We start from the raw sequence: 69,895 nt of genomic DNA on the forward strand, positions 1-69,895 counted from the left end.
TTTCATGAATGTCTTACAGTTTTCAATGTAGAGACCTGTCACCTCCTTGGTTAAATTTATTCCTAAGCATTTTATTGTTTTTGATGCTATTGTAAATGGGATCATTTTCTTTATTTCTTTCTCAGATAATTTGTTGATAGTGTTTAAAAACACTATAATTTTTTTTTTTTTTTTTTTTGCAGTATGCGGGCCTTTCAATGTTGTGGCCTCTCCCATTGTGGAGCACAGGTTCTGGACACGCAGGCTCTGCGGCCATGGCTCACAGGCCCAGCCACTCCATGACATGTGGGATCTTCCCGGACCGGGGCACGAACCCGTGTCCCCTGCATCGGCAGGTGGACTCTCAACAACTGCACCACCAGGGAAGCCCCACTATAGATTTTTTTTTTTCCACTATAGATTTTTGTATGTTGCTTTTGTATCCTGTCACTTCACTGAATTCATTGATTAGAGCTAACAGTTTTTTTGTGGAGTCTTTAGAATTTTCTACATATAAAATCATGTCATCTGTAAATAGAGAAAATTTTACTTCTTCCTTTCCAATTCTAATGCCTTTTATTTCTTTTTCTTGCCTGAATACTCTGGCTAGGACTTCCAGTACTAGCTGAGTAGAAATTATGAAAGTGGGCACCCTTGCCTTGTTCCTGATTTTGGAGGAAAAGCTTGTGACCTTTTACCACTAAGTATAATGCTCTCTGTGGGCTTGTCATACATCGTCTTTACTATACTGAGGAACATACTGAGATATGTTCCTTCTATACCTACTTTGTTGATAGTTTTTATCATGAATGGATGTTGAATTTCATCAAATGCTTTTTCTACATCTGTTGAGATGATCATATGATTTTTAATCACAGGATTTTTTTATTTTTCATTCTATTAATGTGATGTATCACATTTATTGATTTGTGTATGTCAAACCAACCTTGCATCCCAGGGTTGAGTCTCACTTGATCACAGTGTATGGTCCTTTTAATGTGCTGCTGAATTCAGCTTTCTAGTATTTTGTTGGGAATTTTTTTGCCTCTATATTCATCAGGGATATTGGCCTGTAGTTTTTTTCCTTGTAGTGTGCTTATCTGGCTTTGATGCTAACCCCATAAAATGAGTTTGGGAGTTGTCCTGCCTCTTGGGTTTTGGAGAAGTTTGAAAAGGATTGGCATTAAATTTACCAGTGAAAATTTACCAGTGAAGCCATCTGGTCCTGGAATTTTCTTTTCTGGGAAACTTTTGATTACTGATTCAATCTCCTTACTAGTAATTGATCTGTTCAGATTTCTGATTTCTTCCTGATTCAGTCTTGGTAAGTGGTATGTTTCTAGGAATTTATCCATTTCTTCTAGGTTGTCCAGTTTGTTGCTTATAGTTGTTCATAGAAGCCTCTTATGATCCTATGCGATCTCATTCCTGGTGTCCCTCAGGTTGTCCCCATGTTTCCCAGCTGTCACCTGCAGCTCCTTGTACTGGAGGCAAAGAAATGACAGTGAGCTGTCAGATCGTTCCAGGCCCCCATGGGTAACCACTGACCCCTGGGCCCACCCTCACAGCAGGATGTGTAGGCTGGATGTGTTTGGCCCCGGACCTCCGAGGAGCCCAGTTGCCCAGGCCTCTCACAATGGGGGAAGGTGCTGGTGCGGGCCTAGCCCACATCCTTGGACTGGCCATTCTCTCACCTTGGTCTGGTACCAGGCCTCGGCCTCAGCCCTGCTCTTCTGGGCAATCTTCTCATACTGGACCTTAACCTCGGCGATGATGCTGTCCAGGTCAAGGTTGCTATTGTTGTCCATGGAGAGGATGACACTGGTGTCAGACATGTGAGTCTGCACTTGACTCAGCTCCTGCAAAAACAGAAATAGCTGTCACCAGTGCCCATGCTCCAGGCCAGGGGTCCCCAGGTGGCATCAGGAGGCCTGTGCTCTCCCCCAGGCTCCGCCCTAGAAGGAAGCTACAACTGCCAGGAGAGGCCTCAATCTCTCCAGCTGGAATGGGGCTCCCAGTTTTATAGACATCTTTCTTTGTGTGGATTTGCAGGCTTCCAAGAGCTTAAAGAAAGGGAAAGGGAATGTGTGCTGACTGGACTCCAGCTGGTACCAGGCCTGAGCCAGCACATTCACCTTTAATTCTCAGAACACCCTGTGAGACAGGCAGGGCCACAGCTGGTCCACAGGGCGCTTCTGTGCAAATTAGAAAACAGCACTCCTCTGGACAGAGGCAGCCAAGTATGGGCCTGATTCAAACGCCACTCTCTGCTCAGGCATTTAACAACTTGCATCACCATTCACAGTGGTCCTGACATAGGCAGGTGAGAAACAAGGCTTGGAGAAAAGAAGTGACACATCCAGGGTCACAAGATCCAAGGTCATCCAGTCTGACCCAGCAGGGCCCAGCCTGGAACCAGTCAGGTGAGTGTCCAAAGCCCACGTGTTTTCCTCTGGAATACACTAATTATCTATAGTCCATGCTGATGTTCTGGGCCCTCCCTGTGTTTCCAGGACCATCAGCTCTCACACCTAAAACGACGTTTAAAGATGCCGAGAACGGTATGTTGGGCTTTGAGACCAGCTCTTATCACTAGGTCATGACTGTGTTGACTCCCAGTTGGGCTCTACCTCTATCTTTCCCGTGGTCCTTCCTGCCCTGGGCTGCAGACAAACTGCCCCAAACCCCAGGTCCGATCAAATCCCTCATCCACTCAGTGCTCCTCAGTGGCTCCCAAAGGGAAGAAAATCTTCCGCCTCAAAGTCAGTACCTTCCAACATATTCTGGTCTTGTCTCCAACTTTGCTCACACGCTGCCCTTCACTGCTGCCAGTGGGATTACAGTAGATAGAAGAATGGCAAGAACAATCCACATTAGTGGACGTTCCCCGTGATCAGGCACTGTGCTAGGCACTTGACAGGTACTAACTCATTCCCTGCCCTTTCCCAATGGCACAGAGAGCAACTTGCCCAAAATCACAAACTATTAAGCAAGGAGCTCAGTCTCAAACACAGGGAGTTTGACACCAGAACCTGAGATGATACAGACTAAGATGGAGATGGGCATAAAGAAAGAAAGAACTACCTCTTGTAATAAACTACAATGGAAAAGAATCGGGGAAAAAAGAATATATATATATATATATATATATATATATATATATATATATATATACCCGAATCACTTTACTATACACTTGAAACTAACACAATATTGTAAATCAACTATACTTCAATTAAAAAATAAAATTATAAAAAAAGAAAGAAAGAACTAGCAAAGCCAAAACTGACATCTGTATGGACATAGATTTAAATTCTCAAATTAGATTCTCTTTTAAAAGGTGAAATGGGTTGGGAGGGAGAGGGGGCAGAAATCCAATCACTAAAATATTTATGGTTTAGTGAAAAGACCTGAGCTCTAGGGACTTCCCTGGTGGTCCAGTGGCTAAGACTTCGCGCTTCCACAACAGGGGGCGCAGGTTCGATCCCACATGCCACGTGGCGTGGCCAAAGTGTACTAGAAAAAACTAAAAATTTTCTCTTAAAAAAAGACATGAGCTCTAAAGACAGACAAAGCTAAGTTCAAGTCCCCAGTCTGACATCTACCAGCTGTGGGACCACTGTCATCACTAAGCCTCACGAGGCCTCAGTCTCCTCTTCTGTAAAATGGCCGTGATAATACCTTCCTCATGCAGTTGATCTGAGGATTCAGATCCATACGTGGCCCATGGTGGGAGCTCAGTAAAATGAATCATTTGCCCAGATTTCTCCAAAAGTCAGTCAGGATGCCCGTGAGGCATGTGCCACAGAAAAAGTCATTCTGTCACAGTCGTGCGTTGCCAGCATCATCTTGCAGCATCACCCGTCACCCTCCCCAGCTCAGGGTCCCTCTACAGTCCCATGCCAGAGCGTGGTCCTGAGGAAAATTAACTTGGAATTTTTAAGACAAGGAGGCAAACACTATCTACCAGACACCATCAAGAGTGGATAAAGGTGTTCTTGCTAGGACTAGAGGATAAAAAGTTCAGGCTTTCCAAAGAAAGAGCTAATGCTAGTGGAGAGAGAACTCTGTGGATTAAAGGTGTGAGCTCCTTAGACATCTGGGGCCCTGAGGGGAGGGAGCACCCACGCATGGGAAAAGGAGCCAGAGGGGCGAAGTGAGGGTACTGGAGCTGGATCCCGGAGGGAGCCCCCGGACCAGAGGGAAGCCACGAGGTAACTTTCCTGCCCTGTACAACACACCAGGGATTGGTGGCTGGCCTTCTGGATTTCCTTGAGATCTGGCTTGACCAAAACCAGACCATGAAATCGATTACCGAGTGCAGTGTTAGCCATCACGCCTGGTATGCAAGCAAGGGAATGACTGCTCTGGCCTTCACTCTTCCCCCCACAAGGAGGTGCCCACAGACATGGGGAACTCTGACAGGAAGTGACCCTGGCTTGGTCCCAGCTCGCCTTCCCTGTTCATCTCCTCATCCATTTCTCCCACACACTTGACGCCAGGTCACCTGCTGCTCCCCAAACACACCGTGCTCTTTGGTGCCTCCACGTCATGGCGCAGGCTGGGGCCCTGGCTGGCAGACCCTCGCTGCTCCTCCTTCAGAAGTCCCGCCCTTCCTTCAAAATCCAACACGAATGCTGTCTCCTCTGAAATGCCCCCAGACCTCCCAGGGAGGGTCAGCCACAGCCTGCCCCATGCACATTATCCCTGTCCCAACATGGCTCTCGTCACATGGTAACCCACAAAGGCAGACTGTCCTTCTGTGGTCGTGTGGAAGGTATTCAGCCACGTGTGTCAAACGGACAGGGAACAGCAAAGGAAGGGAAAGCTTTTTGAGAGAGTAGGAAAGCTAGTTCCTACCCATTCAGAGAAGAGGAGCTAGGCACCCTTGACCTGTCCTAAAGGAGAGTCCACCCTAAGAGAGGAGAATAAGGAAGCTCTGGATGGTGAATGCCCATCAGTGATCCCACTAAAAAAGAAACTGGGGAGGCACCTAAGAGATCAGCATGATGGCACAGAACACTCCCCAACAAGCTCATCCCGACAGGCGTGTAGAGATGTTTGAAGGGGAACAACACAGCCAAGGATGTACTTGGAAAAACGCTAAGGCCAGTGGACAGGGGTCATTAGATAAACTCTAGGTGTGAAGAACAGGGAGGTAGCATTGGGCTAACCCTACAGAAGACCCAGGCAAAGCCAGCAACTCAACTGCTATGTCATTTGCTCTTTCCCATCAAGAAAACAGTCATCAAACTGGAAAGGGCAGGATGCTTGAGAAGAAATGGAAGCCAAGACAGACCCTGAGGGTATGAGAGACCTTGGCCTTGTTGGGAATCTCAGGGGTCCAGGCCAGAGGAGCAAATCCTAGGACCCCATGGCCATGGCCAAGGAAATAAACACCCCTGGAGATCCATGAGAAATATAGACAGTAGAAGAGTTTCCAGAGCCTGAGACATGAAAACGTCCTCATTTTCAAAGGGGAGAGATTTAGACTTCTCCAACTTAAACTTGATATCAATCTCCTATGAACCTCTAGAATGAATTCTAAAATGTGAGTGAGAGGCATGGAGCCAGCAAGACTTCCCTAAGGAAAAGTCAAACCAAATAGATTTGATTCCACGGCTGTGTTACCAAACTACTCAAGGATGCCACAGATGCTATTTGACCAAGACTTTCTTTGGAAGACGGCTTTTTTTCCCCTCTCTTTGGAAATGCTTTTTTTCTGACATTCTTAAAAATAAGACAGAAAAATGTGGGCCAGATGATGCCATGGTTCACTGGATTTTAAAATAACTGAGCCTCTTGAAACACAAATTATTTATTAGTGACACAAATTATTTATTAGTGGAGTGATGAGATCAGCCTGGTGGGAAGTCACCAAGGAAGATCTAGCTCTTGGACGAGGACTCTTTTCTTGGCTCTGTCCGCCTTAATGTGTTTTATCAATGATTTACACTGAAATGTTGTAAAATAACTAAACTGAAAGTTTATCAGGTCTGCAGATAACCCAAAGCTGGGGCGTCAGTAATATATCCACTTAGCCATTTGGACACCTCCAATATATGGATAGGAGAATCAAGTTTCAAAGCACCCACAGTGACCTAAAATGATGAGACGGAACCACAATAACATTTCACAGGAAAAAGGAGAATCATTAACTCTTGCGTTCAGTTTCAAAAATTCAGCTGCCCAAATACAGGAAGTTGGAGGACAGGGGATGCATGTCTCACTTGAAGGCGTTCACGTAAAAAAACCCAGGGAGCTTTTAAGGGGCAAACATTGTGAAATGGCTTCTAAAAATAACACATAAACTAGTACAATATTAGGCTGCATGAATAGAAGTCTGTATCTGTAACCTTCCTCCCCACCTCTCTGTTTTCTGGATTCTGGACTAAGGATGCTGTTTCCCCAACTTTCTCACATGCCACAAATGTCAGTTCACTAATCGTCCCGACCACTAAATTGTTGTCATATGACAGACATGTGTCACATGGAAGACAATTGGATACGTGCAGCCCAGAGGGCAGAATCAGGGCCAATCAAGAGCAGAAGTCATGGGAAGAAGATTCAAGTCAGCTTTCCAATACGGTTGTTCAACAATGGAGATGCCTGCCCTAAAAAAGAGTGAGCTCCCTGCCTCTAGAAGTATTCAAGTAGAGGCTACATGCCCCCGTCAGGGATATTAGAGAAAGGGCTCTTATTCTGAGCATAAGGTTGGCCTTGGGCTCCCTATTGAATCTAAGAGTCTATCATCAACTCATGTCAAGTTCAACCCTCTTACCTTGGTCTTCAAAGCCCCCTTGTTTCCTGGGACCCCTCGTAGATTCTGTGATCTACCTGCTACCCACACCTCACCTCCTGCTCTCACATGGAATTTCAGTCCCCACTCTCTGTCCATCTCTGCTCCTGTATCCCTTGCTCCATTACAAACTGGGCAACAAGGGGAACAGTATAACAGTCCAAGGACCAGGTTTTAATTTCAGAACTGCCTCTAACTAGCTGTGTGACCATGGGCAAGTTACTCAGAGCCTCAGTGTCCCTGACTATAAAAGGGAGACAGTAATAGAATCTATATTATGGAGTTGTTGAGAGGATTATGTAAAAAGCTTAGCTCAGTTCCTGGCCCATCATAAGCACATAAACATGGAAGCGAGTACTGATCCAGGTCCAGGTGCTATATTCTATCAATTAAGTTGCACTAGTGAATTCTGATCAGACTTCCAGGGGGAATCCCCAAAGCTGTATGTGAATGTAAGTATCCTTGTCCATTGGCTACCTTACTTCTTCATAAAGATGCCTCAAGAACTCCATCTCCTCTATCAGGATGTCTATCATGCCATGCAGATCCATTTGGCCCATGTATGCAGCACCCACATCCTGGGGGCGAGAGAGAGAGCAGGGCGGTTGGCTCAGCCCCCAGGGCTCTCACCTCTCTCCGAGTCAGCCCAGCACCCTGGCAGCCGAAGACCACCTGCCCCCACTCCCTGCCACCTCGTTCACCTTCTTGAGCATCACAAACTCGTTCTCTGCGGCAGTGTGCTTGTTGCTTTCATCCTCATACCTGTTACACAGGGAAGACTCAGCCCAGCCTCCCCCCAGTTCTGCCTTTTAAGACATTGAACCCAGTTGGCTTTAAGGAAGCCCTGATGGGTCCCACAATGGCCAAGAACACCTTTGGGGAGCAGTTCTGTAATGCAGCTAACCAATGAAGAAACAGGGATACAGTCTTTAAACATTCCTCCCACTTCCTTTGAGGAAATGAGCACAGTATTTGTGCAATAATATGGCAATTGAGAGCAGCCATCTCTTTGGATCAGAGCCCTTGGGAGGCTTTATGGGAACAGGTTGAAGATGTGTCAACAATGATTAACCTTTGCGTTCACTTTCTACAATAGGATGTCATTGAAAACACCAACTTCTCTCCAACTGTTTTTGCAGAGAATTTAAGGTTTAGAAATTGCCAGTGTCAAGCAATGGGAAAAGATATGAAAGTTTATACCTTAAATTTATAAATATACAGACCAACCAATCATAATATGTGAACCTTATTTGCATCTTGATTCAAGCAAACTGTATTTTTTAAATTTATGACATTTATGGAACAATTGGAAATTCAATTGTTGATTGGATAGTTGGTGATACTGAGGATTATTGTTTCAAAAGATTTAGGTGGGGGCTTCCCTGGTGGCGCAGTGGTTGGGAGTCCGCCTGCCGACGCAGGGGATGCAGGTTCGTGCCCTGGTCCGGGAGGATCCCACATGCTGCGGAGCAGCTGGGCCCGTGAGCCACGGCCGCTGAGCCTGCGCATCCGGAGCCTGTGCTCCGCAGCGGGGCGAGGCCACAACAGTGAGAGGCCCACCTACCGTAAAAAAAAAAAAAAGTAAAGATTTAGGTGTTCTTAGGGCATTGTGTTTGTGTGTTATTAAGTCACGTTATGCAGATGAACTATATGAATATATCCAGTAAAAATAGTTGTGAATGAAATGACATGATGGCTGAGATTTGCTTCAAGACAATAAGGGAAGAGGAAAAGCGAGTGAGTAGGGGTGTAGACAAAATAAAATTGGCTATGAGTAGACAATTATTAAAGTTGGGTAATGAGAACATAAATGTTCATTACACTTTTCTCCCTACCTTATAATATTTTTTCATCTTACAACAGTACACAGTGTGACAATCCTCCAGGAGGCAATGGGTCCAGGACCTGAGCCCCCGAGGGAAGTAGCTCTGTCTGGACACTCCCCCAGCTGGGTCCCTGGACCCAAGAATAGGGTGGCCCTCTCTGGGGAGATTTCCCAGGCTGACCCTTCCCCATCCCCACGTGGCCCCAGCCTATCCAGCTCTCCTCACTTGCTCTTGAAGTCCTCAGCGAGATCCTGCACGTTCTTCAGCTGAGTCCAGCCTCCCCTGCTCGCTCTGGAGGTTGTCCAGCTTCCCCCATAGGTTGTTGATGAAGTACTCAAAGAGGGGCTCCAGATTGTTCCAGATGATGCCCAATTTCTGGCCCTGCTCCTGTAGCATCGCCCACTTGTTCTCCAGCACCTTGTTCTGCTGCTCCAGGAACCGCACCTGAGCCAGAGCAAGAAGGGTAGCTGGCGCCAGTCCCAGCCCCAGGAGGGACCAAGGACCTGGCCCATCGTCACCATCTGTCTTGACCAGGACACCACAGGGCAGTGCAGGGCCTCTGTCTTGCTGTGGGGAGGAGTTCCTGAGTGAACAATCTTTGCTGGAAAAGACAGTCCAATCCAATGACAAGGACTCTAAAGAGCTAATAAACATAAAAGCCCAGCTCCGGGACTTCCCTGGTGGCGCAGTGGTTAAGAATCTGCCTGCCAGTGCAGGGGACATGGGTTCGAGCCCTGGTCTGAGAAGATCCCACACGCCGCGGAGCAACTAAGCCCGTGCACCACAACTACTGAGCCTGTGCTCTAGAGCCCACGAGCCACAACTACTGAAGCCCGCGTGCCTAGAGCCCGTGCTCCACAACAAGAGAAGCCACCGCAGTGAGAAACCCCCACTCAGAGCAACTAGAAAAAGTCCACATGCAGCAACAAAGACCCAACGTGGCCAAAATAAATAAATAAATTTAAAAAAAAAAAAAAAAGCCCCGCTCAGTCAGTCATTTACTTCCTGAACCAGGAAGAAGTCAAGTCACTTCTTCCTGGGTCTCCCTTTCTCACTTATCCTGGGTAAATCAAACTAGATCAATGTTTCTGAGCCTCAATTCTGCATCAAAATCAAAAATTTTAATGCAGATACATATATAGTATACGTGTATATATAGGTACATATGGATATATACAAATATACATACAGAAAGAGAGAGAGAAAGAAAGCAAATGTGACAAAATGCTAAAAATTGGTGAATCTGGGTGAAAGGAAATATAGGAATATGTTGTACCATTATTGCAACTTTTCTGTAAATTTGACATTTTAAAATTTTTTTTATTTTATTTTTTTTTGCGGTACGCGGGCCTCTCACTGTCGTGGCCTCTCCCGTTGCGGAGCACAGGCTCCGGACATGCAGGCTCAGCGGCCATGGCTCACGGGCCCAGCCTCTCCGCGGCATGTGGGATCTTCCCGGACCGGGGCACGAACCCGTGTCCCCTGCATCGGCAGGCAGACTCTCAACCACTGCACCACCAGGGAAGCCCAACATTTTTTTAATTTTTAAAACATGGATGTCCAGCCCTATTTCTACAGACTCAGAAGGGTGCTCATGGCGTGAACTTAATGGGCCCCCAGGGGGGTTCTCTGCCCAACCAGGATTTCAGGATATCAGACACGGACAACCTGTCAGGCCTCAGCTCCCAGACCATGGTTCTGAGAGTCTGAGAAGGTGTTGCTTGTTTGACCTCTGGGACAGTCCCACAAAAGAAACAAAAGTCACTAGGGGAAAAGGTGAGGAGGTGGGCAGAACAGTTTGCCTCACCCTTTGCCGTCAGGTCTCTCCAGATCCCACCTCCACAGCACCCCAGGCCCACAGTCACGTGGCCCCAGGGCACTAGGCAGCAGTGACGAAAAGACCTCTTTATGCCACGAACTTGAGTCCCAGGGCTACCTCTGCCTCCAAGTACCTGTATGATCCTGGGCAAATCACTCAACCTCCCCAGACCTCAATTTTCTCTTCTTAAAAATGGACACACGGGACTTCCCTGGTGGTCCAGTGGTAAAGAATTTGCCTTCCAATGCAGGGGACACAGTTTCGATCCCTTGTCAAGGAACTAAGATCCCACGTGCCGCAGGGCAGCTAAGCCTGTGCGCCACAACTAGAGAGAGAAAAAAAAAACCGCACGCCACAACTAGAGAGAAGCCCACATGCCACAACCAAGACCAGACGCAGCCAAAAATAAGTAAATAAATAAGTAAATAATCCTTCAAAAAAAAAAAAAAGGAACACACTATCACTAGACTGATTTCTCATGAGATACTGTGGGTATCATATGAGAAAGGGGACATGAATATCCTTTGGGAACCCACAAATCACTGAACCAAGGTATGGTCATCCACCAGGATTTTCCTCATCATGGTCCCACTGCCTGGGGGGGCTCGGGGTAGAGGTAGACAATGCAGCAAAGTGGACCTGGAAATGCCAGAGATTACTACAAGAGCTTCCCTAGTTGGCCTGAGGGCCAGAGGAGGAGTCAGGACACTCCCGATCTGGGACAGATCAAACTGCATATCCCCGGGTCATGGTGACCTGGTGACCACCATGCTCATTTTCCACCCCAAACTGAGCTCCTTGGTTGGAACAGTGAGGAAGAATTGGAGAAGGGAAAAGGAGACTTCCCCTAGGACCCCCCCCACCATTGTGTCCTGATCACATCTTTGTCCTTAGACCTCCTCCAAAACCAAGAGAACAGGCAACAGATGGGGTTCCTTGGAGACTTGACACTTGAGCCCGTTTTCCCAGCTATAAAACAACAAGAGGCAGTGAGGGCCACCCCACTAAGAAGAGCAATGAGGACAATCCACTGTTTAATTGGGGGACAAGGCTGCCGTGTAACCCCATTAATGACGACTATAAGAAAGGCTGCAACACGGTCAAGCTAGGCTGGACCAACAGTCCTCGTGAGTGGACTCGAGATTCACCATCAACTACAGTAAAGACGGTCCAGCCATTCGGGTCCAGGCGTCCCACGCTCAGGCCAGAAGTGCTCCAAAGGTCATTCCATCCACTCCAGGCCCCAGTGCACATGGGCTGCACCAGCCTCCGCCCAGCCCACCCTCTCTTAGGGGCCTGGCTTGCACTCCATGGCCCCTCCCTGCCTCCTTCCACCTCGGCCCACCTTGTCGATGAAGGAGGCAAACTTGTTCAGGGTCTTGATCTGCTCCCGCCCCTGGGTGCGCACCCGCTGGGTCTCTGGGTAGATCTCCACATTGAGGCAGGTCAGCAGGCTCTGGTTGACAGTGACCTGCTGGATGCCTCCAGGAGGACAGGCAGGCCCGAACGTCTGCCTGCCAGCCCCCGGGCCCATATAGGCCCCACCACCAAGGCCGAAGCCTCCCAGGGCCTGTCCAGATGAGGCCCCTCCAGCCACGCTCACCAAGATACTCTTGCTGGCCCCCAAGTTATAGAGGCTCCAGCTGCGAAAGTCGCCCGTGCTGGGGCCACAGTGGGCCCTCCCCCCGCTGCCACCACTCCGGGACACGGTCACCCAGCTGATGCTGCTGGGGGCCCGGGAGCCGCTGCCTCCGCTGGCAGAGTTAGAGCTGAAGGCCCCTTTGGTGGAGTACGTCTGCTGAGACGCGGAGGACCTCATGGCTGCAGCAGGGCTGGAGTGCAGGCCGGGAGAGCTGGGAAAGAGCACGGTGAGCTGCTGGGCCACTGATGGCTTTTTTATCTTTTCCCGGCTCCTGGGCTCCACAGACACTCCTGCCCCATCGCCCCTGGAGAGAGGGAGGGGCCCTGTTGGTCAGGGGAGTCTCCTCTCCCATAGCGGGAGGGAGGGGCTGCTCCCAGTTATTGCCTGAGCTCCAGAGCTGGGGCTTAGCCGAGACTGTCTGGGGCAGGATGCCACCCCCTTCTCCCCCCTGGGGCGCTCCTGACTTGGAACAGGATGATAGGGGCTGCCATGGCCACCGCCACCACGCAGTGACTGGCTGGCCTCCTCCCACCCAGGCTTTGTGGCCACCATCAGTGGGGCTCTGTTCTGGGGTTGGTCCCAGTCCCCTGTGGTAAGCCAAGGCCCCAGGGCCCAGGCTGTGCGGTGGTGAGGGCACAGGCATTGGGCAAGGGGCTATGGAAGAGGGTACCCAGACCTGTTCCAGTCCCACCTTCCCAGCCCATGGCCTCGGTGCCTCCTGGCAAGTCCAGGGTGTAGGGGCACAGGTGACAGCCTGGGGTGGCATAGGGCAGGCAGCCTGATCTTTTGTCATACGCTGGCAGACTGTCTGCTCGGTGGAGATCCTGTGCTGGGCAAAGGGGATACAAAGACAGAAGAGGGTCCCTGCCCAGGCTCCCGGGCACTAAGATTCCTCATGCCACACAGTGCAGCAGAAAAAAAAGAAAAAGGAAGACGTAAGTGTCCAAGAAAAGCCCCAAGAGGCCTATGGACACCCCAGTCTTCCCAGCCCGCGGAGCCCCAGTGCTCAATCCAGAAAGGCCAGGGGGTTCCTCAAATCACATCGCAGACACTCCTCCACGCCCCCTCACCTCAGGCTGCTGGGACCAAACATATCCCCAAGGGAGAAATGGGAAGCATCAGTGTTAGTCAAGTGTTAGGACGAGGGAGTTTTGAGGACCTGAGTTAGAGATGATTCCTCCTCACCCACCTTAGCTTTCAGCAAGGAAGGGGCACCAAGAGGAGAGAGACTTGCCTGAGGAAGGAGCAGAGACAGCACTTGCTGTGGTCCTCACACAGCTGCCAGGGCTAGAGCTGGGACTCTCAGCAACTGTGTCCCCAGGATCCCAAAGGAAAGGACATGGGACCACCCCCACAGGAAGGCAGGCAGAGAGCAGGCCACTCCAGGAGGCTGTGGGATCCTTTCTAGAGCCTCTGGGAGGCTACAAATGGCTCCCAGTTGCCTGAAGGAGTTGAACCCAGCCTCCCATGGAGGATGGGGTGAAGGTGCTCACAGAACTAGTCCCTTAATGCCCAAGAAGGATTCTTCTCCCTGCCTAGAGTTAGAACACCAGGCACTTGGGGGAGCTGGGCTGGGAGATGAATCCCCACTGAGGTGTATGTCCTCGGGCAACATTCAACCTCTCTGGGCCCCTTCACCTCTGCCTATAAGCAAGGTCCGCCAGGGAAATCCTTTCAAAAATCACTGGCCCCCACCTCTAAACACACCCTTTGACATGGCCCTGCCCACCAGATGGACAAGACCCAGCTCCACCCACCAGTGGGCAGGCATCAGTCCCTCCCACTAGTAAGCCTGCACAAGCCTCTTAGGTCAGCCTCACCCACCAGGGGGCAGACACCAGAAGCAAGGGGAACTACAATCCTGCAGTCCATGGGACCACAAACACAGAAGTCAGACCAAGTGAGATGGCAGAGGAATACGTTCCAGACGAAGGAACAAAATAAAACCCCAGAAGAACAACAAAGTGAAATGGAGATAGGCACTCTACCCGAAAAAAATTCAGAGCAATGATAGTAAAGATGATACAAGATCTCAGAAAAATAATGGAGGCACAGACAGAGAAGATACAAGAAATATTTAACAAAGAGCTAGAAGGTTTAAAGAACAAACAAACAGGGCTTCCTTGGTGGTGCAGTGGTTGAGAGTCCGCCTGCAGATGCAGGGGACACGGGTTCATGCCCCGGTCCGGGAGGATCCCACATGCCGCAGAGCGGCTGGGCCCATGAGCCATGGCCGCTGAGCCTGCGCGTCCGGAGCCTGTGCTCCGCAACGGGAGAGGCCACAACAGTGAGAGGCCCGCGTACCGAAAAAAAAAAACAAAAACAAAAAAACAGAGCTGAACAATAAAATAACTGAAGTGAAAAATACACTAGAAGGAATCAATAGCAGAATAAATGAGGCAGAAGAACAGAAAAAAAAAAATTGCTGACACACCGTCCCAGAACTGAGCCATCACTTCCACTAACCTTTGTCTCCTGTCCCCGAGGCTATAATCACTTTCTCAGCTCCCTTATCTCTCCCCACGGAGCATGAGAGGGGGAGACAGTGGCAACTGGGGAAGGGAGTGATGTCAGCCATCTGAGTCAGGCGCAGCCAGGATGGTGACAGTAGAGTCAGCTGCAAACACACACTCCGCCTCTCCCCAGAGACTGACATCCTCCAGTATTTACCTGGTGCTCTGTGCCAGGCTTTGTGCCGGGAGCTGGTAACAGGCGCTCAGGCAGCCCAGGGCCCACTCTAACCGTTATTGCTTGGAGACAGTCTCACCAGTCCCAGCCCAGACAGCACGGAGCCACTGTGCCTCCTCCCGTCCAACTCTCCACTCATCTTTATACAGGACACCCAAACTCAGACCTCCTTAGTGTAGGAGGCGTGGTTCCCTCCCCACCTCTGCTGCTTGGACCAAGGGCTTCCATCTCTGAGACCTTCCCCTGTCCAGGGGCTCTCCCTGCACAGGACGCAAGGACAGAGGGGACAGAGCGCTGCTGCCACTATGGAAAGGATGAGGGGAGACAGCCTATGGCATCAACCAGGCACCCAACGTGAGTCAGGCTGAACGATAGGAAAGATGCAGAGGTGAAGAAAACAGCCACTGCCCGTGAGGAGCCCCATCCAGGGCAGCACTTTCTCATCTAATAGGAATAATTATTATAGTCGTCATTTATTAAGCACTTACTTTCCATGCAGTAATGCATCCAATCCCTACGCTGGGGATGCTCCGTTTGCATCCTTTCTGCCCCCGATCCATTCTGGACCTCCTTGACCCCTGCAGGCTGCTCCCTGCTTCTCTGGCTTCTGGAGGAGGGGGTTGGCCAAGGAGGGGACACTAGCAGGAGATCTGAGAGAGAGATGGCTATTTCCTCCTGGCCCCCTCCCTGCTCCAGAGGTGACTGCCTTCCTCTGTGATTACAGCTTCTTCCCATCCCCGCACCTCTATCACCCAATCAGTCATCCATTCTTCCTCTTGTCTCTTCAGCTCTACTCAGAGCCACCATCTCGTTCTGATTTTCCTGGGACTGTCCTGCTTTAGCACTGAAAGTCCCACACCCCGGAAAACCCCTGGGCCCTGGACAAACCAAAGGTTGGCCACCCCTGCTCAGGGGGAGTGGGGGGATGGGGTGGGTGGCAATGGCTTCCCACAACTGCCTGCCTCTGGCCTCTCCGTCCTGTGTTTGTGCCCTCAGCCACATCCACACCTCTGTAAGCAATCCTTTCATTAAAGTCCATTTAGTTGAACTATCTTGGGTAAATTGGTTTCCTTCTGGGACCCTGAATGGTCCCATCCCCACACAGCCCGGTGAGGTAGGTATCATTATTACTAAAATCTTTTCACAGGTGAGGAAACTGCGGCACAAAGAGGTCAAGTACTTGGTCAAAGTCACACCACCAGTGAATAGCAGAGCCAGCCCAGGAATTCTAGCTCCAGGGCCATGTGCTTACCCACTCATGTCTCCCTCATAGAAGGCAAAGGCTGAAAAGCTCCTTCTTAGATACTTTTGATGGAGAGAACTGTGGGTCTGAGAAAAGGGCTGGCCTCCCCATAAAGGAGAGGGCAATGGCGTGACCTCCTGCAGCTCAGGCCATGGAGTTGGGAGTTGACCAGATGGAGACAGGGAAGAGGGAAGGAGCAGTGCAGGAGCTGATGGGCTGCTGGAGAATGAGAAGGTGACCCTCCCGCCCTCTTAGCACCTGGCCCTGATGCCCACACTCCCGGCTTCATGCAGAGCTTCCTGCAGAAGAGGGAAGGGGAAGATGTTTCCAGGGTCATGTTCAGACAGGCCCAGAGATAGGATGAGCACCAAGCGGCAGGAGGGATGGGGCATAGTTCCAGTCCCAAGTACCCATCAAGCCTCCAGGCACAAGCTGAGCTGCTGATCCCCATCCAGGGTGCAGGAGAAGAGCCTGCCCAGGGTCCCAGGCTAATAGGAAACCTGCGTTCCAGACAAGAACCGGACAGAAACAGAGCCAAGAACAGCAACGGGTGCAGCCAGACTGTGCCAGGGACAAGAAGGGTCTCGTGCATTCTGACATGGAGAATTGGGGAAGGTTTCCAGGTGGGACGAAAACTGGTGCAGACTTGGGAAGAAGGAGGAACAGGGATGAATGGGGCTGTCCTGGTCAGGAGTAGAGCCCACTGTAGGCAGTTAAGCAGGGAGCAAGATACAAGAGATACCAAAACATCAGTGGGATGGAGGAGATGGAGGGCATCCCAGGGAGCATAGTGGAGGGTTGGAAAGAATCCCTTGATGAGCTGATTGGGGTGAGAGTGAGATGTCCACAGGACCTACCCAAACAACCATAGATATTCCATAAATTGCCTCCTGAGGAGAGTGAGCTGGGTAGCTGCATAGCTTTTGTTTTGCTGGGTGAGCTGTGCAATCCTGGGGCAGAGCTGAATTGCTGGAAGGAGCGGCAGAGAAGCCGCACATTGCCAAAAGGAGCCTTCATCTCTGGCCTGCAGCCTGTCCTCTAAAGGCCCTTTCAACACATATTTAAGGCTATGGCTCAGCATCATTGCTGAATTATTAACCTGCCCAGGAGAAGGGTCAGGTTAAAGCTCAGAGGTGAGAGATGGGGGTGAGGTGACAAGACCCAGGTTTGCCACCCTGGGTAGAGCTGGAGCCAGCACATCACTGGGAGGGGACTGGATGAAGTGACAGAACACAGAGGGCCTCAGCGCAAATCCCCATCTCCAGACCCAGGGTATCTGAATTAGCTGTCAAAGGCCAGCCTCTGGCCCTGGAAACCAAGGGCTCCAAGAAGGAAGGTCTGGCGCTCATGAATGGGAGGGGTTCTGCAAGAGACACCAGGAACAGAAGGGGTGAGAAAGACACATTAGGAGGGCACAATAGGTCTGATCTTGTTTGCCAGAGTAGCCCTAGTCCTGGCACTCAATCAAATTTATGGGAGGGAGGGAGGGGGGAGGGGGAGGGAGAGCGAAAGGAAGACCCACTACCAGGAGAACTGGGTGCTGCTTTATTTCACAGGAAATAATTGGACAGAAATACAGAAATGGAGGCCCAGAGGCTGCTGAAGAGGGCAAGGATGGTGTCCCTTGGTTCCAGCCCTCAGGCTCTTGTCAGTGGGCCTCAGGCCTCTCCCTTGGGATGCGGATGCAGTCTGGCCAAGCCCAACCAGGAGTTTTCCTAGCTCGGCTGAAGGCTGTGGAGAGAGGAGAGGACGAGCCAGGCTGGAGGCTCGGCGCTGTGCTCCTTGGTTAGTGTAGGCAGCGGACAAATGAGATGCAAATCAGTACGCGGAACAAGGCCAGACTGGGCAAGCATTCAGAACAGCAGGCCGGACCCGACTGACTTCTGCAGAGTCCCCTGTGGGCTGGCTGGGGCTGTGGGCAGTGGACACAGAGCTGGCCATGCAGGGATGGGAGTGATAAGAGTGGGAGAAGAGCTGAGAGGGCTCAGGAAGGCAGGAGGGCGGGAGGAGCAAATGGCCTCCGGGTCACTCAGTATGTGATGGACGTCTTCAGACTTGACTCGACCGTCTTCTTCAGGATGGTGTGGCAGGTGGAGCTGGAGCCAGAGCCGGACACAGAGCAAGAGCCCAAGACAGGGCCCTGCCCAGAGCCCAGGATGACGTTGGAGTCACCGGTCACGATGCTGGAGCGGCTGGACCCAAAGCTGCCATTCCCGCCTCCGAGTCCACAAGGGCCCACCAGGCCACCATCTGCTCCTCCAGACACGATGGTGCTGCCTTGCCCAACAGCTGCCAGGAAAGGCACCAGGGTCACAGCAGGTCCTCGATTCCCCATGGGGCACCTCTCCCAAAGTCCCCTGATACTCACAGATAGTGACTTGACCGGTGTACTCCCCAGACGTCCTGGGGGCAAAAGGACGAGAGGAAGAAATGCTAAGAAGGGCTGCAGAAAATATGTTCCCAGGTGCTTTTAAGCCTCTTAGAGCAGCTCGCCACCCTCTGAGCAGATAAAATCCTCAGTCCCCAATTTTAAATCCCTCCCAGCAGAATGGGTGGCCCCCGCTGGCTCACAGCACCAAGAAACCTCTCAGCATCCGAGGGGCTTCCCTGGTGGCGCAGTGGTTGAGAATCTGCTTGCCAATGCAGGGGACACAGGTTCGAGCCCTGGTCCGGGAAGAACCCACACGCCGCAGAGCAACTGAGCCCGTGCGCCACAACTACTGAGCCCACGCACCTAGAGCCCGTGCTCCGCAACAAGAGAAGCCACCGCAATGAGAAGACCGTGCAGCGCAACGAAGAGTAGCCCCCGCTCGCCACAACTAGAGGAAGCCCGCTTGCAGCAACGGAGACCCAACGCAGCCAAAAATAAATAAATAAATTTATTTTGAAAGAAAGAAAGAAATCTCTCAGCACTCTGTGTTGGCCTTGCATCCCCCCACCCCCACCTCCGTCACACATCCTCAGGGCCCTCTGACCAGCCCCACCTGCTCTCCTCGCCCTCCAGCAGCCTGCGGTAGGTGGCGATCTCCACATCCAAGGAGAGCTTCGAGCTCATCAGCTCCTGGTACTCGCGCAACAGCCGCGCCACGTCCTGCTTGGCGGTTCTCAGAGCGGCCTCCAGCTCGGCCAGCTTGGTCTGAGCATCCTTGACGGCCAGCTCCCCACGCTGCTCTGCATGGGCGATGGCAGCCTGCAGTTTGGCATTCTAGAGAGGGGTAGAAATAAGGGAGGAAGCGGCTGTAAGCCCGACACAGACTCCCAAAGCACCTACTGTGGATATAACTTAAAGGCTGAGATGGACCATAATCTCAAGAGCTCAAAATTATTCCTGGCCATGGCCAGCTCTTCTCATTGTCAAAGAGAGTATTGCCTCTTCTGCTTCTTTAACTCCCAGAGTGGGTTAAGTAGCATCTCAAAAACGTCAGGTCCATCAAGAACTTCAGAAAATAATCTTATTTGGAGATAGGGTCTTTGCAGATGTAATTAGTTAAGGATCTCAAGATGCTATCACACTGTATTTAGGGTGAGCCCTATATCCAGTGACTGGTGTCCAAGAAAAAGATGAGACAGACACTGAGATGACGCCGTGTGAAGATGGAGGCAGAAATGGGAGTGATGCACCACCAGACGAGGAATGCCAAGGAACTTCCGGAGCCACCAGAGGCCAGGAAGAGGTGAGGAAGGATTCCCCCAGCTCCTTCAGAGTGAGTGTGGCTGCCCGCACCTGAGTTCAGACTTCTAACCTCCAGAACTGACAGAATAGATTTCTGCTCTCTCAAGCCACCAAGTCTGTGACACTTTGTATGGCAGCCACAGGAAATGAATGCAGCTCCTTCTCCACTTTCTCCCATGATCTTCCCCTATTTCTCCCCACCCTGTCGACCCTCAGCACCTTCCCTGCAGCACTTTCTCTCTCCTAGGGTACTTAAAGCTCTTCCCATCCCGTACGGGTCATTACCTACAAGTCTCCTCTTGAGGGCCACGTGTCCTTGAGGCTTTTGGAACAGCCCCATTTCAAATACTTTATCCTGATGTTGTCAGAGTCTCATGGGCCTCAGTTTGGGGTCTGAAAAACATTCTCTGTGCTCACCTCTCCAATCCGACAGAAAACTCCTAGAGGAAGGACAGCATCCCTGTCCAATCAGCCATCTAGTTGATTTTCCCTCACGTTCGGTTCAAGAAAGAAGACATTCCCTAAAGGCTCTCTTTCACTTACCACAAATCACCCCATGGATGAGGAACAGGGTCTCCATTCTACAGGTGAAGAAACTGAGGCTAGGAAAGGAGGTGAGTGGCGGAGCTGAGACCCTAACCCAGAACAGCTGAGGCCCAGTCCACCACTCTTACTGTAGCCTCAGTTCATCAGGCTTGTGCATGAAAAGGAGGAGTGAGAGGGGGCTGTGACCCCAAGAAGGATTCTCCCAGGAAAGGCACCTTGCTATGCAGGGGGGACTGTGTTTCCCAGACATGGGGACATAGTGACTCTCCTAAGTGCTGGCCACTGGTCTCTGAGACTCCACGCACTTCATTGTCACCTGGGTGAACTTAGTTGAGAAAGCAGGTTTCTTGCCTCCACCTTTTTTTGTGTGTGTGGTACGCGGGCCTCTCACTGTTGTGGCCTCTCCCGTTGCGGAGCACAGGCTCCAGACGCGCAGGCTCAGCGGCCATGGCTCATGGGCCCAGCCGCTCCGCGGCATGTGGGATCTTCCCGGACAGGGGCACGAACCCGTGTCCCCTGCATCAGCCGGCGGACTCTCAACCACTGCACCACCAGGGAAGCCCTCTTGGCTCCACCTTTAGAGACTCAGATTCCCTCTCTCTGGTGGGAAGCCCAGGAATCTGCATCTTATCAGACACCCCCAGAGAACCCCAAAGCTTCCAGAGCAAAAAGTCCACATTTATGGGCAAAACACCGTGGCAGCAAATTGAGTAATAGGACCTGGTCACCCTCATCTCAGGTCCTTCCTCACACTCCGAAGGAGAGCAGGTCAGAATGGTTGGAGACTGAGTCTGGCCTTTGAATGGTCTGTGCTCCAAGAAGCAGACCCTGCTTGCATGTGGACAGGCCACCCATGGCTTGAGAGTCAGGCTGAAGTGCTTGAGGAAACCGCCAGACTCTGTGGTCTCAGCTCTCAACCCTCTGTTGATCCCAAAAAAACGATGCTTTGGGCTTGGGGAAAGTGAGGGCAAAGACACTTGAAAACTTAAGAATCTGTAATCCTCACACCTAGAAGTCAGGTCTCCAGGAGAAGCAGGAACCCACCTCCCTGCCCTTGCCATTTTCTCCCTCCACCTCTCCCAGCTCCTCGCACCCACAGCATCACCTGACCCTAAGGGGGTCTCGGCACCCCACCGTCCTGCCCATGTCCCCCGCTCCCTGAGATCCTGGTACTCTCCCTCCCTAACACGGGACCAGGAAATTCAGCGTGTGGCCTTAGAGTCCTTACTGGGCTTGACGAGTAAGTATCAAAAGAAGAGATAAGAAAAGAGATGAATTAACCCTCTCCCCAAGGAGCTGAAAGCAAGATGTGCATGTAGACACGGAATGCAGCGTGAGGGCTGGGGCCAGGGTTGGCAGTGCAGAGCCCATGCAGCTAGAATTCCCAGGAGGAGAGCTGAACGCCTCTGAAACGGGGCTTGAAGTTCTCTCCACCCCAAATTAGCCAAACCCCCAGCCAGTTATCAAAGTTTCACACAAACCCAGCAGTGACCCTGGCACAAAGGTGGTAAGACAGAGGGCTTGGGGGCTCTGGCACCCTCACCTGCTTTTTGAGGTTCTCAGTCTGACTCTGCAGCTTCTGAATTGCCTGCTGCAGCTGAATGATCTGGACTTTGGTCCCCTTCATTCGGTCCCCATGAAGCTGGGCAGACACCTGAAGCTCCCGGTACTGATGGGGGATGGGGTGACACCGTCAGTGGAGAGGACCCTCACCTTTGACCCCAAGACCATGAGGAACACCATGGCCCCGGTTCTCTGCCTCCTCACATCCTCATTTGGGAAGCGGGTTAAAACGCTTGGAAAACCAGGACACGGTGGGATGTGGTTGCGGAAGTCTGGGCTCATCTCCCACAGTTTCCCTGCATTGCCTCCCTCCTGGAGAGGGGAAACATGGTGCCCACCCAGCCCTGGTGCTTCAGAGAGGTTATTACAACTGCCCAACGGGACCAAGGTGGACGACCACCCTGGGGGGGCAGGCAGGGAGACCCAGCCATTTCCAGCATGGTGCCTGTCCCCCGGCCCTGGCACCTTGGTCTGGTACAGCATCTCAGCCTCGGCTTTGCTGGTCCCAGCGATCTCCTCGTACCGGGCACAGACCTCGGTGATGAGGTCTCTGAAGTCCAGGTGGCGGTTGTTTTCCATGGACAACACCACAGACATGTCGCTGGCCTGGGTCTGCAGCTGGCCCAGCTCCTGTGGGGAAGACTGACTCAGTGTCCGTTGGCCCCCCAGCTCCCTTTCCCCTTGGAGCCCCGGGCAGGTGGGCAGAGTGCCCTCTTCCTTCGGAGGCAGCCCTCCTTCGTGCCAGGTGACAATGAGCACACCCTGCCCTCTGCGGGGCTGTGTCCTTTTCTGGAATTGAGGGCTGTCCAACGACTCGTGGACATTAAAGGAACGTGTCCAGCAGGGTCTGAAATCACCTGGTCCCCATCACTCCCCTGACCTCCTAACACATCCTCTCTCTTGTTCCCATTGCTCCAGTCACAGCAGCCTCCTTGCATTTCCTCAAAGACACCAGCACCCTCTGCCTGGAATCCCAGATTCCCCACTGTGTGTCTGTCTTCCTCACTTCCTTCAGATCTTGGCTCAGATTTTGTCTTCTAAACAAGGCCATGCCAACCACCCTATTTGAAATCGCCACCTGCCCTACCCCCCTGCCACATTCCCAATCCTCCTTTCCCTGTTCTAATTTTCCAATTTTCCTTATTCCCATAGTATTTATCACTTTCTAACATACTTGGTCATTTATTTATTTACTAGGTCTAGTGTTTATTGTCTGTCTCCCAATAGAAAGCAAGCTTCATGATTTTTGTCTGGTTGTTCACTGGTGTATCCCCAATACCTAGTAATTCACATGGTACATTCTCAGTAACTGTTTATCAAAGGACTGAATGACCGGCATCTAATTCACTCTAACCAGGCTTCACCTCCCAGCCACTCCCACTATTGCCACAGGAGCCTGCCCACCCTGTCCTCTTCCCTCCCGCCACCTGCCCCTGGCAGACCATCACTTCTGCCCTTAGTGATCCATACTTCTTCATACAGACGCCTCAAGAAGCAGATGTACTCTTTCAGAGCCTCCACCTTGCCTTCCAACTCCATCTTGCTCGAGAGAACTCCGTCCACATCCTGGGGACAGGAAGATAAAAGCCATATACCCCCACTCCCTCTTTGGGGGTCCCACTCTGACCCAAGAGTTCTGTTCACACACTGCCCAACACCCACCCCATGGCCATCTCCAGCTCCCATTCCTTCCTCCTCCAGCCCCGCCCTGCCCTGCTCTCTCTTTTGCCTGACACTGACCCACACCACCTTCAGGAAGCCTTCCCTGATTCATCCTAACCAGTCCTGTTTCTTCCACTCCCTCCCCACCCTCTCCCACAGTGACACCAGGGCTCATCACATAGTCCCTCAGTTGGATCTTGTCCTAGGGTCCCCCTGCGTCTACGTAGACGTCCCATTTCCTCAGAGGGTCCCTATAGGCAGTGTGACAGCATGTCGTGCGTGAGGATCTCCCACCCACTGCCCTCCCAGCCCAGGACTGGGCTCTGTGCACGGTGGATGCTCGGGATTCGGGTAGAGCAGCTGACCCCACCCTCACCTTTTTGAGGACCACGAAGTCCTTCTCCAGTGTGGCGCACCTGTGGGCCTCCCGTTCATACCTGCCAAGTAAGTATAGAAAGACGCTGCCTGGAGTGCCGGCATCAGAGCCCAGGCCCCTCTCCAAGTACACCCTCCCTGCAAAGGCCACTCTGCTTTAGATGCTCCAAAGCAGGACACGCCACCAGCCTGCTTCTCTACTCTTCCATCAGGAAGCTTCGTCATGTCTTATGTCCCTCTTCACTCTTTCAGCCCCGGTCGACTTGTGACATCAGGCGACTTTGCTTCATGTTTCTAAGGCACATTCAAACACTCTTCTCACTTGCCGCTCACAATCATCCTCTGAAGCAGGCATTTTGGATTTTATTAGAGAGATTACAAGATGTGCCCAAGTCCTAGATAATTAGGTGGCCCAAGCAGATCTAAAACACAGGTCTCCTGGCCCCAATCTTTCCAGGACCTTCCACCTGTGTCCTGGAGCAATGTTCCCAATGTTTCTGGAAGGTAAGAAAGGCAAGTGGCATTTTCCCAGTCCACAGATATGGAAACTGAGGCTGGGAAAGGTAAGATGCCTTGCCCAAGGCCACACAGCTATTCCTTGCTCACAGTCACTAACCCCAAGCCTCCTGTTGGTCCAGGGCTCTCTCCATACCACCAGGTGACCTGGCGGGGAACCCAGAACCACAGCCTACCTGTGAGTCATGCCACAGGCCTAGGAATGTTCCCACTAATGAATTCTCTTCCACCTCTGAGACCAGAGAATGTCTGAGTCACTTTGACCCACAGCCTGCTCAACAGAAATTTCTGAAGAAAAAAACCCACATAGGCATTGTTTAATAAGCCCCTGCCAGCCTTGACCAGAAATGTGGCCCTCGTAACTGGGGCCTGCTAGAATCGAGGCTCTCCAGTCCTGGGTATCAGGGGCTGTGGGACCACTTACTTGCAGCAGGTGGGGCCCCCTGAGAATCAGAGGGAATGGGGATGCGGAGGGGCTAGAGGGGAGACCGGTCATGTGACCCTGGGAGCTCAGCAGTCAGATACCCTCTGGCTGACAGCCTGATTCAAGCCCTCCCAGCCCCCATCCAGGGCCCATGGGGATGCTGTATTTTGCCTACTTGGCTTTATACTCCTCCTGCTGGTACTGGCAGGACTTCAGCTCGGTGTCCAGAGACACCCGTTCTCCCTGCAGCTGCTCCAGCTGCTTCCTGAGCTGGAACAGACAGGCCTCGAAGAAAGACTGCAGGGCCTGGGGACTGTCACTCAACTCCTGCTGCTGCAGCAAGTCCCACTTGGTCTCCAGGACCTTGTTCTGCTGCTCCAGGAACCGCACCTACAGCACAAACAGCGGGTCCCCGAGGCAAGCCCCTGCCAGACTCCTTGGGCACAGCCTCTGGGAAATAAAGCCTGAGCAACCCTCTAGCCAGCCCGGAGCCTTTAAGGCCTTTGATAAATATTTTCCAACACACTAAATGAATTATAATGACATTTTTATAAAGGGAATTTCAAAACACTAATTAAACAGAGCCTCAGCATAACCAGAGAGCCTCCAGTTAGACCACAGGAGGGACTTCCTTGCTGCAGAAGTGATTAGAAAACTAGTAGGAGACCAGACTTCCCCATTCCCAAGTCCATCGAGAACAGTTCCTCGAGGGAGTCACAGAGACAGGGGCTTAGCTGAGTTCACCCTCACCTTGTCAATGAAAGAAGCAAACTGGTTGTTGAGGGTTCTGATCTGTTGGGTCTGCTGAGTCTGAACCACCTGGAACTGGGGGTCGATCCCAATCTTCAGTGGGGTCAGCAGATTCTGTTTGATGGCCACTTCCTGGATGCCTCCCGGAGGGCATGGGGAAAGCCCAGGCCCATCGACCCCCTCCCCATACCTCACCCCTAGCCTTCCCCTTGAACCCCAGGCCCTCCCACGAGAGCCTCCTTGGCACCCCCCAAAGGAACTGAGGCTCCTGCTGCTGAAGTTGACCCTGCCTCGGCCCCCCGAGCGAGCAGAACAGGCTGAGCAAGCACTGAAGCCCCTCTGGGCCCGGCAGGGAGAGAGAGACATGGCAGAGACTGAAGGTTTCACAGCTACAGACAGAGGATCCTCAAGGTGTGTGTGTTCCTGCCCTGAGGCCCCGGGACGGCACAAGACTTTTATCTCCTCCCGTGCCTGGGCTGGGTCTTGGAGAGCAAGATGCTCTTGGCCTGAGTGTGTCTGTCACTGACTCCAGCTGGCCTCTTCTGACACGCCTGGGGAATAGGTGCCTGGCAAGTGCAGAGCCCAAGGAAGAGACCCAGAGCCTGCCCTCAGAGCTCCCAGGCTATAGGAGGGATGGGCACATTCTGAAGACCAGGAAGTAGCCAGAGACCTGGATTTCAGTGCTGGGGGATGGGGGGAGATGGCCCTGAGCAAACTTCCTGAGGGTCATTCAAGGAAGGCTTCCTGGAGGAGGAGATGGGGAAGAAGGGAGGCACATTCAAAGGGAAAAGAAGATGGAGGGGGTTCAGATGGAGCCCTTGAGTGCCCTGCAGATGCTGGACAGAGGAGTGCATCTTCCCGAGGGAGGGTCTACATTCGAGAGGAGGAGGAGGAAGGCACTTTGCAGCACAGGAGAAGCCAGGAGGTTAATAGAGGTGTTATTGTCATCGTTAGCTAAAAGACACTGCAGGGCTTCCCTGGTGGTGCAGTGGTTGAGAGTCCGCCTGCCGATGCAGGGGACATGGGTTCGTGCCCCGGTCCGGGAAGATCCCACGTGCCGCGGAGCGGCTGGGCCCGTGAGCCACAACTACTGAGCCTGCGCGTCCAGAGCCTGTGCTCCACAACGGGAGAGGCCACGACAGTGAGAGGCCCGCGTACCGCAAAAATAAATAAATAAATAAGTAAAAGACACTGCAGGATTTGGAAATGAAACAGAAAAACAAGGTACCCAAGTCCCTCTTCTTGCCCAACCCAGCAATCATCCATGAGGCGCCACCCCACTCAAACCAGCCATCTGCACCCGGGGGGGGCGGCGAATGGAGCATTTCCAAGCCCAGTCTGTGTCCCTTTCACAAACACACAGCACTAGGCACATCCACTTGGGTCCAGCACTGTGCCTGTCAAGTTACACATCAGAGGAGCCCAGGCTCTGAAATAAAATGGACATTTAGAGACATGCCTTCCCCGGGGACTGGGAGCAAAAACAGGAGTTTTGAGGCTCGCTTGCAGGATAGATTCCGTCTCCGCCCTGAGAGTCTGCTAACTGGAGGAGCCCCGAGGTTCATCATTCAGCAGGCCTCCCACCCGGTGGAGGACCCGTGATGGGAGGCATCCAGCCACCTCCACTGCTGCCCTCCCACTGCTGGCAAGGAGGGCCGGCATCTCTGATTTTTAGAAATTTCCAAAATGTCTTCTTTACAAGGCGGGAGGGCTATTTCTCCCTGTCCCTCCCCCGCTTTCTTAGAGCCTGATGCACCCTGAAGCTGGGATACTGGGCCTTTGATAATGCAACTCAAAGCCAGGACAAACAGAGACTCAGCATAATAAACACTCAAGAGATGTGCTATGAGGAAGTCAGTCCTAGCAATGCAAACAGTCCCATAGATGTTCCACCCCCCGGGACCAGACAATGGTGAGCGCATCTCCCCTCCCTCCAGAGGATTAGAAACCCCATCTGGCAGATGGCATCCCGGAAGGAAACTGAATGACAGATGACGAGGTCAGGCCTTCTGTGGGGAAAACAAAGGAGATCAAGGGACTGAAGGCTCAGGTGAGGAAGAGAAGAGGAGAGAAATGATCCAAGCAGAGATTCAGGGACACAGAGGAGAGAGGAGGCAACGTGGAGCAGCCTCAGAGTCTAGAAAGAGAATCTGGAAAATGGGTTGAATCCCACTGAGGACCCACCTCCAAACCCTACCCCCTGGGGACCACTCTGCAGAGGCAAGGAGGGCCGGGTGCCTTCCTCCCACAAACATTCTTAAGAAAGATCTCCGTGGGCTGGAGTCTACCACCCCTCTCCACTGGCACTGAGGGTGAAGGGCAGAGGTCACACTTGGAACGGGGCCTAATGTACCTCCCTGGAACTTCCCCTTGTTTGTAATATTACAGAACATTAGAGCCAGAGAGCTTCAGCGTCCTCCGGTACAATGCCCTTGTTTCACACTTAAGAACTCTGAGGACCCATAGGGTGTAGTGCAGGGTGCAAAGTCTGTGCAGCCTTGAGTAACCTAAGAGATTGCACCGGATGACCGCGAAGCCTACTTTGACCTGTCACTCTGTGGTTTGAGTGACTGGCTCAAGGCCACCTACACAGCTGATCAGGCTGGAGCCAGGGCTCCCACCCAGCTCAGACCACTGCCCCACAGAGCAGCCCACTAAACAAACCTTTGATCATGACTCCACAACGTCTGCCTTGTCCACCCCTCCATCGAGCTCAGGGTCTGGCTTACGCTAGGCATCCAAAGTACTTGTTTAAGAGATGAATTCTTATCCATGACAGTTACAGCCAGGGACCTTCATGAATCCCCGTGAGTTCTCAAACACTGCTGGAACACATGTTTTCCCCTATTTAAAAAAAAAATCATGCTGTGATGGAGAGAATGAAAAAATGGCTTGGACGTTTGAATGCCAGGCCCCTCGGAGGCTGAGTGGTACACACAAAGGTACGCAAAGGGACCCCGATCACGCAGCAGCAAAAGTCCAAATGGCTGGAATCGTGAACTTAACGTTAAACCCCGCATGCAACCACAGGGGTCCCCAACCCCCGGACCACGGACCAGTAGCTGTCCACGGCCTGTTAGGAACCAGGCCATGAACCGCTACTCGTCCACAGCAGGTACACAGTAGGAGGTGAGCAGCGGGGCAAGCAAGCGAAGCTTCATCTGTATTTACAGTCGGTCCCATTGCTCGAATTACCGCCTGAGCTCCGCCTCCTGTCAGGTCAGCAGCGGCATTAGATTCTCATAGGAGCCCGAACCCTACTGTGAACTGCCCATGCGAGGGATCTAGGTTGCGCGCTTCTTATGAGAATCTAATGCCTGATGATCTGAGGTGGGGCTGAGGCGGTGATGCTAGCCCTGGGGAGCGGCTGCAAATACAGATTATCATTAGCAAAGAGGTCGGACTGCACAGAGACCATAATAAATCAGTTGCTTGCAGACTCATATCGAAACCCTATCAGTGAGTGGCAAGTGACAATTAAGCTGCGACTTAGAGTAAACTGGACATAAGCAACACACCCTGGGTGTCACTGTCTCCCATCACCCCCAGACGGGACCATCTAGTAGCAGGAAAACAAGCTCATGGCTCCCACTGACTCTGTGTTATGGTGAGTTGTATAATTATTTCATTATATATTACAATATAATAATAATAGAAATAAAGTGCACAATAAAGGTAATGCGCTTGAATCATCCCAAAACCATCCCCTGTCCCCATCAGTGGAAAAATTGTGTTCCATGAAACCGGTCCCTGGTGCCAAAAAGTTGGGGACTACTGCTCAACCACACCTCATGCTCTACAGTCCCTGCCCACCCCAGTCCTGCCTTCGAGAATGCCCTGGCCAATGCAGCTTCTTGTAGCTCCCCAGCAGCCCCTTCTCTTACTGCTCCACCCTGAGTTCACCCCTGGCCACAGCTACAACTCCTCAATCTCTTTCTCTCTAATTGCCCTCAAGCCTGTTCTGCTTGTGAAGCGGATTTTTTGACCCAATAGCCATTTATCCACATTTATTTATTGACTCAACAAGATATGATTGAGCACCTTCTATGTGCCGGGGCCTATGCTGAGAGTTAGGAATTTAGCAGAGAACAAGGCCCAGCCCCTGCACCAAGAAAGCTTAGAGTCTAGTAGAGAAACAGACACAGAACAGGTAATTAGATACGTATTTGATTGCAATTATGATAAGGAGAGAAAAGTACAGGGCATGAAAGAGGCCTAATCTAGTTTAGCCCCTAATTTATTCTCGAACATGCCAGGAGCACTCCTGCCTCAGGGCCTTTGCACTCGCTGTTCCCTCTTCCTGGAATGCTCCTTCCCAGATCCCCGTATAGCTACAAGTCAATTTCTCTGGTTGTCCTAAACCAAAAGTGCAACGCTGAGGCCATCCTTCATCTGACACTTCTTACCCCTTCCCTGCTTTATCTCTTTCCATTTAGCACTTAGCGCTTCCTAACATACCGTATATTTCACTTACTCATTTTGTTTGTCAATCTTCCTGCACTAGAATATCATTTCCACAAAGGTGGGGGTTTGGTCTCTTTGCTCACTTCTGTAACCTCTGCACTTAGAACACTGCCTGACATACAGTAGGTGCTCAGTAAATACTTGTTAAATGAATGATTCCCCATTCAATTTCATCTTGTTGATTTCCTTCCATCTTTTAACCCCTGGATATCCTTGTGAATCTCAATTCTGTTCTCCAAAGCACTGATCACTCCCCATCTCACTCCCCCACAAGGTTGGGAGCAAGCAAACATGGTAGTGTGTGTGTGTGTGTGTGTGTTATTGAGCTCCTGCTGTGGGCTGAGCACTGAGCTAAATGATACAGGAGACATAAGATGGATAAGGCACCATCCCCATCCTGAAAGAATATATAGTCCCGTGGAGAATACACATATGAACAAAGAATGGGGGAAACGATCTGAGAAAGAGTGCACTGGGTTGCAAGTGGGCATGTTGGTGTAATAGTGAGGGATTCCTCTTTTTACCTGGACCCTCCTCTTGTCCTTGGAGGAAAACAAGGACAGAGCCTTGTGGCATGCCACTAGAAACCCTTCCTCTGAGGCTTTACATCCTCCCAGTGTATGTCCTTTGGATGCTATGCTCAGCTGTTTGGGAATCTACCCACCTGTACTTTTATCTAAGAACTCTACATATGGTAAGCATTTGATCCTAACAACCCTATGAAGTTGGTACTATGATTATCACCACCTTGCAGAGGGAACAAATAATTTTCCCAAGGCCACACAGCTAGTAAGTGACAGAGCCAGGATTTGAACAGAGATAGTTGGACTCCAGAGTCTTTGCACTTAACCACCTCACTGTGCTACTCTCAGAGACCTGGGAATGTCAGTATTGAAGGACACCTTAACCAACTGAAGCCCAGAGAGGTAGAATGACTTGCCCGAGGTCACACAGCAGATCCAAAAGTGAACTCATTTCTCAACATCCATCCATGATCAACATTAATTAAGCACTACCAGGTGCCAGACACCATGCCAGCCCAGGTTAAACAAAATTTAATGAAAGTCCCTGCCTTCGAGGTGTTTGCAGTCAGGAAGGGGAGTGGGAGAGAAGTGGGGAATCTATTTGAAAACCAGTAAGTGCAATAAAGTGTTGGAGTCTCCACTGTAGACGCATGTACAGGTCTTGTGGTTCTGGCCATCTTCTCGAAGCAGCAGCGGCAGGAGTGCTTATTTTGGGCACATCCCAGAAGAATAGAAGTCATCTCCTGGGGCAAGATGAGGCAGGGCTACCCACACCCATTCGGGTCTTCCTAGCTTTCGCAGGGCAACGAAGGGGTTGGTTAGTGTCCTGTCCTGTTTGAGGGGAACTGGACAGAAAATGCTCAAGTGTCTCGGGCCTGCCTTTAGTCAGCCTCCCCTCCCCCACCATGGACACCCCATGACTTCCCCGATCTAGGCACAATGGAACCTTCCCTCAGCTCTGCTTTTGCAGCTGGGAAATACATGCCAGATTCTGACCCAGAATCTCCTGAGTCTCCCAAATCAGCCCAAATCAGCCCCTCACATTCAACCTCCATCATCGCGCCGTTTTGTAAAGCCAGATGTACTAGTATATACTTAATATTTTCTTTAAATCAAAGCTAAATCAGTTCACTTCTTTCTTATCCTGACCCTAAGCCGTAATATCCTTGAAAATGTAGCTTTTGCGTGCTAGTTCTAATTTTTTTGAATTCATATTCAAATAAAACGTAACTATTAAAATGTAAAACATTCCTCCATGTGCTGTCGGCCTACAGAGAACACAGGTCAACCTCGTCCCTATTCGAAGTTTCCCAAAGCCAGGGAGGGCAAGGAGGGAGTAGCACCCATCAGATGTGGCTGATTTCTATCTCGCCTGTAATTACAGCTCTCTTGGCCTGTCGGGACAGGAGGGGAGGGAGGAGATGAAAGGTCTGCCCTTCACTCTTCCCCAGGCCAGGCAGAGCACACTCACACCAGCCTGCTCTGCCCTGGCACCGTCCTGCCTGCTGGGCTGGGGGCGGGTAGCCCCTGCCCTCCTCACTGCACTGGCCATGAAGGAAGGCGCTGCCCATCCAGAGAATGGGCTTATTGTGAGGGAAGGGGTGTCCCAGAGGGGAGCCAAGCTGCTGCCTCCTCAGGCCTCCGTGCCCAGGTAATGAGCCCCCAACACCCACAGGGAGAGGCCTGGAGAGGAAAGATTTGCAAAGCTTTTCCTGGGAGCTCAGTAGTTAAATGTTTGTCTCCAAGTTCCCGGTTGAGGGTGGAAGTGAGGAGGGACAATGCCAAACTCTAACTTTGGAGTGATAACCATTTTCCATGCATAACACACTTTTTAAAATTCTATTGACGCACCCCAACGTTCATTGCAGCACTATTTACAATAGCCGAGACATGGAAGCAACCTAAATGTCCATAGACAGATGAATGGATAAAGATATGGTGTGTATACACACACACACGCACACACACACACACACACACACACACACACACATATACACAATGGAATATTACTCTGCCATAAAAAAAGAATGAAATCATGGCATTTGCAGCAACATGGATGGACCTAGAGATTGTCATACTGACTCTGAGTGCCAATCACTGTGTCGGGCCCTGTAGATGTTTCACGTGCTTTAATCCTCACCACGATCTGAGAAGTGGGGATTCTTATTCACACTACAGACACAGAAACAAAAACAACTGCCCAAGATCTCAAAGACGTGAAGAGGCCCAGCCAGGACGAGAACCCAGATCTTCTAAGTATCCTATCGTCTCCTCAGGAAGAGAAGCCTCCTCCAAGACTCCTTCTTGCAATAGGAGGAGTGTTTCCCTAGTCAACAGAGAACCAGAAACTTCCCCTCTGGTGCGTGCTGGGGAGAGAGGCCGTGGAGGGGACTCGCTGAGCTTCCCTGGGCAGTGGGGGCTGCTGTGTAACGGCTGGCTGTCTGCGGGGTTGGGAGAACACGTCTCTGTTTTGTAGTGTTTGCCATCTTCTAGGGTATAAATGGTCCTGCCATGGCTGATTTCAAGCTACCGGCATGATGTCACTGACTGCAGAGTTGGGAAGAGGTGAACACGGTTAGCCCTCATGAGATTGCACAACTGGCTCCAGCACACCACTGGCCGAGGGTGAGGAAGGTAGAGGCCTTTCTGTGGAGGGGGACCCGTCCCAGACTGTGGGAGCCAAGAACACATCTTTAGGAGCAAACTGATGGTAGCTGGGAGAAGAAAGAGGGCTGGGCTGAGAGGGGAAAATCTGAGTTGAGGGTCCAGACTTGCCCATCAGGACCCAGCACGCAGCCACTGCCTCTCTGAACCAATCAGGTTCAGCCAGTTGGGTGCCCTGCTGCAAGCAACCGCTCCTGAGTTGGTAAATATTTATACAGCATGTTACTAAGGACAGCCTCCCAACACCCCAGAGGTCCATGGGGCAACTTCTAGGGCAAAGTTTCCAGGATTCCTACAACCCTGGGAAAACGAGGTCAAGGCCCCAGCAGAACTCCTGGACTGGGAGATAGGGTAGGGGGTTTACCTGGACCAGCTCCCTGCCCCTCCTCAGTCCCCCTCCCCAGCAACCCTCCCATGGCCATCTGAAGCACTAAGCCCTGGGCATGGAGCATGGGGAGGGGGTTGAATCTTCTGCCCCCATCCCCAAGGAACTTCAGTCTGAGAGAATAGTATTTTCAGAACTGCAAGTTACAACTCACTAGTGGGTTGTGAAATCGATTTAATGGATCTCGACCAACATATCAGAGTGTATCACCATAAAATTGTGTTCCATGTGTGAATGTCTGTGTAAGTGTGTACAGAACTGTGATATAAAATGCATTTCTTACTAAGGATCATTGTCCAAAAAAGCTGAGAAACCCTCTGATAGAGGAGGTGGTCCCACCCCCAGACACACGCAAACCCAAGAAATAAGACCAGAAACAGGAGTGGTGTTAGTTGTCAGGACTGGGGGATGGGAAAATAAAGGTTTACTCTGGGGAGATCTTCCAGAAGAGAAAAGTAATGAAAGCAGGATTGGGAGGGGGAACTCGGAGAGTGAGGACCTCTCTCAATTTATCCTGAAAGTTAGGAAATTCTCCTAATACCAAATCTAATCCCTAAGCCCACTGATGCATGCTCTGCCCTGCAGCCCGCCGACTCCCCAAAAGGAAGAATTACAGGCCCCTGCTCCACAGAGCCTCCGAGTCACAAAAGTGACAAGGACAGGAACCACTAGTTGGGTCCAGGGGAGGGAGGGTCAGGCAAGCCAGGGAGCACAGACAGCAGCGTGCTCAGTGCCAGCAAGGCAAGGAGGGCCAGACTGCGTATGCCGTGGCGACACAGACCAGGTCTTGGGAATTGTAGACGCAAGTTAAGATCACAATACTCCACAACTGGAGAATGACCTGACACCAAAAATGCCCCACACGTGCATAATACCTGCCAGTTGTTGTCAGATGTCAGAGCAGAAAGACCTAAGAGGTCATCTTATCCAACACCCTTGTTTCATAGCACAAGAAACTGAGGCCCAGAGAGGGCAAGCAACCTGCCCAGAGCACACAGCAAGGGTAGGACAAGAGCCCACTAAGCCAGGACTCATTTCATCCTGCACTGCAGAGAGCCATGAGACTAGGACAGAGACTATAGAAGAGGACCCCAAACCCCCACCCACACAGCCCCCCCATCCCAACAAGCTCATGCACGCTATCGTCCACCCATAACATTTCCTGGGCGCTTCTCAGCACCAAGCACTGTGCTCGGTATGCGGAGATACACCACATAATCCCCTCCAGGTAAGAAGGGAGTGCCCCACCTGCCCTCCAGAAAAGGAGACTGGCTCTGTGATCTCCCTGACCTGCTCCAGACTCTTATGACTGTCAGGAAATTCTCGGGTCTAACCTCACTCCTTCCTGCTGCAACATCAGCCCAGTTCCTCTTGGCCCCAGAGGCACCTGCTTGCTAGCCTGGCCTGGCAGGGGGGGAGTGCTGCCCAGGACCTTCTCCCGGCTCCTGAGTCAGCCCGTCCATTGTTCCAATGACTTTACCTAAACCTTTTTGTACTAAGGTGGCACAAAAAGCCCGGGGAGCCGTGCCAGCAGAAGTTTGTGGGCGGAGAAGTGGCCGAAAGAGGAGAGGACCGGCAGGAAGATGTTGGATGGGCAAGTGAAAGGGGGAGAAAATGCAGATCCCATCCACTGCCGTGCTTCTTAAAGTCTAGGCTCCTGTTTTAAAGATGTGGAGGAAGAAGAAGAGTCCAAAGCTGGTGACACTTCCTTTTCTTTATACAAACAATACAAATTCATTGTTGAAAAATTTAAAGCAACAGATAACAAAATTAGAAAAAATAAAACTCTTCCAAAATACCACCACCTAGAAGTAGTCACTATTAACATTTTGGTGCATAATCTTCCAGACTTTTCCATATGTAAATATCTTTCATTATTCATTAAACCTATATTTATTGGACACTTTCTATGTGCCAGATATTTTTCCAGTGCTAAGAATAAAGTAGTAAAAAAAAAAAAAAACCAGATAAAAATCCATGCCTTTATGGAGTTTCCATCTCACGATGATGTGTGTGTGTGTGTGTGTGTGTGTGTGTGTGTGTGTGTCTATTCATATGTCTAGTATAGTGCTGTATTCTACGATAGTGTAAGCACCATTTATTCGTGTAAATATGTATTTCCCGGAAGTGGGATCATATTACACATACAGATTTCTAGCCAGTTTTCCTCCCCGTCTGTGTCAATAAATATACCCTTAGATTATAGTGAATGGCTCAGAGCATTCCCTTGCATGTATTCTCAGGGCTTTTCCCCAATTCCACTGTCTGATTTCTTCCCCGCAGGAGACCTGAACCTTGCTCTGGAAGCCCATTGGCACACGCGCATGCGCGCAGACACGTACAGGAGGCTGCACGCGCGCACTGCAGACACGGGAGCCAGCCGTCGGCCTGATGGATCGTGCAGTCTAATGTAGTCCTGGTACGAGACATGTTTCCAGGATTCACCAGGGCACAGCCCCATTCCCGGCATTCCCATCCGGGCAGGAGCAGGAGCCCGGCTTCTCCCAGTCTTGACTTCCCCTGCAGGCGGCCGGGGTTCTCGCAGCTGGAACCAGGCCTGGGAGCCCGGCAGGAGCCAGCCCTGCAGCAACAGGAGGAACAGAAGCAGGGGCTGATTCTGATCTCCCTGAGTCCCTTCTCTGCCACCGCCTTCCTGGTGCCTGGTGGGGATGTAAGGCCAGAGGCCTCAAACAGCCCCCCTAATGGGGACCTAATATCCTGGTGATTTCTGGGCATTTTTCTGGACTTTAAGAAAGTCCCAGCATAGCACAGGGAGATCAGCTAGGTGGCTTGTGACTACCTAGAGGGGTGGGATAGGGAGGGTGGGAGGGAGGGAGACGCAAGAGGGAAGAGATATGGGAACATATGTATATGTATGTATGTAAAGCAATTATACTCCAATAAAGATGTTAAAAAAAAAAAAAAGAAGAAGAAGAAGAAGTCCCAGCTGGCCCAGACTGCCTGGGTTCGGATACTGTCTCCACTACTGACTAGCTGTGTGGCCTCAGGCAAGGCACTTAACCTCTCTGGGCCTCTGCATTCCTGACTATAATAAGGGGATAATCATTCCTATTTCATAGGGTTGCTGTGTATGTCAAACAAGATGATACACGTAGAATGCTCAGAACAGAACTTAGCACAGTGTAGTACCCACCAACTATTAGCTTTATATTATTTTATTTTATTTTTTTATTATCATCGTCTCCTGAGCCTCCACTCACCAACCAGGCCTGGCCTACTAAAGGCTGACTTTCCTGGGACTCCTGCTCTCACTGTGGTCTGAAGGGCTTTTTGTGCCCTCCCGACCTCCCAGGGTAAAAGAAAGAGAGAATAGGGACATGCGTGTGAATACATGCAGGGTGTGTATCGCCAGGAGCTTGTAATGAATGTGAGGGAGTGAGCGTGAAGGAGAAAAGAGACTGGACATGATCGTGAAGGACTACATATGTGTGCATACAAGTAAAAATGTAGGGGCTGTGGAAGCCAGGTTTGGGTGTGAACGTGTAAGCTAGCAGTGTGCGTCAGGGTGAGAGTGTGAATACATAGCTTCTGTGAATGTGTATGGTAGAAGACACTTGCGTATGACAGCATGTAAGGGTGTGTGTGTGAAAGAGGGGATAGAGGGGTGTGAATATGTTGTGAGGTTGTGTGTTGTGATGTGTGTGTGTATGAGGGTTGTGTGTGGATGTCCACAGTCCCCAGCCCCACCCCAGGACCCAGGAGACAGTGCTTCATCAGAGAAAAACATTTCCCAGTGCCCTGACTTGTTGTGGAACAGACTTTTTTTCTCCCTTCAAAGCTCTCAAGTTTCCTAGAGAAAAGCTGCTAGCTCAACAGAGCCCAACGTAAAACCCGCCCCTCTGATCGAAACTCGGGAAGGAAACCAGCACCAGCCATCCCCACTTTGCACCCTCACCCCTACCCCCGCCTGGGAAAGCTCCAGCTTGACCCACACTTCGCCCCCCACCTCCCACGAGCTGCTCAGGTCCACACCCTCTCCCTGTTCTCCCCAGCCCCTCCGAGGGCCAGGGTGCCCGGGGCAGCTCCCAGCCACTGATGAGAACGCTTAAACCCCTCTGCTAGCTTTGAGAGCACTTTGCGTACCTGCCCAGGCAGGCCCAACCAGGGGTAGCTGGCAACTCCACGCAGAGGGGAACTGGGGCTGGGGGGAGGGGGACCAGCTTCAAGGCCCACGACCAACCCCCTCCCAGGAGGCAAGCACTCCAACCCACACTGCCTCTCCTAAGAAGGCAAAATCCCAATAAAGGACTGGGTGGGAGGGTGTCTCAGAGAGAAAGACCACTTGGAGGTAGGGGTTGGACATCAAGTAGGGTCCTTCCTGGGGCTTCCCTGGTGGAGCAGTGGTTAAGAATCCACCTGCCAATGCAGGGGACACGGGTTCGAGCCCTGGTCCGGGAAGATCCCACATGACACGAAGCAACTAAGCCCGTGCACCCCAACTACTGAGCCTGAGCTCTAGAGTCCGCGAGCCACAACTACTGAGCCTGCGTGCTACAACTACTGAAGCCCACGTGCCTAGAGCCTGTGCTCCACAACAAGAGAAGCCACTGCAATGAGAAGTCCGTGCACCGCAACGAAGACCCAATGCAGCCAAAAATTAATTAATTGATTAATTTTTTTTTAAAGTAGGGTCCTTTCTTACATTTAGGGGCTCAAGAGAAGACCTCTCTTCCAGGACGTTGTCTCAATTTTTAATACTATTATATGTATCAAGAATAATTAGGGACACACCACTGTAAAGCAATTATACTCCAATAAAGATGTTTTTAAAAAAAGAATAATTAGGGAGTTCCCTGGTAGTCTAGTGGTTAGGACTTGGCGCCTTCACTGCGGTGGCCCGGGGTTCAATCCCTTGTCGGGGAACTGAGATCCCACAAGCCGCGCGGTGCACAATAAAAGAATTGTTATCACATAATGCACAACTACTACGTTCCAGGTGTTTTACATATTGTGCTTCTAATTAACACCATTTTATAGATGGGGAAACTGAGGTTCAGTCAAGTTAAATTACTTGCCCTAGCTCACACAACCAGCGGTGGCAGAGCCAGGATTTGAACCCGGTCTGTCTGTACAACCTGGACCCTTTCTCAGGTTTGTGCCTGCATCTGCCTGTCTGTTCTCAGCCTGAATCAGCACCTCCGTTCTTCCCCCTCTACCAGGGGGGTTGGGGGAATCTAAAGAAAGACAGAAACCTGCTCAGCCAGCTGGAACAACTCGGGCAACAGCGGGCTGGGGCAGTTGGCAGCACCTTGCAGAGGAGGGGAGCGTGGAGGGGCCTCAGGAAGCAAGGGGAAGAGATTGTTGAGTGGAGGGGATAAGAAGGGGGACCCAGACCTCTGTGACACCTGGCTAGGGAGGGTGGCACATGGTTGCATGTAGGATGGCAGAGTGGGGAGTGGAAATTAAGGTAGAAATTGAGGCCTAGTGGCTGAGCCCCCAGAGTACCTACCCCCCTGTGCCATCACTTCCGCGAGGAGGCCTGGGCCATCTGCCTCATGGCTTCTGCTGGGCCAGGGGTCTCAGACCAAAGAGCCCAGGTGGTGGGCATCTGAGCTCCTCCAAACTCTGGAATGTGCCAGAGCTTCATTCCTCAAGCCACCTCATTCCCAGCAACAGGGAAGAGCACTTAAGGCCCCAGGCATGTGGGAAAGAGAAACCCTGTGGGTCTCCAGAGTGGCCAGCCAAGGTTCCCGGAGGGTCGGGGACAGAGAAGGGGGCGCCTGGCTGAAGCTCCAGGAGACGGGAGATGGGCAGGGGCCAGGGAGGGAGTGGGAGGTGGGAGAGATAGCAGGGCAGGGTGAATGAAGGAGAAGTGAGGGGAGGAATTGGATGGGGGCGGGTCTGGAGAGGGGAGGTTCTGTCCTGAGACCAGGCTGGGGCAGAGCACTTGGAGGAGAAGGCAGGGCAAACTGCCCCGGCCCCCGCCCCAGCCCCCTCCCAGCTTCCCCAGGCACAGCCAAGTGCCAGGGAGAACTCATGTCTATCCCCTGGGGAAGCAGGGCTTCAGTCCACAGGCCCTCTCTCTCTGGGACTCTACTCCAGGAAAGTGACCAGTGTGCCCCTCAGCCCCCCAGCTTCATGAAGGCCTTTTGCAAGAGGGGAGTACAGAAACTGCATCAAACCCCCCTTTAAAAGTTCCTTGGGGAGCCTGGCCCACCACCAGGGGAATAGGCCAGCGCTGCAGCAAGTGGGATTGGAGTCAGACCCCTGACACCATTAAGGGAAGGACAACAGACACGAGCAGTGGGCCTGGGTCAAGGGGACGCAGGTCCGGCAGGGAGAGGCTGCCCCACAGAGGCAGGGGAATGCTCCAGATGACTTCTCTGGAGTCCTCACCTGACCCCAGGGAGTCCTTTGGTGCCAGACCACAGAGCAGAGCCTCCACTCTCGGGGACTTCTCAGGAGGGCCCTGCTCTCCAGAGGCTGGGGGTGGGAGTGGTCCTGTTACATTCTGTTCAAGCGCATTTGATACTTGGTGATTTGCGAGGGCAAAAGGGAGAAACTGGGAAACATTAATCCAACCCCATGGGAGCCATATACAAATGAGGATAGTGGTCCCCACCAGTGACATATCATGACAATTAAGAGAGGTAACTAAAGCAGTTAGCACAGGCCTGGCACAGTCACTTGGAGGGAGGGAGCAGTAAAAAATGGTATCCTAAAGCTCAGAGACAGGTAGAAAACAGGTGACAAAGTCTCTCAGGGCCCCGGGGACCTGACCAAAACACCCTCGGCTCTGGCCAGGGCGAGGTAGCTGGGCTCATTTGCATGTCATTTGCACGTGTCCTGTCTGGCCACTGACACTTGTCACTCCTGTCGCTTCAGAGCCACTGGGCCCCACGTGGTCTCTGTCCCTCCCTCGTGGCCTTTCCCAGACTCCTGAGGGCTGAAGGACCCCGGAGAGAGAAGAGAGCCCGAGTCAGGGACATAGGGTCTGAGAGGGCACCTGGCTTCTGGAGACGGCCCGTACCGCTGCCACCGGCCCAGAGCCTGGCTTAGGGCGACCCCTGCAGGGAATTCCCGGAACAGAGGGGAAGGAAGGGGCCAGCGCTGACCCGTCCCCGCTCCACGTGGGCCGCAGCCGCCCAGCTCCTTTGCCTCCGACCTGTGGCACCGCTCCCGGGCACCTGGAGTCTGGGGGCAGACCCACTCACACCATGCCCCCATCCTGACGGAATCCGTAAACTCACATCCCTCCCCGCAGCCAGCCAAGACCAAGGGGTCAATGGAGATTGTAGCCCAAACACCGGGTAGGAATCTTCGGGAGCTCTGCAAAGTCAGCAACACTCCAGCACCTCTCCTCCAGATACCACTGGATCTGCACTAGTGCCCACCTCGGCTATCACACCCCCATCTCGCAACCCAGGATGGAAGAGCTCGTGGTTTTACTTTTGCAAGAATTTAGGGAACAGAGAGAACTGTGAAGAAGTGGGGAGAAACTCACACCGCCTGTGCAGAAGGTGGACCCACCAAGGGGCCCCAGATCACATGGCTGTAGCTAGCTGGATTGAGTCCAGGCCAGGGAAGGAGTTCCCCACAGTAGGGCTCTTTGGGGGCTCTGGGAGCCACCTAGGTCCCTCCCCATCCAGATCAATTCTGCCCATCCACTTCAGCTGAGAGGGGAACAGGGGAAATGCAGCGACTGCAACATTTGACTAGGGGGAAAAGAATGTCAAAAATGCTCTGAGCCTGCGGTTTGCTTGTTGACAGCCACGTAGGCTCACAACCCTGCTTTTCCTGTGGGGCTGGCCACCGCCCCTGTCTTGGCAGGGCGTGTGAACGGGGGCAGAAAAAGGGCAGGGCAGAAGGGTGGGTATGTTAACAAATGAAGTCATTCTCTCTGGGTGGCTCCTTTTAATTCGCACCTGAAAAACCCCCAGCCAGCAAAATTGGGTCTTGCCAAGTGGGAGCCCTACCCTTCTGGCTCATCCAGACCCTGGGAGCAAAGGGGGGCAGGAAAGCTGAAAGCAGGAAAGGAAGGGGTCTGCTTAAGGCCAGAGCATTTGAGAAGACTTCCTAGTCCTCTGGGGACCCATTGGCAGGACACGGCCGCACTCGAGGGCCAGCTGGTCTCCAGGAAGCTTGAACTGGGTTGTGGGCAAGTGGAGGTTGGCAAGGCATTGGTGAACTCATCCCCTCGCCCCCAGCCCCCCAGGGAGATCAGCCACTGAAGGTGACCAGTGTCCCAGCCCTGGAGGTTACATTACAGGCCATTACATCCACGTCTGGTCCTGGCAAGACATTCTGGCCTCCCTCTGGCCATCTGCAACATTTAAAGCAGAGTCACCTGGTGTCTCATGGCAACCCCCCAAAATCCAGTCCCCACAGTGGGAAGCAGAAATTTACTCCACAAAGGGGACAGAGTAAGACTCCTCAACTCCCCTCAAGACCCCCAGTCCCACGATCCAGAGGCCACCCCCCTGGACTTGCCCATTTTCCTCTTCTCCCTCAAAACCCTCCTCCAGGGGTTTCCTTGGTGGCACAGTGGTTAAGAATCCGCCTGCCAATGCAGGGGACACGGGTTCGAGCCCTGGTCTGGGAAAATCCCACATGCCACGGAGCAACTAAGCCAGTGCGCCACAACTCCTGAGCCTGCGCTCCAGAGCCTGCGAGCCACAACTCCTGAGCCCAGGCACCTAGAGCCTGTGCTCTGCAACAAGAGAAGCCACCGCAATGAGAAGCCCATGTGCCGCAACAAAGAGTAGCCCCCACTCACCGCAACCAGAGAAAGCCCGCGCGCAGCAACAAAGACCCAATGCAGCCCAAAAAATAATTAATTAATTAATTAATCCCTCCTCCGGGCAACTGCCTGATAATCTCCCTAAGTCTGTGAGACCTTCCAGTCTGATGGGTTCAGGTCCCATGTATGGCTTGAGCTTCTCTGTTCCCTGGATCTGACACCCTCCTCCCCCATCAGGCTGGAATCCCTGAGGACAGGGCCCGAGTCCCCTCCTTGCTCGAGTCCCCTCCCCAGCTCCTAGGATCAGACAGCACACAGAAGGGACGCAGCCCTGTGAAAATGGACATGGGGGCTGGGGTGGGGGAGTGGTACAGCCAGCACTGAGACTCGGGCTTTTTTGCATGAGAAGACAGGAGCCCCAGCTTCAATCCCACTGCTGCTTCTACAGAATCACTGTGTGACCTCAGACATGGGGGTCTCCATCTCGGGTCTTGATTCAGTAACCTTGAGGGTCCCTTCCAGCTCTGACAGCCTATTCTACTAGGGGTATCCTCATGTGTTAATGGGGGGAGGGGATCTGAGGGCAGTGAGAACCTGCTTAAGTAGAAGACTAGCTTGCTGTGGCCATGGCTTCTCAGAAAAGGACTCTCCCTCCCAGAGCTGGGGGCAGCGTTCCTTCTAGTGTCCCCTGAGACTAGAGAACCACTTACAGATGTCCCCAGCTCTGGGGAGGGCTGAGGGTCTGGCGAGAGCTGGGGTTGGGAAGCACATGACAAAGTAGAGGGTGGTCCAGTTTCCAGACGAGTAAGTTCTAGATGCTACCAACACGGTGCCTGTAGCAATACCATACTGTACACGTAAAGTTTAAGAGGGTAGATCTCGTGTTAAGCATTCCTACCACAATAAAAATAAAATAGAAAGTAGAGAGAAGCTGCCTGAAAGCTGTGTGCAGCCCAGGGGAATCTAAGCCCAGAGGGGGATCCCCAGCTGCAGGTGGTCCCCTTCTGGCTGCTTCCAGGGCGCAGCAACAAAATCCTCACCATCACTACCCTCCAAAATCCACCGGCCCAGAGAAGCGGTGGGGACAGGGCCACCCTGCCGACCCTCAAGTCCTCCCCAGAGAGCCAGGCCATCATGCGCACCGCTCAACCACACGGAGCACAAATCATTGCGGGGGCCCACCCTGGGGCTCAGGCTGTTGGGAGAGGGTGGAGCCTGATTTCAGGTGACAGTGGAGAGGTGATGGGGTGAGTGCTCTCGGGGACAGAGAGGGGCGTGTTGGAAGAATGAAAGCGTCCTCTCCCAGGGGCTGAGTGGGAGCCCCAGCAGAGCAGGCACCGCCCTATGCGGAGGCCTCCGCCCCTGTCCTGCCCTGCTGGGCTGGCTGTTCCCATCACACCCTGGGCAGTAAATTTTGCTTTTGTTGTTGTTGCAGAGGTCATGGGTGGAGGGGGGGGCGGGGGGCAGGGGCCAGGGGGAGAGGGGTGCTGTTTGTGCCTGTGTTGCTATGTGCAGACACACCTGGTGCTTGCATATGTATTGATGTCTGAAGTTTGGTGTGTGTGTGTGTGTGTGTGTGTGTGTGTGTGCATCAGTGTGTGTCCATGAGGTGTGTGTGTGGATATATTCTTGTGGGCCTGGGAGATCACTGTAGCTCCCATTTATTGAGTTATTACAAGGTACCAGGCACTCTCCAGGTGTTTTTTTTTTCTTTCTTTAATCCTCACAACAACCCTGTAAGGAAGGGATTCTAGCTATCCCCATTTTACCGAAAAACAGTTGGAAAGTCAGAAAAGTAGTAAGGGACAGAGCTGGGATACTTGACTTTCATGCCGAAAATGTGTCTGCGTTCCATGTATATGAGAATCTGGACAGAACATCTGTAGATCTGTCTCTCTGTGTCTGTGTGTTTGCATAATCTCTACCTGCTCAGATGAGTCTATGCGTATCTGCCTGTATGTCTGTATCAAGGCCCAGGCTCTGGCCAGGCCGGACTCAGTAGCAGGCAGCACCAGAGTCTTAGGAACAATGACACTCCCAAGGAGTGACTGTATTGTCTAAAGCAGAAGACAGAGCTTGTGATGTGGCTGACTGTGGGACAGAGAATTTTTGCCATCAAGACTGTGCAGGAAACACCAGTGTGAAGCCAACACAGTCTGAGAGTCTGAAAAGCAAGGCAGTCTGTCCCCTTCGAGGAAGGGACGATCTGGGAAGAGCTCAGAGGGCAGCAAGAAGGAGGCAATTCCCCCGCCCCCCACCCCATCACTGTCACCGACAGGGTCACCCCTACCCCTAACCAGCAGGTGGGAGTGGCAAAGAAGGGGACCCCGGGAGAGGAGCTGAGACTTCCTGGCTGGGAGCTCTGTTCCCTGAGAGCCCCGTGCTCCGTCTCCTGTACCTCCCTCCCCAGGTAGCGACCACGGGCTCCATCTTGCCAGGTGCCAGGTCAGGGGCCGATCAGGCTGCCTGTGAGGGGGCCCTGGGAACCGAGAGGCCGGCCGCCCGCTGCAGGGGCGGGGCCAGAGCGCTAGGCCGGGTGGCGGCCGCCGATTGGCTGGGCCCTCGCGCTCCCTCGGCCGCCGTGGGGCCCAGGGCGGCTCCGGCCGGCAGCCTGACGACTGACTCTCCGCCCACCCCTGGCGCTGGACCGACGCCCAGCCGCTTCCGCTCAGCCGCTTCCACCCGACACCCGCCGGCTGAGCGGGGACAGGCTGACTCAGCAGGGGGAGCAGGGACCTGCCTGCCGCCTTCTGCGCGTCCTCCCCAGGGGCGAGGGGGCGGGGAATGCGTGTCCATCCCTCCGGGAGAATCGAGCCCTCTGGAGAGGAGGGGAATCTGGTGTCTGGTCTTCCGGGGTCGTCCTTGGGGCGGTGGGGACTTCTGTCCCTCTGAAATGGGAGGCTGTGTGTGTGCCTGTCTTTTTGAGGGTGTCTCTGTCTTCCTCTCCTGGATCTTTGTGTGTGCAGCTGCTGGGCTGTGCCTTTTTGGAGTCTGCATATTGACTTTTTGGGGTGTCACTCCATGACCACCGTTTCAGTATCATCTGTGTAGCCCCCAGCCCCTCCACACACACCTTGGATGCCCTACTCTCTGCCTCCCTCTGAGAGGGGTGCAAGGCCTGAGGCTCTATGAGGCAGTGCAAGGCCAGGCCGGGCCTGACAGGGGCTACACACTTGGAGAGTTCTCCAGCTCCGGCTTTGCCCACCTCCACACTGCAGGGCCCCTGAAGGTCAGAGACCAGATGCTACCCTGAGATCAGGCTCCAGTTGCCCCTTCCAAGCCCTGTGGCCCTTTCCTGCAAGATCTCACAGTGACCTTCAAGTGTTCTCAAAGTGATTCCTTAAATAGAAAAGGACCCCCATTTGTCCAGAGACTACTGTGTCTGTTCACCTACTGCTGGGAGCATTATGTTCACATAGCAACTCCAAAAACAAACAGGAGAAACTGAGGCATAGAGTGCGACCTGTCCAAGGTCTTACAGATGTGAGAGTCTGGATTTGAACCCAGTTCTGCTCTAAACCTGTGCTCTTTCCACTGGCTGTGGCTGCCCCCTGAGCTCGTAGCTGGTGTGGCCTCCTCCTGGACCCATTATACTAAAGCGGATTTGGGAGGGAAAAATGCCAACTCCGCAGGAGGTCCTGTTCTCAACTTCACCACCCAGGGTTTCCATCTCCAGGGAGGATCCCTGAGGGCTGTGAGAAGGGGTGGGGTGGGGAGCAGAAAGAAGCTGAGTGTCAGCACATGTGGGCTTTGGAGGAGGCAAGAAGATGTATGCGCCAGATCCCCGGGCTGAGGAGGGACGATGTCAGCTTGACCCACATACATGCACAGTGACTGTGGGACCCACACACACCAAGGCACATACCCAGTGGCTTGTGGAGTCATCACACAGAGGAACACAGGAGTGTGTGTCACACTTACACTTGCATGTTTCACATGGTGCACACATGGTCTTCGGGATGGCTATAAACACAAACACATCGTAAGGGATCAGTGGAATGTTTATACACAGAGTTGCAATGGTTTGGGGGTCATTACACACACACACACACACACACTGTCAGAACCATTAAAGGGAGGTGATGGGGGAGTGGAAAGAACATGTGAATTTGTTGCAGGAGCAAGTTGGTCCCAGGGCCTGGCCAAGCCCCAACCCAGGAAGCCCAGACCCCTCCCCTCCCCACATCACCCACCCTGGACAGGCTACTGCCAACCGCTGGCCCTCTGCTGTCTGAGCCCAAGACCTGAACTACTCATATACACGTACACAGAGACCTTCACACACACACACACACACACATACACACACACACACACAGAGGCCTTGGAGAAAGCCTACACTGACTCACATAGATGTCTGCCACAAACATGACATACAGAAGTCACGTGGGTCTCTCGGACGAGGTGCACACATAGCCGTCATGCAAGCACACAGCCTTCCCACAGACACATCCGTGCAAGACCCTCACACAGACATGCCTGGGTACCAGTCACACACACAGAACCCCCCGTGGCCCTCGCACGGACCCATGGATCCATGCATACAACAAGAGTGATAAATGCATAAGCAAATCAATCACATGTACCATAATGAGTAAGCAGGCACAGACACACTGCCCCCATCACAAAGGAATCCCCCGCAGCTGCCCCTCAACCTTCCATCTTGGCCAAACAAGGCCCAGGCTTGCCGCATCAGCTCCATCCCCTCCCTGACCCAAGACATACCTTGCCCTGCCTGCCCTGGCCTGCTTAGGTGGGGCCCTGCCCGCTCCCCGAGCCAGCTGCTAGCTCAACACAGGGCAGGGTGCCCCATGCTCTGGCTGCCGCTCTGGCTTGTCACCAGCCCCACTCCCTCCTCCCAGGCCTGCCTGCCACCTCAGCATCTAGGCCCCAGCCTGGGCTCCACCTAGCCCATTTCTTTCTCTTTTTTTTTTTAAGTTGCTCTTTTTTAATATTTATTTATTTAGACTGCGCTGGGTCTTAGTTGCAGCATGCAGGATCTTTAGTTGCGGCATGCGGGACCTTTTTTTTTTTTTAGTTGTGGCATTCGGACTCTTAGTTGCGGCATGCATGCGGGATCTAGTTCCCCGACCAGGGATCGAACCCGACATTGGGAGTGCAGAGTCTTACCCACTGGACCACCAGGGAAGTCCCCACCTAGCCCATTTCTGCAGGCAGTGGGCAGGGTAACTGACCCCCAAAGCTGGGAGCCAAGAGGAGGGACCCACAGACAAGACCCTCGGGGGGAAGGGACAGCCCATCCGCAGCCTCTGACCATCACCCCCTTGTTCTTTCTGCTTCTCCAGATTCACCTCTCCTCACCAGCACTGGATCCCCACAGGAACAGGTGACCTCCTGATTGCAGTGAGCAAACACGCCCAGAGCTACAACTCTCCCCGCACTATCCCCTCACCTGCAGACATCGGTGCGCACACATGGGCTCCCAAGCACGCGGACACAACCAGCCCTTCTCACAGCCCCTCACGCACAGCCCTACACACACAGCCACCCAGCCATCCACTCCCGGCCTGTCACACCCAGTGTGCCAGCACCACCAGACACGCCAACCCCCTGCCACTCACACAGGGTTCCACGCAGTCTCCGTAAAACAGTGTCCCTGTGCGTGTCCGGTCACTCAGACCTGCACAGCGTCACTGGGCGTTTATAATTGTCCCAGACAGAGTCAAGCCAGCTCCATCCTGGGAGTGCTGGTTTTAGGGGGCAGGTCTTTGTACCCACCTTGTGTTTGCAGTTCTAGGACACTGGGTGGGCTTCATTTATCCCTGTTCTGTCCATATTCTGTAGTTATGACAAGCCTGGCTGGGGCAGATGTCACCCCAGAAGCCACGCACTCCCACAGTCTGCCCCTTGGGCGTGGGAGAAAAGCACAAACTGGCCATCAGCTGATTTGAGCACAGGGCCATAGGGACCCTAGGGCTCCTGAGGTAGACTGGGAAATGAAATAGGCCCTGGGCCTGCCGCCCAAGGAGGGGGCCATGCCAGGGCCTGGCAGCCAGGGTGCTGGAGGAGGACGGGCATGACAAAACGGAGGCATTAGGGAGAGGGCCTGGGTTCAAAAAGCAGTAAATCTCCTAGAGCCGCCCAGACTCTGGAGGGGAGACAGGTGGAAGCCTGAAGCCCCCAGACTCTCTCCTCCCGCACCCTCTCGCCACCCCCTCCCAGCTTCAGAGTCAAGGCACAGGCCTTTTAAAAGCCCCTACTGTGGGCTGCAGGTGCTGGCCCTGCGCCTTCTTGATCTGGGTGCTGGTAGCATGATGTGTTCGGTTTGTGAAAACTTGTCAAGCTGTATACTTTTGACATAAGTACTTCTCTGTATGTATAGGTACTTCAGTGAAAGTATTTTTAATTTATTTTATTTATTTATTTATGTTTGGCTGTGTTGGGTCTTCATTGCTGCACGCGTGCTTTCTCTAGTCGCGGCGAGCGGGGGCTACTCTTCGTTGTGGTGCGAGGGCTTCTCATTGCGGTGGCTTCTCTTGTTGCGGAGCACGGGCTCTAGGCACGCGGGCTTCCGTAGTTGTGGCACCTGGGCTTCAGTAGTTGTAGCTTGCGGGCTCTAGAGCGCAGACTTAGTAGTTGTGGCGCACGGGCTTAGCTGCTCCGCCACATGTGGGATCTTCCCGGACCAGGGCTCGAACCCGTGCCCCCTGCATTGGCAGGCAGATTCTTAACCCCTGCGCCACCAGGGAAGCCCTGTTTTTTTTTTAAAGTAAAGCCCGCACTGCGTATGGAGCTCTGTCTTGCCAGGCCAATGTGCACGGCCTGCCTGCGCCTGCTCACATATTAGCTCCCATGTGAATTAGTCCTTGTCTCTGCTGCCTGAGGCCCTCTGTATGTGCACTTACCATGCACACATATGAGCACACACACACAAACATGCATACACATGCACACACACACCTGGTTCCCCACCAGTCTTCTGTGATGACAAGGCTGCAGCTGGAAGGGTGGGAGGGGGGATATAGTCAGGCCTTCCTACCAGGCATAGGGATATAGAATGCATTCCAGGCAGACTCACGAAGCTCACCATCTGCTGGGGCAAGGGGTGGGGGATGCAATGCAGAGAAAACAGCCACGGGTTGGAGTACAGGGGAACTGGGAGCCCAGCCTCGGAAGGGTCAGGAGGACTTAAGACGAGCCAGAGGGAGCCCGCATTGCCGGCAGGGGAAAGCACACACAAAGAGCGAGGGGTGTGAGGGTGTGCGGCTTCCTCCAGGGACCTGCAAGGAGCTGAGCTGCTGGGCCGGGGTAGGGGGGGAGATGGTGGGGTTGCAGCTGCAGAGGTGGTCTTCAGCCAGGGCAGGCAGGGCCTTGAGTGCCAAGCTCAGGGGCTTGGGTGACTCCAAAGAAGGGATTTGGGCTGGGGTGTGACATGATCCGAACCAACCTGAAGGAGTGCTTTGGGGGCAGGAGCACGGACTGGGAGCAAGGGCCCTGGCTCTGCCCAGACGCACGGCGACTTCCCTCTTTGAGCCGCCACAAGAGAGCACCGGCCTCTGCACTGCTGACCCAAGTGCCAGGGGCGGGTGTCCCCTCCTCCAGAACCAGAAATCCCACCCGCCTCCTTTGTCCGCTGTGCCCATCCTCCTGGACCCTGTCAAGCTCTCACCGCCCCCTCCCCAGCTTCACCTGCCAGCCCTCGGCAGAGCCCTGTCACCCCAGCCTCAGTCGGCTCTGCCGATGGAGCCCGGAGCCTGCCACCTGCCGGAAAGGCGGGAGCCAGCAACTGGCACCTGGCAGTGTGGGAACCCCTGCCACCTCTCACCTAGAACTCAAAGCACCAGAGCAGCGAACCACACACACCTGCAGGACCGGGGCTGCCCCACTCCAGACCTCGGTCCCCTCAGCCCTCAGCTCCTCCACCACCACAGCAATGCCTCCTGGGTTGCCAGGCGGGTAGGGCATAAGTGGATGGGGACTAAAATCCACCCCAAGTTCCACTTATCAAGCCAGACCCTGACCTGGGGCTGCAACCCCCCAGAAGATGAGAGCTTCCTTTGATTTGCATGCAAGCTCTCTGTGGACTTCTGGTGGTCTGCAACGCACCTCCCAGATCTGGCTCCTGGAATGCGGAGGATGCAGCAGGCCGGCCAGCTCTGCTCTAAGGAGCCTGTGGAGCTGCTTCTTCCCTGCTCCTCTGCTGCCCCCCAGTGGACACTTGTTGAACCTCCTATATGCCCACAACCGACCTCCTTCCCTCTGAGCGTAGCCCACAATTACTGCCCATCTTTCAGGGGTCCAGACAGACTGAGAAGCAGGCTGCCGGGAAAGAGGAAAATCTGGGGCTCTCTGTGTCCCTTGGGTCCCCACCACTTCACTTCCCCCTAATACCAATGCTGCACTGAGGTGGGAGCTGGTGGTGGAGATGTTGCAGCCCCTTTCATCTGCTTCCCCTCAGTCCTTCTATGGTGACTCAGGCTCCTATGCTATGGGGACCAAGCTAAGCTTTCTCTCTGACCTCAGTCTCCCGCCTTTGTTTTGTTTTGTTTTTTGCTTTTTGGTTTTGTTTTTGTTTTGTTGGTTTGTTTGTTTTTGGCCCGCCATGCGACATGCGGAATGTTAGTTCCCCGCCCAGGGATCGCAGAGTCTTAACAACTGGACCGCCAGGGAAGTCCCTCAGTCTCCCTGCTTTGAACCAGAGCCCAAAGATATATTTTCTGTGGCTTGTGAGGTCTTGGCCAGGACAATGTTTTTTCCAAACATTTGAATTAGTTGCCAACATTTTTAAATCAAGAGATTTCTTGTAAAAATCCAGACTTCCGATTTCTGTTGCAAAGTTGAAAGCTCTGGAATCCCTGCATGTCTTCTACAGCGGGCAGGGGCTGAGGAGAGGGGCCCCCCTGGGCCTGGCCCCAGCATCTGGGGAGCCAGGACGGGTTGCAAAGGGAGACCCGCAGCCCCCTGCTCTTCTGACCCAGCTGCATCCTGAATCTCACCCCATATTTGAAGGGCCCTCATGCACAGGCCTGTGGACACCCCAACAAGTCTTCCAAGGGCCCTCTCTACCAGCCCAACAGAAACAGAATGTAAGCCACAAATGCCAGCCACATAGGGAATATTAAATTTTCTAGTAGCTACTTCATAAAGTAAAAAGGAATAGGTGGAATTCATTTTAATAGTACACATATTTAACCCAATATATCCAAAATATTATTTCAACATGTAATCAATATTTCAAATTATGAATATTTTATATTCATTTTTTCTCATACTATCTTCAAGATGTGCTATCTATTTTATACTTACAGCGCGTCCCAATTCAGCCTGGCCATGTTTCAAATCCTCCATCGCCACATGTGGCTGGTGGCTGCCTGTTAGGATGGACCAGCTCTGGACACCCATCCACCCCCAAATCAACCATCCCATAGCCACTGTCAGAACTAGAGGTTCAAGGGAGACAGGGCCCAGGGAGGAAGCCCAGCAGTTTCTGGAAGTGAGCTCAGGTCCATCTGGACAGGGACAGGGAGACACAGCTCTGTCTGGGTGGGCACCTCCTTGGCCCCTTGGACTCCTCACTAAGGGTCAAGAGTCAGAGCCGGAGGGTAACAGAGCAGAGCCTGCTAAAACAGGAGCTGCATGGAAGGCGTGCCTCCGGTCCAGGGATTATCAGTAATTCTAGCTGGCCATGGTCCTCACCATTCCCTTTTATTGTCCCAACAATGACGCCGAATGTCAGATGCCTTTTCTACACTTGGACCACCTTATGATAGAGCTAAAAAGAAAATTAAACCATCCCTGCACCCATCTTTCAATCCACAGTGGTAGAATGAAAGGCCAGCAGGTTTCAAAAAAGACAATGGAAAACACAATTCTTTGTGAGCAGAAGAATATTCCAGCATTTTTCATGTGCAAACAACCTGTGTCTATCCACAGTTTCTTACCCCAGACTCACTTTCCTCTTTTACATTAGTGGTCTGACCCCTCTGGGCATTTGTATTTTGACCTCCTAAACCAAAAAACAAAACTCCAAGTTACCTACATTCTCTGTTCCAATAAGCCCCCAAAATAGACCAGGAGCTGGAAGGAAAGGGAGTGTTAGAGGAAACATCCCGAAGCCAGGAGCAGGCTGCAGTGGGGGTGTTTAGTTGGCTGCACTTTCCAAATCTCCCTCCAGGTGGCGCCAGAAGCCTGAGTAAAGTGACCCCACGGGGACCAACCGTGAACTTGTACTGCCCTCCTTTCCAATGCCCCAGGCGCACCCACCAGTGTGGTTCACTCCTCCGTCCTTTACTGTAATCCTGCAACTTTCCCCTAGGTTAAAAGAGTCTGGGCAAGTAAAATAATCTGGGAAAAGCTCAGGTTGAGGCCCTTGTTCTGACCCAAGTTCTGCCCCCCAAATAGCCAGGCAACCCTGATCAAGTGACTCCCTCTCCCCAGCCTTGGGCGTCATTTTTCACCTATAAAATGAGACTTGACGATATTCCAAGTATGTTTCTGAATGAGAGGAGTGACAGTAGAAGGAGACTGAGTTTACAGACTCACTATAGTATTAAATAAAAGAAGCGTCCTGCACAATACAGTTCTATTACAGTGAGTTGGAAGTATTACTTCATGTAACTAGAGATATTTTTGAAATTAAAACATTTAAGATTTGTAGTTAAAAATTTTTTTTAATTAAAATAAAATAAAAAGAGACTTGAACCTTCCTCTCAGAGAACATGTGAGAACCAAACGAGGTGAAGCCTTTGTAAGCACTTCGAAAACTGCAAAGCTCAGTACACAGAGAAGTGAGGAGAAAAAAAACCTAAGAGAAGTGGGGAAGGGGGCAGGGAGCAGGCAGATGCCTTCGGGCCCCTTTGCCTTCTTCCCAGGGAGGCTCCCTGGTCTTATGCGGAGTGAATGTGGTGCACCCGGGTGGGGGAGAGACACAGAAGGGAAGGCGGAGAATATTCATCCTGAGAGAGATCTGAGGGAAAGAGCATTTACAGTTCAAAGGACACCTTCACATGCATGACCGGTTCCAGTCTTCACAACCACTCTGGGCCGTGTTGATTGTCCCCGTGTCACGGGCAGCAAACTGAAGTTCAGAGAGGGGAGGCAGCATGCCCAAGGTCACAGATGCCATGATTGGCAGAGCCAGGGTGTCCACTAGGTCTTCTGACCCTCACCCAGTGCCCGCCCCACTTTAGTCACGTGTCCCTGTCGGGACCTGCCAGGTTCATCTTCCTAAAGCACTGCCTCCCATCAATTCACTTCCTGGCCCCCCATCAAAAAAATCTTCAGGGCTTCCCTGGTGGCGCAGTGGTTGAGAGTCCGCCTGCCGTTGCAGGGGACACGGGTTCGTGCCCCGGTCTGGGAAGATCCCACATGCCGCGGAGCGGCTGGGCCCGTGAGCCACAACTGCTGAGCCTGCACGTCTGGAGCCTGTGCTCCACAATGGGAGAGGCCACAACAGTGAGAGGCCTGCGTACCACAAAAAAAAAAAAAAAAAATCTTCAGTGACACCACCACTTCTGAGATCAAGTTCAAATTTCTCAACTTGGCATTCTGGGCTTCCATGACTCACCAAAATGTCCAGAAGATAAAATGGCACAGCTAGAAGATACCATAGCAATCCTAAAGTCTAGCCCTCTTTGTCCAAGAAGAGGGGACTGAGGCCCAGACAGGGGAGGGGCTTCCCAAACATCCCAGAGCAAGTCAAGAGCAGGATGCAGGCCGGGGTTGGAAGCCAGTTTGCTTATCCCAGTCAGTGCTCTCTCTGCTCATCCTCCAGGATCCTCTGGCAGCTACATCCCTGAGACAGGCTGATAGGCTCACTATATTAGAATTAGCTCAGCTGAGAGTACAGGAAAACCCAAAATAAGAGTGGCTCAATCCAGACAGAAGCCTATTTCTCTCTCAATTTTCCAGACATATAGAGATAATCTGTCCAAGGCCAGTATGGCATTTCATGGTGCCACGGACCCAGGTCCCAACTCTCCTTTGCTCTACCAAGGGGAGTTTCCATTCCCCAGGTCACCTCATGGTCCAAGATAGCTGCTGAACTGCAACCATCACATATGCATTCCCACCAGCAGAAAGGAGAGCCAAAAGAAAGAGTTCACGCTCTCTCCCTTTAAGAACATTTCCCAGAGATCAGCTCCTTGGTGCTTTGTGACCACCTACAGGGGTGGGATAGGGAAGATGGGAGGGAGACGCAAGAGGGAGGAGATATGGGGCTATTTGTATATGTATAGCTGATTCACTTTGTTATAAAGCAGAAACTAACACACCATTGTAAAGCAATTATATCCCAATAAAGATGTTTAAAAAAAAAGTAAAGTTTGGGCTAAGGTATTGGATAATGCAAAGGTATCAATGCAATTACTGTGCTACCTTAACAATGAAGAATTCTGTAAAAGGAATTTACCTTCTTCGTGTCCTAGAAGAGAGATAAATGTGCTTTTTACTAGAATAAGCCTTCTTGAGGACAAGGACACTGCTGTATCCCAAAGGCCCCAAATGATGTCTGGAATAAAGTAGGCACTTAAGAAAAAAAAATTAAAGGACACTTCCCAGAAGTTGCACCCTCCACTTCCACTTCTATCCCTTTCTCACATAGCCACAACAAACTGCAAAGAAGGCAGAAAAATGTAGTCTTTTTTCTGGGTAGCCAGGTGCCCAACTAAAAAGTGGCATTCTACCTACTGAGGAAAAGAGAGGGAACAGGCATTGGGGGAGTACTAGCAGTCAGTGCTGCACTAAGTCACTGCTAAGCCCACCACGCACAACAGCTCCTCACCTTGCCGCATGCCAAGCATCTAGACCTTCTTCCAGAGTCTGGTTCACCCCAGATGACCAATGAATGTTTCCATGACTGAACACAGCGCCTGGACGTTTCTGGGATGTGTATTGTTTTTCCAGGTAAGCTGGAAGTAGTTTCAGATCAAGGACCCTATGTTAGCTCTTTTGTATTCACCTCTGCCAACCTCCTCCCCAGCGTCCAGGTGCCAGGCACACTGCTAGGCACATTTACACCAAGCCCGGCCCTAACTCTGCTCTTTCCACTCCTTCCCAGGCCCTTACAGAGGACTGTCTATTGCTAACATGTGGCTAAGTGCACTTGGCAGGGAGACGCTTTAAAAGACCAATACATCATCTGCTCCTGGACTAGGCCTGAGCAAATGGATCTATCTTCCCCAAAAGGAAGGAGTTTTAAAAAATTAAAATGGCAGAAAATAAATAAATAATAGATGACCATCAATCTGGAAACAGTTCCCTCATTCTCTCTCTTTTTTTTTTGGCTGCACTGCACTGCTTGTGGGATTTTTAGTTACCCGACGAGGGATCTAACCCAGGCCCTCAGCAATGAGAGCATGGAGTCCTAACCACCGGATCGCCAGGGAAATACCCTTTCCTTCATTCTTTGATTTAATTTTTTTTTTTTTTTTTTTTTTTTGCGCAATACGCAGGCCTCTCACTGCTGTGGCCTCTCCCGCTGCAGAGCACAGGCTCCGGACGTGCAGGCTCAGCGGCCATGGCTCACGTGCCCTGCCGCTCCGTGGCATGTGGGATCTTCCCGGACCGGGGCACGAACCCGTGTCCCCTGCATCGGCAGGCGGACTCTCAACCACTGCGCCACCAGGGAAGCCCTATTTAATAATTTTTTTATTGACCACCTGCTATGCGCCTGATGCTCTGCTAGGTACCCAAGAATCAGTGGATGGATAAACAAGGTCCTACTGTATAGAACAGGGAACCATATTCAATATCCTGTGATAAACCATAATGGAAGAGAATATTTTAAAAGAATATATAGGGACTTCCCTGGTGGAGCAGTGCTTAAGAATCCGCCTGCCAGTGCAGGGGACACGGGTTCGAGCCCTGGTCCAGGAAGATCCCACATGCCGCGGAGCAACTAAGCCCATGCGCCACAACTACTGAGCCTGCGCTCTAGAGCCCGCAAGCCACAACTGCTGAGCCCACGTGCCACAACTGCTGAAGCCTGTGTGCCTAGAGCTCCTGCTCAGCAACAAGAGAAGCCACCGCAATGAGAAACACACTCACCGCAACGAAGAGTAGCCCCTGCTTGCTCGCCACAACTAGAGAAAGCCCGCACACAGCAACGAAGACCCAACGCAGCCAAAAATAAATAAATAAATAAAACATTTTTTTAAAAGACTATATATATATACACGTATAACTGAATCGCTTTGCTGTACAGAAGAAATTAACACAACACTGTAAATTAACTATACTTCAATTTAAAAAAAAAAAAAAAAAAGAATCAGTGAAGAGCCAGGCATATATGAAGGGGTCCTCGCCCCCATGGAGCTTACAGTCTATCAGATAAGGTAGACATTAGTAAAATATCGCTGCAGATGAATAAATGACTGCAATCTACAGGAAATGCTTTGAGAACTTATTCTAGAAATACCCCACCTGACCTGTGGAGTCCAGGGGCTTTCCTGCCGAAGCTGCATTTGGGCTGCACTCTGCAGAATCCCTAGGAAGCTCGGAAGCCCACAAAGAAAAGCCGTCATGTTCCAAGCAGACAACAGCATGTGCAATGGCCCTGTGAGGAAGGAATGTGACGTGAGTGCTAAGCCGCACCACTGAGTCAGAGAGAGCGTGGGGGTGGGGGGGTGGGGGGGGCACTGAGGAGGGCGGGGGGGGGCTGAGCAGGCCCAGGCGGTGGGCCAAGGCAGGGCTTGGGGCTTTATCCTGGGCGGCAACATTGCGGGGAGTAAGTAGGAGAGTAACTGAATCCGATTTGCATTTTCTTTTTTTTTTTAATAAAGTGAATGGTTTATTTATTTATTTTTGGCTGCGTTGGGTCTCTGTTGCTGCACGTGGGCTTTTCTCTAGTTGCGGTGAGTGGGGACTACTCTTCCTTGTGGTGCGCGGGCTTCAGTTGTTGTGACCCACGGCTCTAGAGCGCAGGCTCAGTAGCTGTGACGCACGGGTCCTGTTGCTCCGCGGCATGTGGGATCTTCCCAGACCAGGGCTCGAACCCGTGTCCCCTGCATTGGCAGGCAGACTCTCAACCACTGCACCACCAGGAAGCCCTGCGTTTTCTTTTGATTTGCATTTTTAAAAGTTCACCTTGCAGACATAGAAAACAAACTTATGGTTACCAAAGGGGATATGGGAGAGGGGCCAGGGATAAATTAGGAGCTGAGGATTAACAAATACACACTGCTCTATATAAAACAGATAAAGGGCTTCCCTGGTGGCGCAGTGGTTAAGAATCTGCCTGCCAATGCAGGGGACACGGGTTCGTGCCCCGGTCCGGGAAGATCCCACATGCCGCGGAGCGGCTAGGCCCGTGAGCCATGGCCGCTGAGCCTGTGCGCCCGGAGCCTGTGCTCCGCAACGGGAGAGGCCACAACAGTGAGAGGCCCAGTTACCGCAAAAAAAAAAAAAAAAAAAAAAAAACATAAAAAAGTTTCCACTGTATAGCACAGGGAACTGGATTTAATATCTTGTAATAACCTAGAATGAAAAAGAATCTAGAAAAGAAGAGAGAGAGAGAGAGAGGAATCACTCTGCTGTACACCAGAAATTAACACAACATTGTAAGTCAACTATACTTCAATTAAAAAAAAAAAAAGCACCCTGGCAAGGGGCCCAAGGGACTCTCCTATGACACAGGAAGTGTTCTATATCACAGTGTGATTGTAAGTAGAAATCCATCGAGTACTTTCTGCATTCTATTACATTTAGTATTATACCTGAGCAAAAAAATAACAAAGGGGGCTGTGACTGGCCAAGCCTGGCTCCCTCCACCCTTGTGGCCCCAGAGAAGAGGTGCTGTGAGGGTCGCACCTACCAAAACCACAGGGTTGGAGCTGGAAAAACAGCTCCTGAAAGAAGAGAGATTTTAATACCTGCCTCACAGGATCTTGGAAGGTTGAAACGTGCTGAAGCACAGATCTACCACCAAATAGGCATTAAAGAAATGTTAGCGTTCATCTTTCCTCGGTGTCTCCTGTAAATGAGAATTGGAGGTCCGGCTCCATTACATCATTAAATACTGAAAGGTAGATGAGATGGTGTCTCCTAAAGGCCGAGTGTCCTTGATGACACAGTAGATGCACAATAACCAGGAAAGGAAGGGGGCGGGGGAGAGGGAAAGGGAATTCTCCCTGGAGCTTTCCTGCCCTTCCCTAAGCAAGCAGCAGGTCAGGTCGGGGGTGTGGAAACTCCAGGAGAACATTGGTGGGGCCTTTGGCTGCCTGCCCGCCCCCTCCCCAACCACGTGCCCACCGCCAGGGGGCAGGGCCCGGTAAGACAGGTGGCTGGCTTCCAGGAGGATCGGGTGGGCCACAGTTGAAACTGCTGACTTGGGTCCTCAGTGGGCAAGAGATCTCTCTCACTGGGTACTGCGCCTGCTCTGGGCTCTAACACCACTCTCTGGGCTCCAGGGACCTGGTAAGATGGCCAGTCACACATGAGCAGAGGGCAGAAGGTTGGTATGGTTTTATGAAATTTTTCTTTCAGTTATATAGATATAAACATTTGCAGGTTGTGATAAAAATGAATTTCGTACTGAGAGCTGCTGCCACAGTAGTTGAAGTCACTGCCCTAGATAATGGTACTGTTAAGTTTTATCGTGGAAGAGTGAAGTCCTTTATTGTGACAGAGTCCAGAACCCTGGCCCTGGTCCCAGGACTGGGTGGAGGGGGCGGAGGAGGTAGAATGCCTGGGCTCGGTCTGGAAGCAGCTCCATTGAGGTGGGCAGCTAGGGGAGGTAGTGAGATGGGCCCTTGGGTGGGAGCCCAGGGCCTGGGAAGCCTAGACCCCAGGGCAAGGAGCCCTGGGAGACCTCACAGCAGGACCAGAACCTGAGCTTCCTGCGCCAGGCTGTCCCAATGACTGGACCCTCTGCATGGGTTTGTTCATTCTCCTTTAGTGTTTGGGAAAGTCTGAAAATGCCCCCATCTCAGCCATTCTAAGTGAGGGCATGTTCCACACTTAGTTCAGCACTAAGGGGCCAGCGTGTCTGCCGGGTAGTCCACGGGTGGTGGCAGTGGAGCCACTGCTCCACCCAGCCCCGCTCCTGCCCCAACAAGACAAGCAAAAACCCTTTACACACTTCACAGGACCCATCCACACCCAAATACACACAGCACGCCCTCCACCTGCAAACACAGAACGCACACACCCTTTACACACTCAGCTGTATATGGTACAAACACTGCAGGTAAATGGGTGGAAAGGGGTGGTGAGGTACCATGGGGGTGGGCGTGACTGTGAGTGAAACACGGAAGGGGCCATCTGTCAATGCCAAATCCTATACTATCTTGGCTTTTAGAAATTGTGGGTGTGACATACCCAGCTGCTGAGAATGGACTCTGGGCCTCTGAAGGGACGGGAAAACCAGGATTCCTTGTCCCCAGCTGCTAAGGAATGAAGATGTACAAAAACACCTCTGGCCACCGAGGAAATGCCATGTGCCTGGCTGAGGAGGAGGACAGGCTGGAGAACTGGACGGTCCTGGGTTCGAATCCCAGTCAGCCACTTTTTAATTAGGCCAATTGCTTGGTCTCTCTGGACCTGGTCCTGAGGCCGACCTCCTGTGAGGTCTACGGGAAAGGAAATCTCCTGATACTCCAATCTAAAACCTGCTCTGTGCCCCAACAGGGTTTGTTGCCCAGATCAAATGAAATGGGGTATCTGAAACCAAGGCATCAACGAGGTTTTTCAGCAAAGTCTCCCTGGAGGAGGTCAGACTTTCCTCCACGTGTCCCCCAACCCCAGCCTTCTGATCCCAGAGGGAGGCCTCCTGACCACCTGTCTCCCACCCCATTGACAGACAAGGGCTGCACACAGCAAAATGTGCTGGCAGAGCCAGCTGAAGCTTTATTCTGAAAAAGACACTTGGATTGGCTTTTGGGGGGGCGTGGGCAAGAGAGGGAGCCCCAGGCAGTTGACTCCCCCAGGGGTGGGCTAAGGACAGGACTGAGCCTCAGATCTTTGGTTCCAACACTCCCCTGCACAACTCCTTCTTGCAGGAGCAAGTGAGCTGGGGAGGCTGGGAGGGATCGCGGGAGCCTTTCACTTAGGCAGGATGTCAGAGGACTCGGACACCAGCTTCCCATCACGGGTCTCAATCTTCTTCACAACCACAGCCTTGGAACTGGTACGGCTGAAGGAGCCAGAGCCCCCTCCAGAGCCCAAGCTGGACTGGTAGGAGCTCAGGCCGTAGTTGAAGCCAGGGTTCCCATAGGGTGAGGTCAGCCCACCTGGTCAGGAACAGAGGCAGCCACGTGAGCACAGGAGCCCATGCGCACATCAGGGGCCACGCCCCCTTCTCCCTGCTACTCCGGACCGGACGTGGTCCCCAGGGATAGGGAACCCCCCTGGTTCACTCCTCCAAGATGGTTGGGGAAAACCAGGAGCAGGGCAGGAGAGAGCTTTGCTATCAGCTACGTGACCTTGGACAAGGCATTTAACTGGGCCCCAGCTTCCTCAGCTATACCGGAGGGAACTGTATAGGAGCTGCCTCCTGCCCTGCCCCCCCAGGACCAGGACACTCACCTGAGTACCCGCTGGTGGTCTTGGTGTGGATGCTCATGTTCTGCATCCCAGATTCCAGCCTGTACCCAGAGGACACATGGGGATGTCAGGACCAACCCCTGGCCCTATCCCAGGACAACAGGACTCAAGTCCCACCCCTCCCCACCCCAGGTCCCAGGGATGGGGCGCCAGGGCCAGTCAGAGAACGCCCACACCCACCGGCTCTCCTCGCCCTCCAGCAGCTTGCGGTAGGTGGCGATCTCCACGTCCAGGGCCAGCTTGACGTTCATCAGCTCCTGGTATTCGCGCAGCTGCCGCGCCATGTCCTGCTTGGCGGTTCTCAGCGCGGCCTCCAGCTCGGCCAGCTTGGCCTGAGCATCCTTGACGGCCAGCTCCCCACGCTGCTCCGCATCGGCAATGGCGGCCTCCAGGGAAGCCCTCTGGCGGGGAGGGGACGGGGTAAGCAGTTAGAGCAGAGTCTGCTTGCCTCCTCCCCTCCTCCCCCTGCACCCGCTCTCCCTTTTCCCCTCCTTTAGGGACCCCCTCTCCCCGACCTGGACTAACCAACTCCACCTGGCTCAATCCAAGAAAATGCTACAGGTGGGCGAGAGTGAGGAAGCGGAACGGGGAAACATGAGCAGCTTCCAGCCACTTCCCCGCGCAAACTTCTCACCTGGGACGCTGTGCGGTGTTATCCCCACCCCCAGCTGGACTAGATCTCTGCTTTCTAAACTTCCTTAAAGCATCAGAGCCCAATCTTACCCTGATATATAAGACAGATACAATAAAGCAGGCTTGGGGGACCCATCCTGGACCCCCAACCTACCTGCCCGGCCCCTCACACGGGGGCCTCCTCAGCACCCCTCAGCCTCCCAGGAGCAGTCTGGACTCCAGCTGCCCCTCCAACTCCTGACTCTGGTCTAGGATTCCTTCCCCAACCCCCAGACCCCTCACTCCTCCTGCATTATCTCCTCTCACCCGGAGGTGTCCCAAGACCCTCTCCCACCCCCAGCCCAGCCCGTACCTGGCCTTTGAGGCCCTCGATCTCAGCCTGGAGTTGGTTGATGTTCCGGTTCATCTCGGAAATCTCCGTCTTCGTGCGACGGAGGTCATCCCCGTGCTTCCCAGCCAAGGTCTGCAGCTCCTTGTACTGCAGATGTGAGACAAGGAGTGAGGTTGAAAGGGGACCCCCCCGGTCCCTCCGAGGGAGAATGCCCTCTCGGCCAAGTCACCAGAACCCAGGTCATCTCTCCCCTACCCGCCTCTACACCTCTGGGCACAGGGACATCCCTGTCCCCCAGCACTACTCGGCAGCCCAGCTCGCAGCAGGCAGAGTCCAGTTTGAAATCCTGCTCCCTCCTCAAGGACTAGGGCACAGAACCTGCCAGAAGGGGAACACCAGCCTATAGTGACGCTGCTCTTCACCTTCATCTGGTACATGGTCTCGGCCTCAGCCCGGCTGCGGTTGGCGATCTCCTCATACTGGGCCTTGACCTCGGCGATGATGCCATCCAGGTCCAGAGAGCGGCTGTTGTCCATGGACAGGACCACGGAGGTGTCAGAAATCTGCGACTGCATCTCGCGGATCTCCTGTGGTGGGGAAGGGAGGTGGTGAGGCCCTGGGCCCGCATACAAGGAGTTCCCTTCTGCAGAAGGGCCTTCCATAAAGGACAAGACAGTGGGAGTTAGGGCTGGAGAGAAGGCAAAGTTCCTAAGGAAGGAAAATGGGTCAAAGACCTGGAACTTGGAGGGAAGTAAAGATGAAATGAGGCCAGGATAAAAGGAAATCTGGCTTTGGGCGAAAAACCAGAGGGGCAGAGCCCTTCCGTGCTCTCAGCTACCAGTATGGAGTCCACAGAGGGCTCTCATTCGGCCCAAAGAATCTAACTAAGGCCCTGGGGACAGAGCAGGCCTGAGCTGCAGCTGGGTCACCACTCTGTGTATGGTGACCTTGGACAGGCTATTTCAGTTCTCTGAGCCCATTTTCTCAACTGTGAAGTGGGATAATAAACCCTCCCTCATGCAGGGGGACAGAACATATAGAACATCCATGCCGGGCTACTATTGGCAGCTGTAATTATTCAGTGGTGGGCCCTTGTCTGTTGGTGCGCTGGGGGCTGGGAGGGGCCTCTGATGGGGCTGGGGAACCTCAGTCACCAGTGCCCAAGAACGTACCTCTTCATACAGTTGCCTGTAGAAGTTGATCTCGTCAGTCAGCCCTTCCAGGCGGGACTCCAGCTCTACCTTGTTCATGTAAGCTTCATCCACATCCTGCGGGGCAGGGGGAGGGGAGCCTGAGCTGAGTGCCCACTCCTGACGCCAAGCCAGGGGCACCCAACGGCCTGGACTTGGAACTTTCTAACTAATTGTCTTTCCCACCTCACTATGTGTGGCCTGACCCAGTCCAGTCTCTGCCCCATCACACCTGCATCCCCAGCCCCAGCACTCTTACCTCTGCTTCCTACACACACCCTTCCCTCTCCCCCACTCCCCTCCCCCTCCCCTCCTCCTCCCCTCCTCCTTCCCCTCCAGGAAGCCTTCTATAGCCAGACCTCAAATTCTACTGCTCCGTTTTCTTAACCATGTTCCAACATTGATGTCCAGAGTTCTGTCCAAATACACCTAACTACCTCTCTGTCCTTCTATGCTAGATACCTAGGAGGCACCCAAATGTCGTCCCATTACTTAGAAACATTTAGGAACAGAAAGCCTCTAGCCTGAGTCTCTAAGCGCCAGCCTCCAGTGTCTGGTGGGGGAATGGGTACTCCCTCACCTTCTTGATGATGACAAATTCATTCTCCATGTCTGTGCGCTTTTGGATCTCTTCCTCATACCTGGTGAGACAGATATAATCAGAGGATGGAGGCAAAGGTGCGGTTGCTGTGGGTCTTTCCAGGGGGACAAGGATAGCTAGAAAATTCAGTTAATGGAAATGCAAGAAGATATGAGATGGCTGGTCTGGTCCTTCTGCCCCAACCAGCTACTGTTTCCCCACCCTTACTCCATGCTATCATCAGCCAGTGGGGGGCCTGGAGCAGGAAATCTCTCTCCAGATCCACGAATACACATTGGATTAGGCATATGAGGAGGATTAGCAACAGGCACTGACATGAAACCTCAGACAGAACTTTCTGGAATGTGCTGGAAATCAGGGGTAAGGAAGAAATAGAGTCTATGGCTATTAGTATACAAGAGAGCCTGTTGGCTACCTCTGTCTCCCATTTTAGGTTTACTGTGTAAACATTAGCAGATAATTTGTTGTCCAAATTGGGACAGCTCTGAGATTGAAGGGGCAAGGGAGGTGCTATTAACAATGGGCATAAACCTAGACTGTCCTGAGAAAACCTTGTCCTGGGGTCACTCTAATTATATAAGACTGCACTGCCCAGCAAGCAGAGGGCCTTGGTGTTTTAGGCCTCTGGTCCCAAGGGGCCGGGCAGGGTGGGATGACAGAGGCTCACTTGGTCTTGAAGTCCTCCACCAGCCCCTGCATGTTGCCAAGCTCCACTTCCAGCTTCAGCTTCTCCTGGGCCAGGGTTTCCAGCTGCCGCCGGAGGTTGTTGATGTAGCTCTCAAACATGTTGTCTATGTTGCTCCGGGCTGTCTTCTGCTGCTGCAGGAGGTTCCATTTGGTCTCCAAAATCTTGTTCTGCTGCTCCAGGTGCCGCACCTGCACGATGAGGCAGAAAGGTCCACATCGCACATCAGGCCAGGGCTCAAAGTCTGGCATGAAGCAAGCTCTGTCTTTTCCCCTCATCCAAATCCCCAAGCAGTGGGGTCTCCGGAACCCCATTAGTGCTGAGTTGGGGGGAAAGAAGGGGATACATGGTTGTAAGAGGATAGCTAGCAGTTTATGTTGAAGCTATATTTGCAAAACAAATGGTTCTTATCGACTTCGATTGTAATATTGCAGTCAATAAAAGTAGCCAAGTTTTAATTAACACTTTATATATGATTGAAAAAAATGTAGATTGTTCACAGCAAATAATATTATCATCATGATTATTATTTGGAGTGGCTTTGAGGGACTCATTGACTATAAGGAAACTTTAGCCCTACAGCCTGGAGAGCATTCGCCAGAAGACCTAGGTTTTAGCCAAACACTGCTACCTGATCTTGAATTACTTACTTCCCCTCTCTGAGCCTGGGTCTCCTCAGCCCTGCAATGGCTTAGAAGAACTCAGGCGAGCCCTATCCAGAGCCCCACCCCTGTGCAGAAGTCACTTTTAGCCAGGGAAGAGGCAAGAAACAAGGTAAATCTGTCTGCAAACTGAAGACCCTCCTCCCCACAGCCCTTCCTTTGAGCTCAACATCCAACCCCACCCTACCCTACCCTACCCTGAATCCACAACCCTGTCCTCCTGTCCCAAACACAAAGGTCCTAGGTTCCTTGGGGCTCAAGGAATCCAGATTTTAGGATGAAATTAAGGCACGTTGGAAGGGAAATTTTTAAAAAGAAAGAATAATAAACTGGTCCCAAGAAAAGGAAGGACTTTTTTCTTTTTTTTTTTTTTTTTTAATCAACCCAAAGTTGGACTTCTTTTAAATTGGGAGGACTCAGAAGGTTATTTTAAGGGTCTGGTCCAGATCCAGCAAATCTCTCTCTGTAAATCTCTTTCTTCCCCAGCTCATTCTGCCCCAAAATTACAAAAACTAAGTGATAATAACATTTAGCCTTATTAGACTGTTTAATGTAGGCCGAACACTGCTAAGCTCTTACATTTTATGCTTGAATAGGCAAAACCTCTTTGACTTAGGGATTAGCGTGCCCATTTTGTAGATGAGGAAATCAGATTTAGCAAGGTAGTCCATCCAAGGAAAGGGCAGAGCACTGGGAACCTTCGGCCTGTGCTTAGCTACTCACTGGGAGGACCCCAGCGCTAGCAAAACGCAGTCAAGAAGTAAAGTGAAGGTTGCTTAAAGCCAAGGAACCAGCAAGCACTTCCCAAAATCTGGGGAGCGCCGGTTTCCCGGGGGACTCCAATTCCTAAAGGCGCTAATCTGCCCCAGGATTTCCCTCCTTCCGCTCCCAAAATGCCTCCCAGGAGCTAGTCAGCTGGGAGGGGCTGAGCCTCCAGCGCGCTGGGGGCCCTGGGGCCCCTGAGGAGGCAAACCCCCGAGGCTGCAAAACCCGGCCTGGCGCCTTCCAAGGGAAAGCAGAGCCAGTTCGTTGGGGCGGAGCCGGGGTAGTAGGGAAGAGTGAGAGGGGACCAGGGCCGAGCGGGGAGAGGGGCGTTAGCGGACAGACGCCTTATCTAAAGCCGTAAATCGTGGAGTTTAACAGGACGTGAAACGCAGGTGGGGTGTCGCACGCCCGCAGACTTTGAATCCTGGATGGGCTTTTCCGAAGCCAGGCCCGGGCGTCCACCCCACACCGATACACGCCCCCAGGCAGAGGAGCGTGTCCCCAGTACCGCGGGCCTCGGCCCCGCCCGGCGCCGCCCACATGGCCGGCTCCCGGGGCCCTGGCCAAGTTATGACTCATCTTGGTGCCCCCAACACTTGGGCCCCGGTACGCCGAAGGCCTGGATCAATATTTGCCTGTTTGAATCAAGACAGCCGCTTCCTTCTCCCAGAATCCTATCAATCTCCTATTTAAAAAAAAAAAAAATTTAAAGCACGGGAGCACTGTTGAGAAGCCCTTGGGGCCATGCTAGGGAGAAGGGTGAACCTGAGGGAGGAACTGCCCTCCCACACGCCAGCTGAACAGCTGGGACTCTTCCAGAGCTGAAAGCTTTACAGACGATCAGACCCCGAGTTGGGGTGAGATGGGCGAGTGAGGGAGGGAGCCCCAAGATTTAGAGTCCGAAGCCGCCCGGACCCCCTCTCTATCCCTTCCCCAGCCCAAACCAAAGTGCATGGGGCCGGGGGAGGGCGCCGAGACATCCGTCGGAAGCGGGAGCGGTGCCAGAGTGGGTGGGGCCCAGCAGGACGCCAGGGAGGGGCTGGAGATGTGCCCACCGAGGGTGGGGTGACCAAGAGAAAGGGCTGGGATCCTGGTCCGGCCCCAGGCACCGCGGGCCACGCAGGGGGAGCCCTCACCTTGTCGATGAAGGAGGCGAACTTGTTGTTCAGGGTCTTGATCTGCTCCTTCTCCTGGGTGCGCACGGCCTGGATGTCGGGGTCCACCTCCAGCTTGAGGGGGCTCAGCAGGCTCTGGTTCACCGTGACAGCTGTGATGCCCCCCAGACCCGGGGCCCCACTGTAACCTGCAGCCAGACTCATGCTGCTGCCCAGGCCGCCCCGGAAGCTGCCGCTGCTGCCCACCCGGGAGAAGGCCGAGGAGCTGATGCGGGTGCCCGGCCCACTGGTGTACGAGCGGCTGCTGAAGGACCGGGGGCCGGAGGTGGACACCTTGTAGGACTTCTGGGTCACCCTGATGGACATGGTGGAGGCTGGAGAGGAGGCGAGGAGGCTGAGGCACACAGAGACTCGAGGAGTTGCGAAGCTGCTCCTAGGTGGGGTGCAGCTCCCCGGATGGCCTCTTATAAGAAAGAGCCCAGCCCAGGAGGAGGGGATCGGCCTTGTAGCTGAGTGGCTAGGCCCTGAGGGGGCAGGGCCTAACCTGACACCTGCCACCTACAGGCCGGACTCAGGTGGGGGCAGCAGAGAGCTGCGCCCGCCCGGAGCCCACCCCTGCACCACCGCAGAGCCCAGGAAAGGGTAACTCCGTGAATGTGAGACGTGCAAGGGCTGCCAGCCTCTACCTGTTCCCTAACAGAGCCTTGCGGGGTGGCCCAGCCACTGCAACCCTGGATCCTAGGTCTTATCTCCTTCCCTGCTGTGGGAAATAAATGCACAGACTGAGGAGCAGAGCAGGAAAGCGATCTGTGGCATTTGGGTCTCCTCTGAGCAGCTGACGCCCCAGAGGCACCACCCCGTGTCCTTCGTGTTCTTCTCTCCACTTGGAGTGATTATGAAGGTCTGCCCAGTTTGGAGGACAGGGCTGGGTTCCGAATCCTTGAACCCGAGGTCAACCATTTGCCCAGTCTCTCCTTAGTTACTGCTGTGCCCCCAGCCCTTGGTGCAATGCCAAGAGGGGCTGGGTAAACATCTGTGAAATGAATGAATGAACACACACACACACAGGCTGTCTTCCCTCTGGGGCTGTACATGCAAGTTAACGTGAGGTCCAACACAGCACTTGTCCTGGACACAACCCCGTGTCTTTCTCTCTTCCCAGGATCACAGGATTGAGTTTCCCTGGTGGCACGGTGGTTGAGAGTCCGCCTGCCGATGCAGGGGACGCGGTTTCGTGCCCCGGTCTGGGAGGATCCCACATGCCGCTGAGCCTGCGCGTCCGGAGCCTGTGCTCCGCGACGGGAGAGGCCACAACAGTGAGAGGCCCACGTACCGCAAAAAAATAAATAAGTAAAAAATAAAAAGATCACGGGATTCCCTGGGCCGGGCTGAAAGGCACAGAGGAGGGTGAACAAGAGCCAGTGGGCAGGCTGGGAGAGCGCAGGAGAGCAGGCAGCTACGTCGGCGGGGACTTCATCTCATCGCTCTCCTTGCTGCCTGGGGGAGTCAGTCCCATAGCTCCCAGTGGGTGAATCACAGGAAAGGAGGCAGAACTGTGGAGTGGGGGGCACCGATGGTGAGTCAACCTGCAGCCACCTGGGCCCTCCTTCTCTTTCTCTTCCCAGGCCCCCAGATGGCCAGAGGAGAAGGGGAAGAGTCCCTGCACCTGTCTCCACAAACCCGTTATGAGAATGAGTCAGGAGAGTGGGCTGGGGCACAGCACGCACCTGCAGAAGGCTGGAGAATGGGGAGCTGAGTAAGGCACCCCAGGCCTGGGTGGGGCAGGCTGTGGGTGGAAAACAGGAGGTTTGGGTCCCCGAGGCAGAGATTCCAGCTTCGATTCTCTAATGGCTGGGGCTAGATTCTCTGAAAGATCCTGCAGGGCATGAAGTGGGGACTGGATAGCTGTTAACTAGAGACCAACAGATCCCCTGGGGGTAGAGGGACAGGTGGCCCACAGCCCCCAACCCCCAACCCAGGGTAGAGGGTGACCGCTACCCTGACCACCTATCACGAGGGGGCAGATGTGCAGATGCCTCCCTATCCTTCTCCAGTAAAGACACCCAGGGTTCCAGAGGACAGGCATAGAGACCCCTACAGAGGGACAGCGAGACCAGAAGCCCCCTCCTTGGAAGAGAGACAAATCCAAAAAGACAGACACACCGATAAGCTCCCCTCGGATCACACACACCAGATCACACACACGTACACACAAAAGGACACACTTTGAAGTCCCTTCCGGAAAGACAAAGACAAAGACTCTTAGAGGGGACGCAGAGACCACATCCCTTTCTCCCCTCCCCTCTTTTCTCCTCCCCACCCTCCCCAGCCCTGGCCTCCTGCCACACGGAACCAGGCAGTACCTGTTTGTACCAGGCCCTCTCTCAGCCCCTTTAAACAATGCTTAATTTTCCAAGGAGTGATTTGAATGCAAGCTACCCCTTCCCCAACAAACTCCCACACCGTGCAGGAAAGAGACTTCACCTTCCTGAGACCAAAGGGAGGGATATGGGCCCGGTGCCAAATCAGGCACAGAGAAGGCGGAAGGAGAGAGGGAGGGGCTGTTCAGACAGGTATGGCAGCCCTGGGGAGGGAGGACGACCAGCTCCCCACTTCTCCTCCCCAACAGAGTACACCTGGGCAGACTTGGAGGGGAGAGACCTCACCTGAAGTCCTGAGCACAGAACTGCAGCCCAGAGCCCTCCCTGAAATCTCAGCCCCTCCACCCGAACTCACCTGGTTTCCTGGTTCCAGGACTGCCTTTTGTTTAAGGTGAGGACAAAGCCGGCTACAAGGGACCCTGTGGTTTTCGGGCTGTAGGGCGGCCCAGATCTCACCCAGGGGGAGTCCCTCTTTGCTGGGGCAGCCCAGAACACTGCAGGGCCGGAAGTGTTTGCATCTCACTTATCACCACCCTATTGCCCAGAGACCCCAGCCAACCCCTCCCCCATGCCCCAAGCCCAGCCTTGGTGCAAGAGAAGAGACCAAAGCTGCCCTCTCCAGTGGCCTCTGCCTGGGATTCCGGGATGGAGGCAATAGGGGGAGGCCCCAGGACAAGGGCCTAGTGGTGAGGGAACAGAAAACTGCACTAAGGTGGCCCGTGGGGACAACTCCTTGTAAGACTGTCTCTGGCCACTGTGGTCTGCACACTGCTGCCTACCCATTG

General features: G+C 52.8%; 3 protein-coding genes across 5 annotated transcripts; all 3 read right to left on the reverse strand.

Annotated features, from left to right (window-relative positions):
• Positions 1-1,391: 1,391 nt before the first annotated feature.
• Positions 1,392-12,242, reverse strand: KRT79 (keratin 79). The gene is given in 7 exon segments (XM_067696659.1): positions 1,392-1,463; positions 1,674-1,838; positions 7,261-7,356; positions 7,480-7,540; positions 8,830-8,871; positions 8,873-9,048; positions 11,769-12,242. Coding segments are annotated over 7 exon segments (1,086 nt in total).
• Positions 12,243-17,524: 5,282 nt separating this feature from the next.
• Positions 17,525-47,099, reverse strand: KRT78 (keratin 78). 3 transcript variants are annotated; one of them, XM_067696654.1, is made up of 10 exons: positions 46,972-47,099; positions 46,112-46,209; positions 24,931-25,145; positions 23,817-23,877; positions 23,249-23,344; positions 22,244-22,408; positions 21,759-21,884; positions 18,981-19,201; positions 18,365-18,399; positions 17,525-18,285 (listed from the first exon to the last, which is right to left on the reverse strand). In XM_067696654.1, exons 2-10 carry the CDS (start codon positions 46,193-46,195, stop codon positions 18,026-18,028), a joined length of 1,263 nt encoding a protein of 420 aa, XP_067552755.1. In that variant the 5' UTR covers positions 46,196-46,209; positions 46,972-47,099; the 3' UTR covers positions 17,525-18,025. The 3 variants fall into 3 exon arrangements, with proteins under 3 accessions (XP_067552755.1, XP_067552756.1, XP_067552754.1); XM_067696655.1 differs by lacking the exon at positions 24,931-25,145; XM_067696653.1 differs by lacking the exons at positions 46,112-46,209; positions 46,972-47,099 and adding an exon at positions 25,506-26,056.
• A 12,921-nt stretch (positions 47,100-60,020) lies between these two features.
• KRT8 (keratin 8) lies at positions 60,021-67,178 on the reverse strand. Its single transcript, XM_067696656.1, has 9 exons — positions 66,751-67,178; positions 64,170-64,378; positions 63,482-63,542; positions 62,884-62,979; positions 62,134-62,298; positions 61,733-61,858; positions 60,928-61,148; positions 60,730-60,788; positions 60,021-60,434 (listed from the first exon to the last, which is right to left on the reverse strand). Exons 1-9 carry the CDS (start codon positions 67,093-67,095, stop codon positions 60,247-60,249), a joined length of 1,470 nt encoding a protein of 489 aa, XP_067552757.1. The 5' UTR covers positions 67,096-67,178; the 3' UTR covers positions 60,021-60,246.
• Between the last annotated feature and the right edge of the window lie 2,717 nt (positions 67,179-69,895).

The sequence above is a fragment of the Pseudorca crassidens genome, chromosome 11, assembly GCF_039906515.1.
Source record: "Pseudorca crassidens isolate mPseCra1 chromosome 11, mPseCra1.hap1, whole genome shotgun sequence".
Classification (NCBI taxonomy): Eukaryota; Metazoa; Chordata; class Mammalia; order Artiodactyla; family Delphinidae; genus Pseudorca; species Pseudorca crassidens.

Bases quoted from the DNA above. Each gene is read 5' to 3' on its own strand.
- KRT8 (XM_067696656.1), bottom strand. From the start codon at position 67,095: ATGTCCATCAGGGTGACCCAGAAGTCCTACAAGGTGTCCACCTCCGGC. The intron at 64,379-66,750 runs GTGAGGGCTCCC...CTCATCGTGCAG, and splicing joins TCGCCTCCTTCATCGACAAG to GTGCGGCACCTGGAGCAGCA. The intron at 60,435-60,729 runs GTGAGTGTCCTG...GTTCCTGACCAG, and splicing joins GACCACCAGCGGGTACTCAG to GTGGGCTGACCTCACCCTAT.
- KRT78 (XM_067696653.1), bottom strand. From the start codon at position 25,871: ATGTCTCTCTCTCCCTGCCGGGCCCAGAGGGGCTTCAGTGCTTGCTCA. The intron at 19,202-21,758 runs GTGAGGGTGCCA...ACCCCTCTCTAG, and splicing joins CTGAGAACCTCAAAAAGCAG to AATGCCAAACTGCAGGCTGC. The intron at 18,286-18,364 runs GTGAGTATCAGG...CTTTCCTGGCAG, and splicing joins CACCGGTCAAGTCACTATCT to CTGTTGGGCAAGGCAGCACC.